The sequence below is a fragment of the Lupinus angustifolius genome, chromosome LG14, assembly GCF_001865875.1.
Source record: "Lupinus angustifolius cultivar Tanjil chromosome LG14, LupAngTanjil_v1.0, whole genome shotgun sequence".
Classification (NCBI taxonomy): domain Eukaryota; kingdom Viridiplantae; phylum Streptophyta; class Magnoliopsida; order Fabales; family Fabaceae; genus Lupinus; species Lupinus angustifolius.
The window spans coordinates 1,948,959-2,006,403 of NC_032022.1; the positions used below are offsets into that span (position 1 = coordinate 1,948,959).

Sequence of the window (57,445 nt, forward strand, 5' to 3'; positions counted from 1 at the left end):
TTATTTTCTCTTATTATTAATCTTTAAATATAAAATTATACTTATAAATATCGAATATAATGATGGTTGACATGATGTCCTTTTTAATTACGAGAAAAAGATTTATACAAGAGTTTTTTATACTATCATTATATTATTTACCATTTATTTTCAATCATAATTAACTTATCAAAAATAATAATCCAAATAAATACTAAAAGATATACATCTTTATATTATTAATGCATAGATTTAACCTTCTATAATTAAATGCATTGTTATATTCATTTTACTTTTAACTTTTATTCATTCATGATGAATCATCATTGCTGATTTTTTTTACGGAAGGGATAAATATAACATTTTATGTTCTTCATTATGTAAAATCCCTGTTTGGTTAGAATTATTTTTCAAGATAAATATTCATTTTTAACATAAAGAGTTTTAGTTAGCCTTATTGAGAAAATCATTTCTCCATCTCCACAATAATTTTATCGGTGGAAAGGAGAATCACAAAATATATTATCTTTCTAACGTAGTTTTCATGGTGGCTAGGTTTCATGCATTCAATTTTGTGTTTCTTGTGTCACAATAAAATGTCCTACTAAACCTATTTATAATAGTATTGGTCTTCAACATCTTCAATGGTCGTGCATGTGCCTTTGTTCATCCACCGTTTTCTATGCACATGCGAATCATATCATATTTTTTAGCTATTCTTAGTGTGTAACCATATAGCTTTATGTAATGTTCATAGTCCTATTAAAAATTCTACTCTAATATTGTTGGACTAGACCGGGGAGCCTCCAACCACTGGGGAGTTCCATTGTTACATGTATATGGGAAGAGTCACAAGTGAGACAACACGTCTTGAACCAAAACTTTAAGGTATTAGTTTCATGGGTCTTTCCTACTTATAAAGTCTTTCACTCTTCCTTGCATATCTAATATGAGACTTCACACTTGAATAAACCTAACAAATATCATATATATATATATATATATATATAAGAGGTATCTAGCAATACATCAATATTATATAAGTGATAATCATGTTTTTCATTTGGACATAATCTTTAGTGTAGTCCCTTTGTGGGAACATTTTTGCTTGAAAAATATTGCATGAAAAATATGTCACCTTTGGATAGCTCAATCTTGGTTTCTTGATCAATGAATAGACTTGTTCAAAAAATCTTATCAAAATTACATATTAACATACTCGAGTACGATCATGCATTTTATGGTCTCATTCAATCGATAGACCTAAAGATCTACCTCATTCTATAGAGTATGTAACAAATCTCATACACATCACTCTTATCAAAGAACAACTTTTGTAATTACTCAATTATAAAGGAAGTTTGATTAGGTTAAAAGATACAACTCCTCATATTAGGAACCATTGCAACTTTAAGTCTAGACATGCATCATTATTATTATTGGATTACTTATTATGACATTCACATAATGACTCACAACATTTTTAGAAGATTTTTTATGATGATGATCCAAAATATGGTATTTTCCTTCATTTCTTAGTTTATTGTTAGAATCCAAACTAGATTTGTTAGAATTAATAGTGTTTAATTTTTTGAATTAGTTTTTAGGTATTTTATTAATAAAAATAACTATTTGTCTTAATCGGAGGAGTTACAAAGCTATAGTTTAAAATAAAATATCAATTGAGGCAATTGAAAAGGCTATCAAGGTACATTCGAAGATGCATAGGAATCAAAGTGATGTGTCTAGTCACAAGAAATTTCATTTTATAAAAGACTTGTGGCTAGGCACCAAATTAGTGTACCTAGACACGACTAGATAATAATGATTTGCACCTAGGCACAACAGTTTTGTACAATTTTGTGCCTAGGTAGGATAAACATCTTAAACACTAGGATTCAATGTGAGATTGAGGGACAAATAGTATGGACACCCTAAGGCAGGTTCTACCTCAAAAATGGGATTTTTTTAGAGAAATATGGAGTCTTTAGTTTGCATCTCCATACCTAGATTGCTATTGTTTAGCATAAACGAGTGGTGTTTTTTTTAATTGATTGCTTGTTTGGTTAATGATATCTTGAATTTGACTAATTCTCATTAGGACTTATGGTTCTTTCTCGTATGTGGTTAATGATAATTTTGCATGAAATGTCAAATTTACTCTTCAATTTTCACTATTTTTTTTGTTTTAAATACTTCTAATATAAAAAATATCAATAAAAAAGTCATTTCAAATTATAATAAAATCTATAATTTAAAATTATAACACTTATTTTTAATTAATGATAAAATAAAATTTTCTCCTCTATTTTCTTTATTTTAAGGAGGTTTTTATCCTTTGGGCCATAATATATATTTCTCTTCTCATTTTCTATTCAATCAAACAAAAGAATTAGAGAAGAAAATACATCTTCATCTTCACTTTCTTTCTTCTTTTATACCAAACATTACAAAAACCTACACTATTTCTCATATTTATCTTTCCCCTCCTTATTTTCTCTCGTAAACCAAATAAAATCTAAATCAATACAATCCTTATTCCTTCCACTTTCTATTATTACTCGTATGATATGATATTATCGTCAATTTCCAATGAAGGGGTATTTTAATAATCCTCTAGTGTCTTGTATAATATTTAGTCTTTGGTTGTCAATTGAAAGTTATCATTGTACACACTAAAAAATAGTAACACACATAAATTTTATTCTTTATACAAAAACCGTGTTATCTCTTAATTCCTTCTGTTATACTATCATATTCATCATAAACACCCTTAAACCTATTAATCTATATAAGGAAAAAAATTATCATACTCGTATTCTATTTTATTTCTTTTTTTGTTATCTTTCCAATTTGTCTTTAAATTATATTGATCATCAAATGAACCTACAAATGTACCACTCCCTCCATTCCCTATTATTTACCTCTTAGGACATAAACACACATACTAGTGTAACAAATTAATATAACTTATTCACATAAAATTTCATATTTTTTCTTCATGTTTATCGTTTATCCTTAAAATGTACCACTCCCACCATACCCTATTGGATATTAATGCTAAAAGAATTATAAAACTAGCTATTAATGTTTTTATTTTTGAACTTTTAGAAATGGAGATGTAAATAAAAAATAATATGTGTACCCAAGGAAAAAGATAGCACAGAAAATAGAGAATAATAGTAAATTTAAATACAACAATAATAAGAAAGTGAAATTGTGAAAATTAGCCACACAAAAAAATATGTTCAAATAAGTTATGAAGTAATGTGATCTTAATCTCTAAAAAGTTTACAATCTAATATTATTTATTAAACTTCATACAAAATATCAAAGTTTTTGTTGGTTTTTTTATCTTCAACTACTATATTTAATTTTATTTTATTTATTACATGATTTTTTTTATTTTTTTTAATTATTAACAATGTCTGTAAGCCGCCTGTTAGTTTGTTTTAAAACGGACAAAATATTGAATTTTGTCTATTAAGTCAATATCGACATGCCTCACCCATATAAATTTTTGCATGTATTTGATGGTATGGGCAAAACGGGTCATCTCTACCATCAAAGTTATTCATCACTTTTTTGTTGTTGTAAGGTACTAATCTTTTTGGTACATAATTACTCCATTCAACAAACAAGTGTCACCTCTAATAATTAAACCACTAATATTTTAATTATCTTAGTCTAAGACCTTAAGAATATTTAGTATAACGTTGTTTTCCACGATTTGTGGAACCAAGGTTGTTGTTTTTGTTGTTATTTTCTTGTGTCTCTCTTTTGGTAGTTAAATACATTCACACATATCTCTCCCTCTTCACATTCTCAATATAGAGAGAGAGATACAGAGAGAGAGAGAGATGGTTGGACCCACAAGGCCTCAGTTTGTTCTGTTTGGATCCTCCATTGTTCAGATGAGTTTTAGCCATGGTGGTTGGGGTTCCATTCTTTCTGATATTTATGCTCGAAAGGTCCTTACTTTACTCATTACTTTCCCTTTTTGTTCATTTTTATTTTCTTCTTTTCTCTCTTTTTCATTCATCTTATCAACAAATTCAACCCACCCTTTTTCTTATATATATCAACTTTTCAAATCATGTCTATATGTTTTACTTTCTTGTAATATATTATATCATAACAACTAGTTGAACATTTTAAGACAATGGGTTATTATTTATTATGATCAAATTTTGGGATTTAAGACAATGTTTCATTTTGATGGAAAATTGATGTAATGAAGCAGAATGTGATGAAATGATATCAGGTTTCATTATTTTGATTCTTTAAGAATATGATGATTCTATCAAATAACCCATATAACCCTATTTTTGTTATTTCCCTTCTCAATTTGGGGTTATGGGGTGGAGTGAGATGAAACCATCTTTTTGCTCACTTCATTCTATCATCAAATATTCAAAAAGTGGTATGTTAGCTTTGTTCCATTTCACCCATCATTGGAAGCACTTGATGTTGGGCTGGATTCCCTGGGAATTTCAATTCTCACACTTTCTAATCTATATCATAATAAAAATCTCTAACTCGAGAAATTTAGTGAGGGTAAGCCTCGACGTAATGGGTTGATTGTCTTGTGACCTGGAGATATGGGTTCAAATCCCGTAAACAACCTCTTCTGTTGTGAGGGTAAGGTTGATCCCACTAGGTGGGAGCCTTGTTTACCGGGCTGCCTTTTTTTAAGAAATTTAGTAACCCTGTTCTTTTAATAATCTTATCTTAACTTTTATGTAATTGATTATGTATATTCTTCTAAACGTGTAAGTTAATTTGAACAAACCTACTTCAGTTCATGAATTTGTGGTGTTGATAAAGTTACTCTTGGAGTGTGTTGTCATCATTGACTTTCTTAGAAGCATTGCATATGGCCAAATATTTCCACATTTATGGAATTTATTTATGGAGAGTGAAGAAGAAAATAATGAAATTTACAAATCCTTTCTTGTTGTCCTCATTTGTGGTTATAGCCATGTCCCCCTCCCGATCAATCCCCTCGACTTTGTACTTTACCCTTTCTCATATTCTTTCAGGGTTTGTTTGCGAGTTGGTTTTTAAAGAGGAATGAAGGGAAAGGGAAGGTTTGAGAGCCATTTCGCAAGCGTATTTCATGGCTCTAAATCTTTTCCCTTCCCCCCATTGTTGTCCAATAGCCAACTCGCAAATAGACTCTTAAGAGATGCACTGAATATTACAAAGCCTATACGTATGCGTAAAGTAGAAATCTAAAGACCCTGTGCCCTCTTCTAAGGGAGAATGTCCTTATCTTGAATTTTTGTTCATTTTTGTTCCTATTCCTCGAGAGGAATGTTATGGAGGCTGGTTATCTAGTAAGTTTTGCTAATGCAGAAATAATGATTGTAGGCAGACATATTGCTGCGAGGGTATTATGGATGGAACACACGACGTGCCCTCCAAATCCTGAACGAAGTTTTCCCAAAGGTATTGTACCTCAAAAAACAATCACTCATATGCCGATAACTACATTGTCAAAATTAAAACGACGCTTCCGGTGCAGCTTGGATTCTTCATTTTAAGTGATTGTTGTAGCTTGTTGTTTAAAACGAGTTATCGGTTAAAAGCACATGTCTTACGTTTCAACATTATTGTGCCTGCATCATGTAATCTTCTTTATTTCACTTCTCAGGATAGTTCTGTTCAGCCTTCTCTTGTTATAGTTTATTTTGGGGGTAATGATTCCATGGGTTCTCATTCATCTGGCTTAGGCCCTCATGTGCCTCTTCCTGAATATATCGAAAACATGCAAAAGATTCTGGTTCATCTTAAGGTACTTCTGCTCTATCTTATTTTTAATTGCCGGGTTCTCTCTCAGAAAGGAGAGATATAGCTAATAATGCATTCTTTAAAGGAGAGATATTATTCATAATTTGATGTGACAATATTATCTATCAGAACCTCTCCGAAAGGACACGTGTCATTGCACTCACCTGTCCTCCTGTGAATGAGGAAAAAGTCCGTCGAAACACTAGGTAACCCGAAGATATTTTGTCTTTTACATTTTGATCTTTGTACTTGTATTTGGATAGTACATTAAGTTCTGATCATGTGATTTCTTTTCCTTTCTTAATTAGTACAATTTTTAGTGAGCTGGTAAGAACAAATGAATTATGCCAAAGCTATTCAGAAGCTTGCATAAATCTATGCAAGGAATTGGATGTCAAAGTTGTTGATCTTTTTAATGCAATACAGAAGAGAGATGGCTGGATGGAAGCTTGTTTTACGTAAGCTTCTCGACCTCTTTCCTTTATCCTTCTTCTTTCCGAATACCATAAAATGTACCACGTACTAAATTCCATGTATCTCGTATTGTGTTTGTCATAAGGGAAGTCTTGTAATAATAAGGTAAAAAATGACGAACAACATAGAACTAGGTACCGTGCACCGGAATCGGTACTGCGTACAGTATAAATATGAGTCTGCAATCATTCATAATAAATGGTTATTAACTGATACAAATCTTTGATCTTGTTAAGTGTTGAGCATATGAGTAATGAACCATTCGGCTTGGGCAGTATTAGAGCATATCTTAATTTTGGGTCACTCGGGGTGTCTAGTCCTGCAAATCTCACACTCTAGATTTCTAGTTCCATGCCTGCCGGGGTGTGCTAAGTGTTGTCGTCGGCTCGTCGCACATGGATTGATATGTTAATATGAGTAATAAACCATTTATAATGGCTTGGGCAACCTTCCCACCATGAAACTGCTCTTACATTTAGTGTTTTCATTTGTTTTCAAATCCCGGAAACAGCCTCAGCACTTGCAGGAGTAAGTCTGCATACATTTACCCTCCCTAGAACATGTTGAACTTGTTTCCATTTTTGACGAGTTTTGCAGTGATGGTGTCCATTTAGCAGCCGAGGGAAGCAAAATAGTGGTGAAGGAGATACTAAAAATACTTAAGGAAGCTGAATGGGAGCCATGCCTACACTGGAAATCAATGGCCACAGAATATGCAGAAGATTCACCATATGATCTTGTTGCTGCTGATGGAAAAACTACATTGAATCCTTCAGACTGGACTTTTCATAGGGAGGTTCAATGGGACTAGGTTGCTAGAATATATCAACTTTTTCATTTGTTTCTGATATACCACTTTTTCTTATTTCTTATGTTTTGTTTAGACATATTATTGATTGGTTATTTGGTTACTGAATTATGTAATGGTAGCTAACTAAATGGATAAAAATGCAGTGCTGCTGTCACTGAAATACATACTGATGCATTATTATTATTTTATTATTATTATTATTATTATTATTATTATTATTAAGTATGAATCTACATGGTCGAATAATGTCATAATGTTCTAAGTCATTTTTATTATTTTCCCTATGGTTTTTCTTGGTTTCTCTCTTCCTCTACGAATTGAACTAGCTTTCATTTGATAAACTTTCCTTACAAGAGTTTCTATTGGTCTCCTCCACACATATCCAAATACCGAAAGCGTGATTCTATCATTTTTTTACAACAGAGGCTACTCCAACTTTCTCTCTAATGCAATCGTTTTTAATCCAATATTGCTTAGTGTGTTCGCTTCATCCAACACAATATTCTCATCCCTACCTTTGTATCACAAATGACATTTGAAGCACTCCATCATTTTATCAAACTTGCTTGAATTTTATGGTTCACATTTTCATCAATTTCCTCATCGTTTTGCATGATTGACCTAAATACCTAGTGATTTTGTGGTATAATATTATCCTCAACTTTTACCTCTACGATAACATTTATTAGCCTTTTACTAAACTTACACTTTATATATCTCGTCTTATTTCAAGTGCATGTCTTTGTAAAATTCTTACCACAATTCTAACTTCTCAAACAAAATTATTACATATTAGTTTCTCAAAAATTACATTTGCCACAAACTTAGTCCACAATAAAAATAAAGAATAAAAAGACGTATTTAAATATGAAAACAATTACCCATATATTAGTCTCATCTAGATATTTTGTTTCAACTTGAATCTAAATATTAACATGAGTGAATTCTTCTGATTTGATAGCCATAATAATATAACTAGTAAGGTTCTTATATGCTAGGGTCCAAAATTCTCTCCTTTTGGCTTTTAATTTTGCTTGAACGTATATATTCTTCTTTGGCTGAATATGATATGAGATATTTTTGGATATTTTTATGGCAGCCATCCACAGAGGCAAAAGGGTCTATTCCTTTTGTCCACATGGCATTGCACTTTTCACTTTCGGCATTAAGATTTATACACACTCATTATATTATTCAATCATTTATTTATATTATTTTTGGAAGAATCAATAATAATTAAATATAAATGATAAATAATACATTGATAATATATAAAACTCATACAATGTACATTTTTTGTTTAGTGTTTACTATGTCCTTTCTCTCACTGCAAATATCTTTAGTCCTCATCACTTATGACTTTGCTTTTTGATTTTTTTTTTTTTAATTTTAAATATGATATTAGAATATTTACAAATGTGTAACTTAAATTATATTATATGAATCCTATAATGTTCCCATCAATCCTGCTTACTTTAATTTAAAGAACTTTTTTTTTGATACTATCAAGGGTATTTTCTCATTTTTTTGGTAAGGAATTAATCCTTTTCAGGATTCGTGGTTGTCCTTTCCAACAAATGTCGCTCTCAGGAATCGAATTTTTTACATTTTAGTCCAATTATTACTAATTAGGCTAATACATGTTAACATCCTCACACCATCTTACTATAAATACATCATTGCCCATGCCTATGTCCCTCATAGTCACAAATCACCCAACACAAAATAAATACTTTTGCAATGTCTAACCCAAAGAGTCATAAGAGCCACCACCATTACCAACCCTCCACCGCCACCGGTAACTCGGAATACGAGGCCGAGGAGGGAGATCCTAAGGTATGGGCCACTTTCAACAATAGCTTCAAGCAGGTGCAATCAGTATTGGACAGGAACAGGCACTTGATTCAGCAAGTGAATGAAAACCATCAATCTAGGATGCATGACAACATGGTAAAGAATGTTTCTTTGATTCAGGAACTCAATGGTAACATCAACAAGGTTGCTTCAATTTATTCTGATCTCAACTCGAATTTCACAGACGCGTGTCAACAGCGCAACAGACGTGACAAATGATACGAAATTACTAATCGTCATTGTAATGCTACCAAGTTTATATAACTGTATGTTGTTGTATGTTATGTATGTGTGTGCTGTTATTGAAGAATCGTGTCGATAAGGACGACGAAGGCGAAGCATTGTGTCGTTCTCTTCAACTTCTTCTGCATATTCTGAGGTGTTTATGATCTATCCATTGATGGTCATGCTAGCCTTGTAGAATAAGTTATCTGATTCTATCTTATTTTAGTTGACAGTGTCAGTGTACTAGAAAATCAATATCAATAAACTTGTCATTACAAAGTGACCAATGAGTAATGATAAATTACAAACTTATACACATCATTTTACACCTTCACAGTTTTCACTATCTGGCTATAATTAGTATAATCTTAGATTTCATACTTAAATTTCACAACTTTTGGTGATTTGAGAAATCATCACTTGTTCATGACATGGAATTAACATGTTCAAGATGTATACACCACTGCATTTGCAAATTAAGCAGGATAAAATCTGTTTGAATAGCACTCTTTTAAATTCTGTTGTTGCCGGGTAAGACAAATTTCGCGTAAAATACGGATACTTATGGCCTTTAGCCCTTCCACGTGACCGGGAGAAAGCGAAAAAAAGGTTGTATTTTACTTAATTATGATCAATTTGTAGCAGTGGAATCTGTAGCAGAGGACACAATATGAAAGTGAAAAATAGTCATGTAATATTGCAGAACATATCATTCTTGAACATGATGTCTATTTGTTAATGTTACATATGCAGCAATGTCTAGTAAAATTCTTCAACATAGTGGAGGCAAAGTTGATTTGTTCTTGAAGTAGATTCAATCTGTTAACTTCGGTGAAGTTAATTCCCCACTGTCTACTATGACAACCTTGCTTTTGGGCATGCCGCTTTCACTTCCTTCGGCTTCGATCTTATGCAAAACGTCCAGCCCGGAAAGTACCTTGCCAAACACGACGTGGTGTCCATCCAGCCTTCGATGAAACAAATAGAGGTATATGAGCTCAGGAATTAGCTCATTATAAATTATGATAAGTTGTAAACTTTGGATTTTATTCTTAGACATAACTTATTTTTTAAAGAAATTCTATATTATGAAGCATATAGATTGATTACAACATTCATTTGAAAAAACGTTGCAAGTCGTCGAAAATTACCAGCTGGTTTTTACTGTTGTAATGAAAAACTGGGAGCCATTGGTGTCTTCACCAGAATTTGCCATCGACAAGTATCCTGAAAATCATGTCGGTCCGGGGAATAGATGAAAAACTTTAAGTATATGAGCATTGTCATACTTATATTATATGGAATATGAAGTAACAAAAGCACGTGAGCGCACCTGGCCCGGTATGCTTCAGCTTGAAGTTTTCATCAGCGAACTTGTCACCATAGATTGATTCTCCACCTCGTCCATCACCGAGCGTGAAATCACCCCCCTGGACCATAAAGCTTGGTATAATCCTATGGAATGAGCTACCTTTATAGTGAAGAGATTTCCCACTTCTACCCACCCCTTTCTCTCCTGAAAGGTGTTAAATTCATTGAACTTTATGATGTATATAAAAACTCAAATGGTGTTTAATCCATAGTATTTCACACATAGGGAGTATAACTAAAGATATCGAGATTGACCTGGCAGATGCTTAGATTAAGTGAAGGAGTAAGATTATCATAAATATAAACAGTGGCTCCTATATAGTGCTAAATAAAGATCAATGAAGGGAGTAAAAGTTGATGATTTACCCGTGCAAAGCGCTCGAAAGTTTTCTGCACAAAAGGGATGTTAACATTAGTAACCAAATCCTTCACGCGAAACCAATTGCTTCCTAAATAAACAGCTTTAGCAAAGAATTACAAAACTTTAGCAAACCATACCTGCAGTTTTTGGAACTGTAGTCCCAAAAAGGCCCATGACTATGCGACCTGAAGAAAGAAACAATATTTTTTAGTGTTTCGGGTAACCTGTTTCGGTATCATAAGGTAATGACATAATATGCACTCTTTTCTTCACTCACTAAGAACTATGCACAGAACATCTAAGGCAGAAAAAGTGGGATTAAAATCCTGTTTATTGCCTTAGATGACTATATGCAGTAGTTATCTACATAAACAATAGTGGATTTGATGTAAATAATATGCAGTAATAACTATTTACATGAACAACTTGTCATAAGAAACGGGTATCTAGTGCCTACAGAATCTGAAAGGAACACATATTATTACAAGCATGTGTTAGACCTAAGCTGCAGAAGTTTGCATTAGTCATTAGACTGCACTGAAGTAGATAGACACAAAGGCAAACATCTTTAGTTCCACTTTCCATGAGGTATGATGAGCAATATTATACAACAATCAAGTCTTTATCCGACTAGGTGGAGTCGGCTACATTGATCTAACAATGTCATAATGTTCTATCATAAATCATGTTCATTGACAAAGAATTGATCTTTATGTCTTTCTTAATCATTTCGCCTATGGTTTTTCTTGATATCACTCTTCCTCTAGGAATTGGACTAGCCACCATTTGATCTACTCTCCTTACGATGGTTTTTAATGGTCTCCTCCATACATGTCCAAACCACCTAATACGCGATTCTACCATCTTTTCTACAATAGGAATGACTTCAACTTTCTCCTGAATGCATCCATTTCTAATCTTATCTTGTCTAGTGTGTCCATTCATCCAACACAATATTCTCATCTCTGCTACATGAACTCTATTCTCTTGTTGACATTGTATTGTCCAACTTTCAGTCTCATATAACATTACATGTCTTATAGTCGTGTAATAAAACTACATCTTAAACTTGAGACATATATTTTTATCACAATGACACCTGAAGCACTCTGCTATCCAACTTGCTAGAATCCTATGGTTCAAATCTCCATCAATTTCTCTATCCTCTTGTATGATTGACCCAAATACCTAAATCTAGTGACTTGTGGTATGTTGAGCAATGTTATCATACACAAAAATTGTAACATGAGTTCATAAACCTCAAAAGGACACAAATCCAAGGCAGAATCATCATATTCTATTCCATTTCAGAAACAAATAAATCCTTATTTCCCATCATACTTAAGAACAACATTGATGCATAACTTATTTATGTGTTGCACTGATCATTTCCACCAAAGAAAAAGTGCACAAAGTTTGCATAACCCTAAATAAGTTTCTCATGGCACAAATAATGCATTTAAAATTCTCTGTTATACTCCATTTGCAATTTAATATTAAATCACCATCCAAAAATAATTTCAAAAATCAAACCATATTCATAAAAAACCACACCATAAGTGAAGCAGATGAATTAAAAATTTAAACTTTATAATAATAAAGACATACCCACAAATTTTCCATTGATCTCTACATCAAAATACACCTTATGGGTCACTCCCTCCAAATCTTCTTCCAAAAGGGTACCCTACAAAAAAAATTAACATCACAGATTCAAAAGTATAAAAAAAATTTATTTTTTTAATAAGTTTTTGAGAAACATGAATTGAATACTTACAGATTGAATGTGTTGAGATTGAGAAGTTCCTTTTTCAACAATTATAAGCTGTAAAAATGTAATGACTGCACAGAGAAGGAAAAGCCATAACGAAGAAGCCAATATCAGAGTTTTAATGGTTCTAGATGCCATTTATTTATTTATTTCTGTGATGAAAATAATCTCAGAAATTGATTAATATCAATCACTTCATATAAATCTCTAGTGGATCATCATGTTATGGCTCATTGCATCATTCTCTAGAAAATGTTTTGGATCTGATTAAAACTTAATTTTTTTCGAAAGGTGAGACAAAATAATTACTATAAATAAAATTTTGGTTATGTAAGTCATTTTTTTTGTTTTTAATTTGAGTCTATAATTTTCTTTCTTTTTTTGGATATGCCTTAATAAGTATATGGTTATTTTATGTTTTTAAATTAATCTTTTTAGTTATTCACTTTTTTTCAAATAGGTTTTATAAATTGTTTTTTAATACTTTTAAGTTTAAAATTTGTTGTATGATGATACTTATTTAGGAAATATTAGAGAATCTTAGTTTATCTTTTGATTCTAAGTTCAATGACATTGAAACTATAAATTATAGTTGGAAACTAAAAGAGTTAGGAGGAAAAAATGTTGATAGAACTAAAATGAAACAAAAATAAAACATAACAAATCCAATGTTTTGTTAATTATGTTAGTTTAATCTTAAGAAACATTTAAAAAAATACTAATAGAAGTAAGGGTAGCGATACGGGTTAGTCCGATCCGGCTCTGTCCATTCCACCAAAATATGGCTTGACTTGGTCCGGCTCTTATTTCTATAAGGGCTCAAAATGTCAGGTCAACCCATAATTGATAGGGCTGGCAAGCTAATCCGTTTTTTCTTTTTAAAACACACATTTATAATCAATTTAATCACAATTTCAAAACTAAATAATCACTACGCCTCATAAATATCTTTTGAAATAAAAAATGGCAAATCAAAGTTCACAATCTCACAATAACATACTGTTTTAATTTAAAACTTGTAAGTTCTAAAGAACAAATCAACACAATCTAAACTTTTTAGAGTCCTAATTCATAATAAAGTTTCTAAGTTCTAAGTTTTAAACATTAGATATTCTGTTAGAAAAAAAATGCTTTCATTTTCCTATTATTACCACCATCAACTAAAAGCCTGAAACATATTTCTGGTCTCCTTCTTTTAATGATGGCCCATCGAGACCTAGCCCTCTGTAGCCCGTCTAAAAAACAGGCTTCAAATCGGGTTGAATATGAATTTTTAGGCTAAAATCTCTAGTGATGTCTGTTAAAAATGCCAACCCAAACGGGCTGGCTCGTCGGGTCAAGCTCATATTACCTGCCTAAACAAGAGGGAATAATTTAATAGTTTGATGTAATTGAACATGTATGAACAATCATTGGGAAATAATTTTTCCCATAATTATTATTTTTGTTTCATATCAACTTATTTGAGTAGAAAAATCAAAGAAGGGACATGTAATTGAGTAGACCAAAATTAGGAAATATAGTCAAAATCCATGTAGGACAAGATTTTATATTTTTTAAAACATCATACCATGGATTTGAACCTTATATTTGTTTATAACATGACAAATCATTGTATTATTACAATAATTGTTTATGATATAATTATAAATTTATTATATTTAATTAGAGAATTATTAGTTGAACCACTATTATATTAGTACTTTGATTGATTTAATAACAGAGATGATATTAATAAAATAGGTAGATAAAAAATAGTTTTATAAAAAACACAACTTAAGTAATTATAAGATTATTTTTAACAATAATATATATATATTATTGGACTACTTGTTGGAATAAAATAACTATAGTCAGGTTAATTTTGACACTAACCATTTATACTAATGATAATTGAATTAGTTCAACAAGTTGAGTAAATGATCATATTAGTTTTTCTGTACTACTAAGAGTATTTTCTCATTCTTTTGGGTAAGGAACTAATCATTTATAAAATATATAGCTTTCTCTCTTAACAAGTGTTACTCTTAAGAATCGAACTTGTATTTTTAATAATATTGGTGCTCTAAATAATATGGACATCAAATAGGATTATTTTTTATTGTCAAAACTTATTTAGTTATGATTTTTAAGGAGTGACTTTATTATCATTATATAGTTGGACATTATCTTTTATAGAATTTTTTATATCACCTCACCTTATTATAAATAATGTATTAATATTTTTTGAAGTGTGTGATTCTCATTTTCAATAATTATCAATCATAGGATTTGAAACCTTTTGAGAATATGTATCAATCACTTTTTAAATATTTGACCAATATGTATCATTTTTTAAATAACAATTCAAACTTTCTTATTTATTATATTTTACCTTTTATATTTATTAAATTCTTTGATAATATTGTTTAGTGTTTTACCTTATGTAGAAATGCTACAGGCACGACCAAGAATGCTCCATGAAAGTTCCTTTAGTTGAAACACAAAATTTAATTTATTTCCTATCTTCTTTTTATTATTAACTTATATACTGCCCAACCAATTTTGTTATAAATACAATTTAGATTTAAAAAATGAAATTGGAAATGAGACAAGTTAATCTCAATATCCATACGTATTAAGAAAACGACCCTAAAACAGAAATGCAATTTTTTTTAATTTTAAATATTAGACAATTTAAATTCAAAATACAAAACCATAGCTAATTTAACATTTATCAATATAGAATATTTTAAAGAAATTGAATATTCACCATTCAAATAAGAGGTTAAGATTCATGTTTACATAAAAGCAAGTCAAAATTTAAGTTAAGTCCTTATCATCTAATAAGTCATTCTAAGACAAATTCATCTATTTAAGAGATAAAGATCATTGGCATAGTAAATAAGTAGAACATATTTGTCTATAGAGAAGAAGGCAATGTTCATTAGTCTAATTACGGGTGTCAATTATGCACTAAACATATAATCTACCATTCATTTATATTATATGTATTTAAGAGTCAATAATGAATAAATGTTAATAATAAATAATATAATAACATGTAAAAAACTCTAAGAATATCATTGCATATATTTTTTTCTCTTTAACTTCAATGGACATGTTGTTAGGATCACATATAAAAACTCTCACTAGAAGAAATTAATTGTTTCTAGGATCCTTAAATCCTTCCAAACTCCTATGTTCTTCGAAATGGTGGGCGGGTTGTGGAAATAATCTGACTCCTGAGTCCAAGGGTTGATCTTAAACTATATGGGTGAGTACCTATAAAGACACACTCTAATGCTCAAGTCGGTATTAATGAAATATGTAAAGAGAACATAGGGATGCAAAGTATTAAGTGTAAACTTCTTTATGAGGGGTCTCCTCTATTTATAGAGGGTTGAACATGATATATTCCAAGGTTGATGTTGTAAGCATGTCAAACTATCATGTCTTGTCAGGTCTTCCCTACACAAGTGTGGACTGCTTTATCCATATTGGACGGTCATGATGCATCCATACTCTAGCTAGTATAGTACCTTATCCAAGGTAGGTCATTTTGTCGTTTGCACAAGCTGTCATAGTCGTATATTAGGTCTGTCATTGTTGCATGGTAAAGGGTAGCTTAGTGTTTAGACGGCGTGTTCAACTCTATTGCAGAGATTTGCACTGTTCAGGTGGTGTGAAAGTCCTGTAGCAAAGGTTTGCGACATTCAGGCGACATGTAGTCATGTAGCAGAGGTATATGGTCCTGCAACTGCTAAATAGGTTGTGTCTTGTCATTGTTGTCATTTATCTATTTAGGCCAGTTGCCCGGACGTGATCGATGACTGCATGAGTCAGATCTTATTTACATTGTATTTGGTTGTGACCTTACAAATTAGTCTGCATATGACATGTCCTAAAACCAATATGAAATACCATAATTACCTTTATTGGCCAACCATGTCCACCTGTGCTTGTGAAAATTAGTCTTAGTATTCCTTTTCAGATTTTATAATCATTTTTATCGTCAACAAACCTTTAATAATAAATATATTATTTTATTGTAAATAAAAGGATAAATGTATCTTAATAGATTATTTGTTTTTATAGCACTTCTCTTTCAAGTACTAGCAAAAATCCTTACTCATAAAGAGATATACTAATTAAGAATTAACCTCAATGAAAAAATAAACAATTATTTAAGCATCCACTTTTGGTGTTAAAATGTGTTATAAAAACATGGTCATTTTTTGAAAAGATACTGAAAGTAGAAAAAATTTCAATGCAGCCATGAGACACTTAAGAAAGTAGTGAGTGAAGTGAAAAATATCACATATGACAAGTTATAAAAATTTCTGGTTAATTAACAAGGGAGGGGAATGAGCGTTATATGATTGCAAAGAATAGGGGGAAAAAGATTATAAATTTGGAAAAGTAAAATGCATTAAAAATATAGATTAAAAAGACTTTATAAATAATAAATATATTAAAGAAAGATAAAGAATCTGGAATGAATAAAATTTAATATATCCTAAAGATGTAGAATAAGGTATTAGAAAATGAGGAAAAAGTATATGTAGTGATTATATATGAGTTTGAATTTAATAGGTATACATTAACAGTATAAAAGTTTTTTATACGATTGACAAATCATTTATCATTGATTTATTAACCACCATTAATTTTTAAAGAAAAATAATATAAATTAATAGTAGATAATATACTGATAATATAAAAAGCTTTACATTATTGATACATGGATTTTAAACTCTATAAATTTAATATATTATCAATAAATTATCTATTCATATTTAATCATCAATTTATAAAAAAAAAGTAATAATAAATAATATAATGAGAATATATAAATCTTTTAAGTGGATGAATATTAAAGTGTTAGCTAATTTGAAATTTGTAAGTCAACCTCTTCTTAATTAATTGTCAACAATGTATCGGTTTAGTAGTGTAATTAGATTTCAAAAATATTAAAAGATTATGGTTCAATTCCTAAAAATAACACTTATCAGAAGATAACCGAACAAAATTAGTGAACAAGGAATGTGACATACTTTTGGTAGTACAAAAAAAACTTGATCTTAATTATCGTACCATTGAAAAAACACGCATACAAAGTTGTCGCTGATCCAATCTCTGACAAACTCAAACTCTTGTTTCTTTCTTTCATATCACTCCTCATTCATTTTCATGGCTACCCATAACTACAAAATCTTCAGTTGTTTCAACCGTAACTTCACCATCACCGAACCTGGCCCACCTTCCGATATCAAACAAGCCTTCTCTCACTTCTCCGCCGCCTCCTCCACCTTCTCCGCCGATCACCTCCGCCGTTTTCTCTCCGACCACCAACTCGAGGACCTTCATTCTATTGCATCACGTTCCGACCAGATCATTCACACTATCGTGGAATCGAGGAAACATGATCATGAAACTGTTGCCAATGATGTACAAGGAATTAGCGTTGATGAGTTCTTCCATTTTTTGTTACATCATGATGATGAATTCAATTGTCCCTTGATTTCCCAGGTTATATTTTTCTTTAAACATGTTTCTAAGTTACACGTTTTAATTATATGTTTTTGGTATTATCATACCAAGAGTATCCCTCACCATAGTTCCTAAGAATCGAACTTTCGAACTTGGATCGAGTGGCCTTACACCATTGTAGTATAAAAATCTAAACTTTAATTGTTTGTTTATATGGCAAGGAATTGTAAAGAAATATTAAAAAATAAATTATTATGTGAGATCCATTTTGAAGTGTTTGTATAGATGGAGATGCTGTAAGTAAACTAAATTTCTCACTTTTTACATTAATTTTGTGATATATTTTCTAGGACAAACTCGATAAATGGTATGCACTATAATGTAACCATGGAACCAATCCATTTAACAGAAATGGTTGTTCAGGATTTTATTAATAATTGACAACTATTCAATCGAGATTAACATGTATTACAAATTAATACTTTATTTATTAATAATTGATTGATTTATAAGTGATATATATCATTTTCTTATGGATAGAAAAATTTATAGGAGGATTTGGTAGGAGAATATAACATTAGTATTCTTTTTGTTTTGTTTTTTTTTCTTCTGGTTTAGATGAAATTTTCACTCTTTTCCACTTATCTGAATTTTCAATCTTTGCTTCTTATTTGCCACATAAAGATAAGAAAGTAGGTCCCATCTTAACCACTATGACAATGAGTTTAGCTTCAAAGCTTTTACTATAGACTTATTTCATTTATTATTTGGCTCCACTATTATAATGATTTTGCAAAATTGACATTGCAACTTGCAACTATATCAAATATGAACCACAGTTGTCAAATCTGCATTATTAACTCTACTTGTCTGCTAATAAATTCAACATAAATTTACCCATCAAAATAATTTCCTCAAATAATAATTGTAGCAAAAAACAATTTTGTTTTTTGATAGGGAATAGATGAAGAAACCATTAGTGATATTCATAATGTTATATGATAAGATAGTCATAAAATGATAGTACATAGGAAGTACTCATCCATTTAACTATTGAGCGAATAAATATGAAACATGACATTACCGTTGCATCGAGGCTCACCCTCTTTATGATGCATGATTTCGTAACAAATTTTAAGGTAATTCAGACTATGTAACATTTTTCATTGAATTAATCTAGAAACTTTGCAGAAAAATTGGATCAAGATTCTAGAATTGCAGTGTATAGTTTGTGAATGTGACAATCATTAGTTATACACTTATTAGTACTAGTAAGAAGTACTTATTACTAGTTTTTGAAATTAAATCTTGAATATCTTTGTTAAATGCAACTATTGTGTCAAAGATCAAACATGAAAAGAAAATATATAGAAGAGAATTCAAAATTGTTGAAGACATTATCAAGTTTCTATATATAAGATGCATATTTTTGAAGTGGCTGAAAACAAACATTGGTTTAAGTATCTTAACTATATGAATGTTGTGTTATTCCAGGTACATCATGATATGAATGCTCCATTATCACATTATTTCATATATACAGGACACAATTCCTATCTGACTGGGAATCAATTAAGCAGTGACTGCAGTGATTTGCCAATAATTAAGGCTTTGCAACAAGGCGTGCGAGTAATCGAACTAGATTTATGGCCGAACTCAACTGAAGATGATATCGATGTAGTTCATGGAAGGTTGTAGTTGATCCTCAGTTCAATCTTGTGAATTTGATTGTTTGTTTCGTTCTATATCTTTCGATCTTGTAATTTTGTGAGATATCCATCGACGACTTTCTAAAAGAACTAACTTTAGCGCATTTTTTATGAGTTCTTGCAGGACACTTACCACTCCTGTCTCACTTAAACAATGTTTGAAGTCGATTAAACAATATGCTTTTGTTAAGTCTCCGTACCCGGTCATCATAACTTTCGAAGACCACCTTACTCCGGATCTTCAAGCTAAAGTTGCAGAGGTATATGTCTACAGTTTCACTTCACATCTTTGTTTTTGTTACATGATGAATGTGGATTTGTTTATTGTTATGGGAAGGATAATGAATGTTAATTTGATATTCTTATATGTAGATGACAATTCAAATACTTGGAGATTTGCTTTATTATCCGGAGACAGATTATCAGACAGAGTTCCCCACACCAGAATCATTGAAAGGTCGAATCCTTATATCAACCAAACCACCGAAAGAATATCTCGAATCCAATCAAAGTAATGACAAGGACAATGAAGGGGAATTACCTGAGAAAGGATCATCATCACCGGATCCTACTAATGAATTGGACACGGATGACCGGGTGAGTATGGTGACCAAAATTGATTCACGACTTGTTCGGTTCTGTACTATGATGGTGTTGTTATCATGATTTGAACCTATGACTCTACATAAATTTCAACTACTTGAGTTATGCTCAAGGTGCATGCATTTATATTTTTCTTTTTCCTCCCGAACTGCAATGCTGAATGTAAGTGATCACCATGAGGAAGATTTGAATGCAGGGTGCACCGGAGTACAAAAAGTTGATTACAATCCATGCCGGGAAACCAAAGGGTGATGATGTACAAGAGGACTTGAAAGTTGATGGTCAAGTTAAACGCTTAAGCTTGAGCGAACAGAAACTCGAAAAGGCTTCTGAATCTTATGGACCTGACATCGTTAGGTAGTTTTCAAACGGTTAAACTTACTTCGTAGCTGCGAAGATTTATAGTAAGACATACTTTTGTGCCCCTTTCCAGGTTTACACAGAAGAATATCCTCAGAGTGTATCCAAAGGGAACACGCATCACGTCGTCAAATTACAGGCCACACATAGGGTGGATGTATGGGGCTCAGATGGTTGCACTTAACATGCAGGTTCGCGACTCTTGAACATGGCTGTTTTGAAATAAAAAAGGATTATCATAGAGTTTTATTTTTTTCGAGTCTCGATGCATTCTACTGAGTAGGTTCCAGTGATATGTATTAGGTCTATTTGTTTATGTGGACTTTCAAGCAGAAAACTAGTAAACAAAGGTTACATCTTCGGGGTATTCTATATTTTGAAGCAATCTTACATTACATGCCTATTGAAATAGTATTTCTAAGCTGTATAATCTATTTCTTTGTTGCAAATGATTACTAGTACCAGTAAGAGTCACTGCTAAATAGGGCTGACAATGAACTGAGCTGAGCTCTGGTTCGACTCAGTTCGGCTTGTTTCCAGTCCTACTGCTAAGGTTGATCTCCTTCATGTTCTATATTCCATTCGAATAATTGCTTGCTACAGATTATATGTTGATAAGTGATAACAATTATGTTAGTGTAAAATCCTGCTTTCAAGTCTTATTTTTCATGCATCCTTTTATAAGGAAATTCAAAAGACAGCAATGTAAGATTCATTCACAAATCACACAAACTTCACAGTAACACTGACCTAGTGGTTTCCCTTATTAGGGGCATGGCAAATCACTCTGGTACATGCAAGGGATGTTTAGTGCAAATGGCGGCTGTGGTTATGTGAAAAAACCCGACTTTCTACTTGAAAAAGGACTGCATAATGAGGTTTTCGATCCGAAAAGAACATTGCCAGTGTGGAAAACATTAAAGGTAAGATATCATTTTGAAAGGGACACCAATTAGTTTGGTAATTTGGTTACATCTTCTGAATGTCTTCATCCACCTATAGGTAAAACTCTACATGGGAACCGGATGGAGCGCGGATTTCGATCAAACACATTTCGATACATACTCACCACCAGACTTTTACACAAAGGTAAGTTGAATATTTCTGTTAATATTTGGCACATTTGGAACACTAATTTCCTAGCAGACATAGTTAAACATATGTTAGCATGAAGAGATATTTTTTGCAATTGGATTTGAATATCGGCTTTTTAGAACTCAATGGTTTGTCTCTAGACATGATTTACAACAGAATATTATGGCATCGATCAACATAGCCTACCTCACCTATTGGTTATATTGTGCAATGACTCATATCTCTAGATAACAGCAATACAAGTTATGGGTTTGGACTGATGTAAAGGGGTTGGGGTAGAGAGCTATACATTTATGTTATATAAACCTAATGTAACAAGGAGAAAAATAGTTTAAAGACTAATCCTAATTCTCTAATAATATATAGTGATAGCCGCTCAACGCTCTCGGGGACGTAGGCACAATTGGCTAATCTCTTGTGTTATTCTCTTGTCTCTGTACTCTTTACTATTTGATTGTTCGCTTGTTCCCAACAGGTTAAACTATTGGTTATGGTTGTTGAGGATTTAAAGATAGGCTTAGTTTATATGCTTCTATAATGTCAAATACACTGACTACTACTTATGTAGCCGATTTTTATTTTCTGTTATTGTTAAAAATCCACTAGATGAGAATCTCGTGCACAGATACGTCCTTTAAAAAATCCGATAACTGTTTTTAATAGCCCCCGACAACTGCATCGGACTATTTATTGGATTTACTTATTTACTTTTAGGATCAAACTATATAACATGAGATTGTACATAACTTTTGTTGATCATGGCTTGAATTCTGAAAATTTGAAAACAGATATTATTATACAAGTCCTAACTAAGTATTTGTATATGACAGATTGGTATTGTTGGAGTACCTGCTGATAAGGGCAAGAAGAAAACAAAGGTGATTTCGAATAATTGGTTTCCGGTGTGGGATGAAGAGTTTGAGTTCCCTTTAACTGTTCCGGATTTGGCTTTACTTCGCATACAAGTTAAAGAGCATGATACCGAAAAAGACGACTTTGGTGGACAAACTTGTTTGCCAGTTTCAGAGCTGAAACAAGGATTCAGGTCAATACATCTTTATGATGAAGAGGGAAAGAAGTTAAAATCTGTGAAGCTCTTAATGAGGTTTCAGTTCATATGAATTTGCAAGGATCATGCATATAATGATCTTTAAACTAATGGATTCATAGCAATGTTGTTTATTGTTTATTTCATTGTAATAACAGAAATACAGAAATGTTGTGTACACATGAGAGCAACACTTTTCCAACATTTGAAGAGTGTCACAAAAAAGTGTAGCTCCTATATGTACATATAATGGACAAGGATTTGCTGTCCCAAACTATGTTTCGGACCAATAAAAACATGTCATATCAATTAAAAAGATTAAATATTAATTATTTTTCCAGTTTTTGCTTTAATATTATTGGTCTGGGACATGATTTGTGACAGTTTAGGACAACAGTTCTTTGTCCACATATAACAGGATGTTATAAATATGATGTTTATCTTTATCTACTTGAAACAGTATTATAGGCTTTAATAAGTTATCTTCTCTGTACTATCAATCAGCAGCAATATAAAAACAGTATTAAGAACTTCTAATGTTGTACCAAGGGCCTTTTAGTTTTAGTAGATTGTAAATTTGAACTACACAATATTTGCATGTTTCTCTTAAAATTGGCTGCAACAAAATATACAATGCAATGAATGTTTGAACTGCTAATAGTTATCAATATATAATTGCAGATGAGACTATGAGATACATTCCAACAGAAGTAACATCTGAAACCTGTAGATACTACAGAAACAAATTCAAGATATACAAAAAATAAATTCTACTGTGTAGAATAAGAATTTTATCCAAAAATATTAAATAAGCAAGAGTTTAATTGCAAACAATGTTATCCCTGCAATGTCAAGTGGAAACTGGAATCCCTTGTTGTTGGAACCATTCATGCATGTGGAACTGATCCCGGAGCACATGTCTAACACTTTTTTGGTTAGAGAGGTGCTTGAGAAGTGGAAGAATGACATCTAGGAGCTGAAAAACACATAAAAATCGTAAAAAGTCAGATGAGATAAGCATTATAGTGTTGTTCGATTCATGTAGCCGACCCCACCGAGTGGGATAAAGGCATAGTTGTTGTTGTTGATGATTTGAATTTGCAATAGAGCAAATGTGTGCACCTGTGTGTCATATGGTTGGCCAGCTTTAAATGAGATGCATGGAATTCCATTGTCTGGTTGCAATAAAAAGCTGAAGGGGTTGTTGTCTACGATAACAATGCGGCATAGATCCTCTGATATGCAGGTAAGATCTTTCACATGTTCTCTGTATTCCCTGTAAGCATCAAGCATATACATCAACACTAGTATTAATAGTATCACATTCATCAACAAGACTCCACTATAAACTTCAAGTTTCAAAAACATTGAGCAAAAATTAACTTCAACATAAAGGGGTATAACCGAAATGGGTATAACCTCGGTTAAAAAAAGTCGTTTCCATGCCCATGATCAGGGATCGAACCTCGTATGCTCAAGGAACCCGACTATCTGCCAACTATGTAAAGCCTTGTTGGTCCAATTATAATTTTGTTTGGTGAAATATATTTTTAAACAATATTGGAGACCGGTAGAAGCCCCCGTAAGGAGAGTAGATTAAATGGAAGCTAGTCCAATTCCTAGAGGAAGAGGGAGACCAAGAAAAACCATAGGGGAAATGATAAAGAAAGACTTACAGCTCAATACTTTGTCAATGAACATGATTAATATTAGAGCATTATAGCGTCGCTCGACCCATGTAGCCGACCCCACCTAGTGGGATAAAGGCTTGGTTATTGTTGTATTAAAGAAACACCATGTTAACTGAAAAATGTGTTAAAAAGAAATATAACAAAAACACACTCAGGCAGTCCCTTGCATAGGGTGCAATAGAGTCAAGTGGTATTATAAGAGTACAAGATACAACAAATATGCACCAAACATAAGAGTTTGTTTCTATTTGTGTTGCTAATATTCAATGATATGATTGATATCCAATTCAAGTTATAGAGAATACAGGAAATGAGGATTAGAATGCGGAAATTTAAGTACAGGGAGAAACATAACAAAAGACCACAAAGAAAAACTAACATAAATATCGATTGGTTTATAAGAACTGAAAAACATACGTGCTAATTGTTGAAGGTCGATAAAGTCGTCTACTTATCCGGTTTTCTGTGTCTATTCTATCAACAAGGGGACTAGCATAACCTGTGAGAATTTATAGATGGAAATCATTAGAATTTAGAAACATACATAGCAAAGAATTTCCATAAAACAAGATGCATAAGAGGAGCTTAGTATTTTGGAGCAAACCTTCAAGACCAGCTGTAAACAGCACCATGTCAGCAAATTCACTAACTTGTCTTAAGAATTCTTTCAGCCCAGGGCGTTCGAAGACTGTAACAAGATTGGTTTTTGGTTTTCCATCTACTTCCTTGAAAACAGAACATTCCCAAATTATCCGATGTGAAGATCTAATATAATATTGTAGTCTAGCATAAGACGAGCAATCAGATATGAGTAATCAAGTAACATACCTTGTCGGAAGATACACATTCCAGTTCAAACCAATTCAAACCAGCTTTAGTTGCTTGAGCACATAATGAAGCTGGCAAACTTGAGGTCTCATATGCACATATCAGTGTTTCATCCAAGTCAAGAACTACCTACAAGTTCACACATGTTATCGGAATCTACATTAACAACAGGAAATTTGTGACTAAATTGGAACAAAAGATCTAGGGATGGCAATGAAGGAACAAAAGAAATTAAACATAAAGATTGGACCCTTTTATAATTTTACAAAGCTGATCAATAAGGTCAAAGTTTTACACCATGTAATAGCTTTTCTTTCTTGACTCCTGCCTCACATAATATTTGAAACTAGCATGAAAGTGTTCTATTCAGAAATTCACTTACGAAAGTTTGTTTACTCAAATATTGGAAGTCAAAACTCTATGGATCTCATTTTTTACTCAAACAACAATAAGGAACAACATTACATAAGTTGACATTGCAGTATTTCACTCTCTGACTTCAACCATAAATTGAACACTATCTTTAAACTATGTGGTATACCAAACTTGACTATGCATAGAGAGAAGCTATGAACAAAATCAATAAGAAGTCAGAAGAAAATATAATGATCTACTAGAAGCAAGTTAAGGAATCAGTGCAGGACATTGCAAGATAAGAACAAAGCAAAAATATAAGAATTATCTCCACTATAAGAATTCGAAACATGATAGGTTTTAAGCTTCATGGTAGAAAGAGAATGCATATATTGTGACAAGATCCACTCAATCAAAAAATTATTCATCCAAACATCGACAACTAGCTTCTGCAATCATGTTTTACTTCATACCGAACAATGCAAAGCATTTCACAGCCACTGCTAGTTTTGTTAACGAACTTTTTACATTAATTTTATGAGACATCTGTATGACGAAACAGGTAAGTGAATTCCGTATGCGTTTGGTAGCGTAAATGAGTTAATTACGTAAATATGATTTGGAACTTTGGATTAACTTGCATTTAGATAAACAATTTAATTAAGCCCTTATTCAACAAAACTTTTGGAAATAAAACTAAAAAGAATTTTTTTCTTCATAAGCTTACCCTTTATGGAAATGTAATAAGCTATTTTCATAAACTAATTATATTTCCATAAGCAATTCTCATAAATTCTTCATCCAAATTCCCCTCTGGAAAAAAAGCTATCTTTCCCAATAAAATTATTCAAAACCCATTATACACAAACTCTCAAAAAAAATTCTAAAACAAAAAAAAACGTATTTTTCGCCATACCCAATAAAAAACAATGAAAACAAAACCAAATGAAGCAATTTGGGATCATCATACCGTAAGCTTTTGAAGAGGGCGGTGATCAACGGCGTAGGAGGTGATTTCAACGGCGGAGCATGATGGCTCAGATGAATCAAGCGTGGGCAAAGGATCAAAGGAATGAGAAGAAGAAGAAGAAGAGAAAGAGAGTAAAGGGTAATTAGAGAAAGGTGCAATGATTTGAGAGAAAATCTGAAACACGAACCCTAATAAGTTCAACACTGCGTTCCATAGTTGTTGAGTTATCGGTGAGTTAGAAGAAGAGTACAACTCGGTCTGAGTCAACTCGCCCATTTTTCATCAACAAAACACAAATAATAATAAAAATAACAATAATCTCAATTCTGTTATGAAGTGTCTCTTTGATATTGTTTCTTTAATGCGTGATTCACGCGCTTTTGTTTTGATGATTCACGCGCTTCCAGAAGGAGAAGAAGCTGTGTCTATGTGTAATTTGCTTATTTTATTTTAGAGTTTTTTTAAATAGAAGAAAATGGGTTGTTTATTAAGTGATTTTAACTATGAAAAGCAATTATTATTTGTATTTACAATAACGTGAAAGGCACGCGCTAGAAGGGAGAGTGTTGATGGTGAGAAATGACAAGTGGCGAAACAAAATTGGAAAAGAGGAAGGTCCGAAGCTGTAACAATTACAAGAAAGAAACTGTTCAAACTTCAGAGATAGTAAATGTTAGCTCATAGTATTCAATTTCGTCTTTCATAATTATCAAATGGAAAAAGAAAAAAAAAAAATGTTGTGATACTGTATTAGTTTTATATATTGTTATTGTATTATTTATTATTGATATTTAATTATTGTTAATTTTTTAAAATTATTTTTAAATGAATGGTAAAGGATGGGGTGTATATGTTAAATCTTTACATTATCGATATGTAGATTTTACCCTCTTATCAAATCCACAATGTACATGTATATTATCAGAATATTATTTATATTATTTATTATACATTAAGTGCAATATATATATACATTTTTTTTATATGCAATTGTTAGTATATTAGTTGTTAGTATTTTATTGTGCAATATATATATACACCCCTACCATCTAACCACCTTATAACTCTCATTTTAGATTGATGGTGGGACTCGAACCCACAATCTCATGCACTCCATTCCTTACGACCCCCCTGACTCGAACCCACAATCTCATGCACTCCATTCCTTACGACCACCCTCTTCACTATCAGACCATCTGACACAATCGATGCATTATCCACCACATTATTTTTATCTAAAAGTCAATAATAATTAAAAATAAGTAGTTGATGATATAATGATATTGTAAAAAACTCTTACACTTTCAATTGATACATATTTTTCTTTTATTTATTTGGGCTATTTATATTTAGAAGTTGGGGTTGATAATTGAATATGGTTGATAATATAATAATAATATAAATGAAGAGTGTAATATGTATATATTGATAATGTAAAAATTTATACATAGACAATACATCATTCACCTCTTCGTTTGAATTACTTTTTTTAAAAAGTCAATAATTATTGAAAATAAATGATGGATGATATATACATTTTTTTCACATAAAAGAATTTGTTATAGTATGGGAATATACTTTTTTCTCCTGAATATGAGTTCCTTCTTGACTCTTCTTGCTCCTTTGTTATGGTTAATTATTCTTTAGAAAATGTTTTATACTATAGGATATTTAATTATTGGTCGTGTAGCTCAACCAATGAATCACTCATTGAAATGGAAAATTAGTACTACAAAGTACAAACACGAACCTTATTATTTTTGCTAAAATAAAATATATATAATAAGGTGTGAAAAAGTCAAAATAAGATACATAAAGAATGTGAAAATATTATATACATGTGTATAAACTTTGAAATTATAATTGACCTAGGAAATTGGAATTATTTTCATGGAAATTAACAAATATCATATGTGCATGATTAATTTAAGGAAGAGAAAATAAAATTTTCATCTTAAAATAGAAATGTTAAACTTAATTTTTTAATGTCACTTTCCTTATTTTATCTTTCTAAAAAAAATACATGGACCCACCACAAGTAAGAAAAACAAAAATACTTTTTTTATTATATATTCTTCACTTTGGGGATAAAGACTAACACAAGTTATTATTGTGGAAATAGAATTGCATGAATTTAGTGGCTAGTGCATGCCCATGCCCATGCTCATCCAATCATGTAGGTCCAAGAAATGACAAGTGAATTAGGGTTTAGGTTTGGTAAAAAGAATAACTGAAATTCATATTATTCATAATTTATTTTTAGTTTTTAGTATTACCAATGGTATCCCTCATCCTTTCAGATAAAAAACTAATATTTTTTGGGATTGTGAATGCCTCTTCCAACAAGTGTTGCTCTCCCGAAAATCGAACCCTTAACTTTTTGGTCATCCTAAGATCTAGTGAAGCCTTACATTCTAAGTTTGTCTTTACTTTTCAACTACTTACTTTAACTCTTGAACACTGTTTGTATTTTTCCTTTATGTTATTCACTTCATAAGCCCTCATTCTTCATTACCCATTCATAATTTCTCATTCTTCATTTCCAACTCATAGTCCCTCATCCTCCATTCAAAATACAAGGTACATTCTTTTTCATTTTCTCATTCAAAATACTAAGATCTAGTGTTGCACCAAAATTCATTTTTTTGTATGAAATTGATTTACGGTCCATATATTTTTTGTATGAAATTCATTTTTTTGTATGAGAACAAAGAACTAAAGCATTCATCCATGTAACAATGATGTACACAAAAAAGTTATTGCTATGATGTCATAGACAACATTTAGTAGAAATCATCAGGTACTTGGATGTGAACTCACAAACAAACCCTAATCGTCCCAAGTACCATTCGAGTTTAGTTCCTTCTTTGATGGTGTTAGTGTGGATGATGGTAAGTTTGATGATGAGAATGAGATTGTTGACTATCATACGATATTCTAATTGTGAAAACATCATCAGTTATCAACGCACCGCTACGATCGGGAAATTTCATAGGAAAATTTCCAACATATCAAGCACTTCACTCTTGTAAATTTCCCCTTGCTTAAAAATATACAAAGAAACTTATGATTATAACCCATTATAGAATAAAACGTGACCTTATTAAGAAAAAATAACCCAAAGGATTCATCTTTTTTTTTTTAAAACAAGACCAAGCACTACAATAAAACAGCCAATTAGCCACAGTTAAAACCGTGGCTAATGTGTACAAAAACCGTAGCTAGTTTTAGTGGCCACGCTTATTGTTTCCCTGGCAAGGAATGGTGTTGCTAAATATTAGCCACGGTCAATACGTGATATTGCTACACTTCACCAAAATATGGTAACATTTAGTTAGGCACAGTCTGTTTTACTTAGCTACGGTCCTAACTGTGTCTAAGTTGAGGATTTTGCCACACTGTAACCGTGGCTAAGTTATGGATTTTACCACACCACAACTGTGGCTAAGTTGTGGAAATCAACCTTGTTGGGCGAGGATTGAGTAAAGTAAATTTAAAAGGTGATACACAATCTAAAAAATAAATATAAAAAATCAATATTGAGTAAAGTAAATTTAAAACACATAACCAGGTATGCATAATCAATTAATCATCTCTAATATTTCTCAATGAGGTGTTGCCCACAACATGAACAAGTAATGTCACTAATGATAGGTTACATTCAAATTAGACAAGGTAAGAAATGTTCTATTGTACAAGACAACAATTCAATGTCAATCAATCCATTAATTTGTATTCACTTAAATATTTGAAACCATTGAAGATTGTGAGAAAAAATCGCAAATTCCACAACCAAAAACTGCATGTATCCTTTAGAAAATGAGATCCTTCCATCCCCTTTCAGTGTTCTCCACTACAGTGGCATTTCCATACCTGCATTCAGAATCCAATAGAAACAGAAGCAGACATATTACTAAATTTGCAGAAATTGACAACAGAAAGAAGATTCAATAAAACTAATAAAGAGCATAAAAAATAATCACCTATCTTCTTCTAGCACATCACTATGTGTCAGCTTGACAATAGTAACTCCTAGTTCAGGCTCTTCGAACATAAGCCTCACCTACAAAATTGACATTAAGCATTAAACATTACCCCATCATTCACACACATTCAACATTAACATTTACCAAAACACCAAAAGACAAAATCACATTTCATTCTTATTACAATCTTCAACGGATTCAAATATTTAAGTGAATAAAAATTAATGTGTGTTAATCACATTACCTCAACTAGGTTATCCAATGTCATAGAGGCACTAGACATAAACATGAACAAAAACATCTTATAAATGTTCTTACATGTTTTGCTATACCAAAATCTGTCAATTTTATCCAACCATTAGGATCCACCAATATGTTACCTCCCTTAATGTCCTTGTTCAGAATCTAGAGGTTAGACCATGAGAAATTGTTTCATAACTAATAACATAGTTAGAAGTAAAGATGCTAATTGAAACAAATGTTATAAGAAGAGTTTGGTCGATTATTTCGTAAGTCGAACTAGAATGATTCTTAAGTTGCTAAACTTATTTACACCCTTAATTATGAGTAACTACTAGGCTCACCTGTGAATTGTGTTTTTAGCATGCAAATATGCGAGTCCAAATAGAATTTGCCGAGTATAATTACGAACAACAATTTCACTAAATTCGCCATATTGCTAAAGCAGCTTATAGATTGATCCACTAGAGACATACTCCTGTTATATATAAAGCTTGTCATCTAATCTACAAACTTACTCTTTGAGCTTGCCTCAGTCCTTGTCAAAATTGTAGCATGCAAATTAAATGCTTCAAAGTATATAAAGTATATCTGGACGAAATCTTGGGGGTATAAATAAACTGTTGCTTAATGTAACTCTAGGGACTTCTTAGTAAGTATTATAAATAAATGACTGAAAATGCATGCACATATAGAAGTTTGAAGATATAAGCTTAACTAATATTTACATTAAAAAAATCTTGTTTACTAAAGTCATTGAATATAATAAGATCACCCACTACCTGCTACTGTGGTAGCAACCAAAGCCACTAAACAAAAAAAATTTATATACATAATCATAATAAAAACTTTGGCAATGTTGTCTCGTATATGGTAGGAGTTATAGTTTATACATAATATACTACTCCAAGAAACATTTTTCCTAGATATTAGTATCATTTAATTTCTTAGGAATCTTTTGTTGTTTTCTAGCAAAGTACAAAAGTTAGACAATAATGAAAAGTCTGGCCAACATGTATAAAGCATGTTTCACACAACTATATCAAGGGTGCTATGGTTCTCCTTTGCTTTCACATTCTTTGATGCATGTCTATGCATTAAATATCATTGGTTTAAATATCCTTTATTTAGATACCCTTTACAAGTCACAGAGCAATGCGTACTGAGTTAAAGTCACTCAACCTTAAAATTCATATTTAATATTACATATGAGTATATCTGGACAAAATTAGTTTATAGATTGTTGAAGCATCTTACAAGAAAAATGGCAACAAGTAAAAAGTTTTGATAATTTGGACTTCACATAAGAAAAGTGAAACAAATAAAACGAAATGTAAAAATTTTGTTTCACCTAATCTGCAAACTTACTTGTTCAAGTTGTTGAACACTTTCCATGGACTTAGGATCATCGTAAAAAAGATGTACCTCCTTCATTGTGCACAACTCACCACTTTGACTACGGATTAGAAGATGAAGTAAATCAAGCTTAAAAAACGGGAAGAACTTAATGCAAGAGAAATGATGGATAATTAACACACAAAAATTAGAACAAAGATGAATATCACTATTAGAATCATGACTAGTTTTGACATTAACAGATAAGGGTGAAGCAAAATCCAAACATATGCATATGCAAATACAATGAGATTGGTTCAGAATTTCAAAATCATGGATATTGAAATCCTACTATCAATAATACAATGATCCTATAATGATATGTGTGTATGCATTATGTGGTCATTGCAGCCACTTGATACAGAGATGTTAAAACCAAGATATACATGTCCAATTGTTCACCTTCCAAGCAACTTTCCATTTTTCCAATGTGAACCCAAGCTTATCCATACTTGACCGTACTTTTTATGGAAGTATCGTGTATTTGACCGTAATTTTTAAAATATACTGACAAAATTGGTATTGGTCATGCTTGACAGGCTTATTTTTGGAATTGCAATTATTTTGTTGATAACAACCACAAGCATGAACAAAAGGCATTGGAAATACCTAATGTGCACATTGGGATGATTGCAAACATGAATGTGTAAGTTTTCACATCCAACCCTCGCAAAATGCAGCTAATTCTTGACATAACCAATACTTGACTTGATTCTTGCATTACAAATTCAACAAAAAATACATAAGCCACCACTAAAAATTTAACATACACAACCAACATCAATTAGTAAATAAAGATCAGACTTGATAAGACTACATCTTTAGCAATTGCCTACAAAAGTAAATAAAGATCAGACCAGTTAACTAAATAACCAAATTTGAAAATTTCTAGCTCAGGGAGAGGACAATTACTACTCAATGATTATCTATCTACCAATCTTAGCAATAGATCATGAAAACATAAAACTGCAAATTTGCCGATACTGAATGAAGTTGCTCAAGTACGTACACACATCTAAAACAAAATGTCAAGTTAATACAAAATTCATAACAAGGTGGAATTTTGAGCTTCAATAAAAATGTCAAGCTAATACAAAATTTCAGATCTAAAGCATTGGAAAATGAAAATCTATTCTTAAAATTCAACTTACAAATGATAACTTTGAGCTTCAAACTACTAACAAACCTGCCCTAAAATTCCTAATATTAGCATAGAGAAAACTGTGAAAAGGAAGGAACTGAAATATGATTGTGAAGTTGATGGATTCTATGAAATACAAAACTATCCTAACCTAGTTAATGCAACAACGCTGAACATGGAACAATGGCGACATTGAACAGTGGCGACAATGCTCAACGATGATTACTCGTGAGAAGAAAAACGAGATCTGAGACTTAGAAGAAAAATGGAAGTGTAATCTCGAACCTGTTAGGAAGAAACATGATTGAATATATTCGAAGAAGAATGAGAAATGGAAAGTGAGGAGAAGAATGAGAAAGGGAAAATGAGAAATGAGAAATGGAAAGTGAGAAAGGGAAAGTGGGAGCCACTGTACATATCTAATTAAATAATTTTTTTTTATAATTTAACCACACTTCCTACATATGTCCCTAATTAAGTTAGGTTATTTCACCTTTTTCTAGTAGTGAAGGTCATATATGATAACACAACAATGAAAAAAATAAGGGAATAACAAAATATCTTCATTGCTACTCTAATTTACGTTTTGAATGTCACATGCAAGACAAAATGAACACAGTTGATGATGATTTTTACGTAATTTAAAATATTATTGGGTTGAAGTATTTGTTAGGAGATTATTTGGAAGAAACCAACATGATATTAGGTAAGTAATATAAGATCTCACCGAATATCATGTATCTTACTAGATCAAATATTAGATATTCAATTTTTGGAATGACACTGTTGTTAGGAGGGACCGTCATCCCGAATGAAATTAATTCATTACCCAAGGGGATATCCTTGATTATATTAAAAAAATATTATTTGTGAATAAGATGAGGAAAGTGTTGACAAATAAGGGGATGCAGGTTAAAAAATAAAGTAGCTATTTTTGTCATTTAAAAAATATTAGATTATGAATCTTAGCGGTGGGTTATGAAACTCAACCTCTCACAAAAACCTTGAGAATATTAGTTAACAACTTCCAACCCAATGGCCCAAAAAAATATGAAGCCACATCCCCAAATCAAAAGGGAAAAAATATTGGATCCCCGGATTTAGTCAACATATTTAGACAATGATCTGTTGTCTCAAGCATGTCCTAAACATATCAAAATAAAATAAAAATAGAAAAAGTCATGAATTTTTAATTTTTTTAACCAACGTGACATATTTTGATTGGTTTGAGACAGACTTGAAGACGTGCTTGAGAACAATATAACCTTGTCCAGCATACTTAACTCATATGTTGATTATATTTATGTTGTTTATTTTTGCATGATCTTGATTGTAGATGCAGATCAAATGTATAGTGCAAAACCATCAAAGATATTATATGGGAGTGGGGACTAACATGAAACCACCAACATGAGAAAAAAATGACATGTAGTTTGAGAGATATTAATTAACCAAAGATATAATTTTAATACGAAACTGTTTGCTTTATGCAATCGATTGGTTCATATGGAAGTCATATATCTAATATTCAGAGATGAAAAATATATTAGAGATACATATAAACTACAACCTAATGTTTAGGTACTTAAAAAAATATAGCACATGGGAGTTAGGTTTAAATGTTTTTACTCATTGTGTTCTTTCTTTATTCAACTATAATTTGTTTATTTGGAGGGTTAGTGGGATAGTTTCAACCATGATTTTATTTCTTTCATAGGGGGGAGGTGTTAAGTTGTTTGGAATAATTTTAAATTTAACTATCTAAAGAAAAGAAATAAAGGAGGAAATGAATATGAATTAGGTTTACATTTATTCCAAGACTATTGTTATCCATTTTAATTTTTGAACGATTTAATCTTTTTATTTTATATTATCCTAGTCTTTTAATCATACAAAATATATTTTTACTCAACTTAAAAACTTTACTTTTAATTATACTTGTGTACATTTAATTTTTACAAAGTTTTTCAAAAAATGTTTTTACACTATCAAAATCTGAAAAACTAAGAACATTGTGTTATTAAGTTTGATTATTTTTTAATAGATCCATACATAAACCAAATTGGATTTAGTGATTCTTAGCGAACTTAAGTCTTCTTTATCACACAATCAATAACACCATAGGTTTGATGAGTGTGCTTGTAAAACAAGAAGTGATGTTCTTTCTTATGGAATTTGAGTGATCAAAAGAGATAATCTTGGTGTGAGATTTGCATTTGATATTCATATTACATTGAGGAAATTCCTTGAATCAAGTGAAGAGGATTGGACGTAGGCACGTAGCTTTTAGTTGGTAAGGGTGAATCATGATATATCTTGGTATGATTTTCTCTATCTCTTACTCATTTTGTAACTTTTTTTCTTTAATTTCTACTCCGGTTACAATTTTGGTTTTAATTATTTGAAAAATGGTAAATAGTTTGAAAACTTAATTCACCCCTCACATGCTATACTTACATGGGGATCAAAAACATTCACCCTTTCAATCTAGGTCTTTTAGGGAAATGGAAATGGTGACTGCTTCATGAGGCGATAGTCTTCAATATAGAGTGTTGGAATCCAAATATTGAGGCAAGGGTTATGATGTCTCTAATCATTATTTAATTAAATCAGGAAATAAGTTTCTTGACACTCATGAGCACAACCAGAAGCACCTCAACCTTTTATGGAAATACAAAATGTTATTGAAAGTCACTTCTTTTGGATGGAAATCCAAGATTGATTGCACACAATGTAAGCCATGCTTAGAAGAGGCGTCATACAAAAGTTAGGGAGGAGGATCCTTATGCAGACTTTGCAATGACCACTTGAAATCTTCACAACATCTATTCTCGGCTTGCAGGTTCTCGTACTTAGTTTGGCAATCACTCTAGAATTGGCTGGATTTTAGCATTGCATTCCTAGTTGAACCAATAAGTCACTTTATGGTGCATATGAAAATGTTCATTATTTGGCTAACAACAACGTGATCCATATGTCTAGTCCGAAACGATGTCATATTGGCTATGTAATATTGGGAAGAGAGCCTCATAACAATTTCTTACCCAGGTTAAATTATATACTCTCACGAATGTATCATCAAATTGTCTTAACTCCAATCTTATAATTTAACCTTTGTCTCTTGTACTTCTTTTATACTATTAGTATGTCTCTTGTACTTCTTTTATACTATTAGTAAAAAAAATTAATAAAATTATTTTTTGTCGATAAAAAACATTAATCTTAAACACATAAGTTATTGATGTAAAAGAACTTATTATAATCAAGAAACTATTCTCATTCTCCTCGTTCACAATTTTCTTCGTTACTGTGATAAATAAAAACTTTTCCCACAGTTGAAGGATCACCTCACATCATGTCCCTGTGCTCGGAAATGATGACACACATAGTAAAGAATGAATAAAGATTTGTTGCCCTAAACTGTATCATAAATTATTCTTCGATCAAAAATATTAAAGTAAAAATAGAAAAATAATAAATATTTATTTTTTAATTGAAATAACATAATTTTATTAATCTGAAATATACTTTAGGACATGATTTAAGACAATATATATGTCATGAGGAATTGGAATCCTCACAAAAGAGAATGGACGCAACTACTTTTCCCTCTCTATTCTATGAGATTATTATTGTTGTTGCTTGACTTTAGTGATTCTATCATAAAGTGTGACAGTGGGAACTAAATGCACTATCAACATTTTGATACTAGTCATACTACATAAGTTAAAGACTATATAAGATTTGGGAGAAAAATATATGGGATGGTAAAACAAATCTCACATTTAATACATGGTTCATTATTTATATTTATTTTTTTCAATCTAAATAATAGAGATAAATTATGAATGAATATTTATTGGGTATAAAATTTTTCAATGATAGTTTAAACTCATAAGATAGTATTAATAGTGTAAATTAAATATTTTATATTTATTAAAATGAATATAATTAGAGTTTTGTTATTTTAACAAAATGTTTTATATGTTATTTATGAATGTATGAGTATAAAGATTTATATATAGTCAATATGTCATACCTCACTCATTTGTATTATTTTTGAAAAGTCAATAATTATTAAAAATGAATGATATATGATTGATTGATAGTGTATAATACTCTTACGTTCTCGGTGCATTATCGTATTTTATTATGATGGACAAGTGGGGTTACCTTTTTGGTGCCATTCTCAAATTATTATCATTATTATTGGTGTCATATCTTCCTCATTTCAATGTTACATCACCAATAGAGGATCCACTTTTGGAAGAAAATTTCAAAAGAAATTGTATGCTTTGGCATCAACTTGCTTCATCATGAATTATGAATTATTGTTGGCTATAGGAAAGTAATGATGATATGATTCCAAGATTTGGTTGAAGCATTAAAAGGCAAGTGTTGGAGAAAAGCATATGAAATTTTAGAAAGATAAAAGAGTGTGGTCGTATCTTATTCACACTTTATGCGACATGCATGTTTGTGCAATGGTGCTTAAGGAGTGAGTGAGATTATTCAACTAGGGAAGTGAGACTGATTTTGAATATATTCATGCCTACTTTATTTTTTTATCGGCAAAAGACAATTTTATTAATAATATACTTAATTGTACAAAATATTATAAAAGCAGACATTACTAATAAGTAGAAAAAGGAATACAAAGAAATGTGATTAGTGAAGGAACTAATGTCAAGAAAATTATAGTAGGCATCCATGAGGATTTATATCCCATTTTGCATAGGACATTGCCGATTTAGCCCTTTTTTCCCATTAATTCAAAGTCAAGAGTTTACGTTTGCTTTCTACCATATGTTATGCCGACTTCTGAGTTAAGTTGAAGATGATATCATTCCTAACGAGCTAAATAGACCAAATATATGGCTACTTTAATACCATGCACCTCATCGTAATTATAATCATCAACTATTCGTTTAGCCTAAGCAATTTGAATATTTTGAATGATTATGTTGGCCTTTGAATAGACCAATCTTCACTTTTGGTGACATTAACATTCTATTTAACATTAACCTAGAAAGAGTTACAATTATGTTAACAAGGGTAATGACTAGAACAAAACACTTGATTTAATAATGTGCTTTCTGTTTTGTTAGAATTGTGAAATGGAGCACTAAGAATTGATTCCATTTGCAACCACATCACAAAAGACCCACTTTCTGTATTGCCATGAAAAGGCTAAACCTATATATCACATCACGTTCAACCAAATATACAAAATCCTTAGTGCGTTCGAAACGTCAAGGTGTATCATTTTTTAATTTGTAACCAACATTAAACTCAATATTTTGGGAGTCATAAAGTGTTTTAATGATGAAGAGAGTGATAGTAAGAAATGAAGTGCAGGAGGTTGTGGGTTCGAGTCCCACCATCAACAAAAAATGGGAGTTATAATGATGGTTTAATGGTAGGGTGTAAGAGGTTGAGGGTGAAGTTTCACCCACAGCAAAATACCTTTCTAATTACTATGTGGAAGCTTTGCTTTGTAAGGTTCACCCCTCGCAAGAAGGAGGATACTTATGCAACTTTTGTAATGAGCATCTTGAGTCTTCTCATCGTCTCTTTTTTTTTTTGCTGGTTTACCTACTCGATTTAGCAATTGCTATAAAATTGGTTGAGTTTTAATATTGCACTATCTTCTAACCCCATAAATCATTTCCTCATGCATATATATGGGTTTGTCATTTTATAAGAAAAGTCGGAAGTTTTGGAACATCATCTAACTTGCAACAACTTGGTCTATTTAGTTAGTGTGAAATGATATCATCTTCAACTTAAACAAGAGAATTAACCAACGCATCGTAGATTATGTAAATGTGAAATCATGGTTTTGAACTTCTTAACCATTTGATTTACTTACTATCACTGTATCACATGAACTATAGATAATATAACTTGCATTTGAATTCTTACAAAGATGTGATTCCCATTTTCTAGAACATGTCCACTCTAGCTGTACCAGCCATTTTACCTATATATTCATAATAACATCACTTTAATAATGTCCACAAGAATGTAATATTGATATCTATTCCGGGAATATTTTTTCAGTCCCTCTTTTCCTAACAAATCAAACACACCACTTGCTATTATTGGAGAGAGAAAATATATGAAAAAATAAATAATAAAAAATAATGTAATATAATTTTTTTAGTATTTAGATACATTATGATGACCCTTTTATTTTTAAATATACAAATAAAATAAATAATTTGTCTCTCCGGGAGGATTCTTTTCCAGTATAATTATATCACTAGTGTCTTCTAACGGGTGAGTTGCACATATGCCTAATGTTAATTTTGATTTTTGTTCTTATTCAAATAAAATATAGAGGTGAATATAGGATAAACTAAATGTTATATGCAAGAGAGTTAGATTGCATAGATAAGAAAAATAGATGAATGAAAGTTAAGGAAAAGGTGAGACTCTGTATTATGCACGAAATTATGTAGATATCACATTTCCAAGTTGCTTGATAATTATATCAATTTTTTTGTTACTAAATTGTTAACTTTAGAGATCTATCATACCTAAGCATTCTATTTTATAAAATAAAATAATCTTATGAGGGTACATGAGAAGAATATAGAAGATAAAAATATAATTACTAATTTGTGAACAAAGATATTAATGGGTGAAATAATCATTATTTGATGAGCAAGAAAATAGTATTACAAGAGAGGGATCTACTTAACTTATTTCACATTTTAATCATCAATTCTAGGGATATATAATGATATAGTTTTACTCACTAATTCAAATAATTGGATTTCCGTAGAATTGATAGTCAAGATGTAAAGTAAGTTTTTTAAACTTACTCTTGGAGTAAGTGGATTCCTCCCATATTACTATAGCACCATGCTTTTCTTTAGTTTATCATTATAATGATTATTTGTTCATTTTTAATTAATTAAAATAATCTAAGCATAAATATATTACTCCTTTTGTCCCAAAATTTCGATTAGTACAAAATTGTCACAATTATTGGTATATAAATATAAATAAGCTAAAGTTTGTAGTTAAGTTTAAACATTTAAATGAGTGAAAGTTGATATATTGCTAGTTATGGTTATATTATATATATATTATTTCTAATTTTAATCGGTAAAGAGAAATTTTATTAATAAAGTATCTATACTAAGAGATTATACATGTAACAAAGAAGAAAGAACAAAAATGAGAAAAAAGTCAGACCCGAAAGATAATCCAAAAGTTTTACTAGCAATTCATTATAAATCATATTTGACCTATATGATTTTTCATTGATCTAAAGTCATGTATTCACCTTTATTAACTTAATGGTGTCCTTGATAGAAGTTTTTTTTATAGTTGAAGATAATGTTGTTTCTGGTTATCCAAATGGACACATGGTTGTTAACCAACTAGCGCTCGAGCATTTCCTGCAATTTATGTATTCACTTGTGTGGATGAAGACTGATTAGTTAAGTTATGAGGAAGGATAATGTTGAACCTGAGCCAATTGTAAACTGATAGACGCACCAAATAAGTGAATCTGCAAGAAGAAAACAAATATTGTGAAGATTCATAATATTCATCACAAAGTTTATATAAGGATCCTCCACCTTGTTAAAAGGTGATTCCTCTCCTAATCAAGACATCTATTGTTGACACTCTATTTTGGAAAAAACGCCAAGCAAATGCAATAGACTTCAAAGAAGATTTGGAATATCAAAAAATATGAAAAGGATGATAACCTTCAGTTAACGAAGGATTCTGCATGCTAAGGAGTAAATAAGCAAACTTAACATAATATTGTTTGGATTTATCGTAGGACCACTCTCAAAATAAATGACGATGACTCGAATTTCCTTGAAAACTAGTATATTTCTAACATTAAAATTGACTATACAATTTCTTTTTTTAATGATCAACCATTTATGTATAGATTATGATTTATATGAATATAAAATAATATTTTTTTTATTATCATTATTTGATATCCTAGTATCAATATTATTTTTAAATATTAAAATTAAAAATAATATAAAGATAAAATTTATAAATAAAAAAATGATTAAACTTTGCATGAGCTAATGAATAATTGTCAAACTATTTTTTCTCTTCAAAGAAGTCAAGTTCGAGGTTTCTAGTTTAATAATGAGACAAGTTTCACATCATTTTAATTTCACAATATTAAACTTATACTTTAACCAATTCATTTACACACCAAATCATATTACACTCTTTCTATAGAAGTTTGCATAGAAATAGAGAAGAATCTTATAATAAAACTTAGAACTTATATCTTCTCCGAATTAGGGTTTCCCTTTGAACAAGCATCCCTATATTTAATATTAATAACTCAGGACATGATTTACATCTCTAAATAAAGGGATATTAATTTTAATGTGGATGAATGAAACTCTATTCACTCTTGAATCATTTATGAGATTAGTGTAATATATATGCATTGTTAGCGTAAAGATTTATAGAAAGACACTATATAATTCGTCATTTATTTGTATTACTTTTTTGAAGTGTTATTGATAATTAAAAATGAATAGTGAAGAATAGACTAATATTATATAAAACTTTTACAAAGTGTATACGTTTTTTCTATTATGATATTTTGATTATAATACACTTTATCAAATCAATGAATGATACATATACCTTTATTTTCTTTATTTTAGATACAACTATACTTTAAAGCATTGAAAGCTCTCATTCAATCCTCCAACCTAGGAAAAGAATGTTTTTTCTTTGTTTGCTCACATAAGCATTTTTTCCTATGAAAAATGAGTTTCTTACTTTCATAAAAAAGAATGCGTAAAACAAAAAAATATTCAAACAACTTTTATATGGAAGAATAAAAGACCACAGAAAGAAAGTTTCGAAAAGAGAACGAATTGATCAAAAGTAAAGTAAAAAGTGCATATGGGAAAAGGTATATATAAGAAGAATAAATCTAAATTGCATCCTCATAATCAATCTTCCTAAAAAAATTCATAACTATTAAAAAGAGAATCTATTAATTAATTTTTATATTCTCAAAGATAGTACAACATTTATTTATTTTATTTAAAACTTACCTTATTATAAATTAGAAAGATTATTAAGAGGATTTATTAGTAAGATGGAGTAGACCATATATATAAGAAAAGAGACAATAAAGGAGTTAAGAATACAATTCATGCCCAGTGGCCACTAGTAAGAGATGGTCCATGAGCCTCACCTTTATATGAAAAGTGACTTAGGAAATTGAACATACACTCCAGAAACAAAAATATATTGTTCTAAATCATGTCTTAAATCATGTTTCGCATTAATGAAAATATGTCTCAAATTATGTCCCGTACTACTAGAATTAATTAGGCTAAGAACTTAGAAGAAGAAAAGGTAGAAATAAAAGCAAAAGACAAAAATGTTTATATATTTTAAAGCATGTTTGGCTTGCAAGATTATTTAAAAACATACTCTACAGTATAGTCTTTAAATATATCATCAACCCTGCATAGATATTTTTTTTGTTTATAACAAGTATCCTCCTATTGGAGCTGAACATGTTCAAGTTGGGAATATTCATAAGTATGTGTGGCTAACTCTCCTAACATATATTTTTTCATTTACAAAACTCGAACCCAAAATCTTGCTTAAGAGGAATCAAACATGTACTACTTGAACCAACATTCATTAGTTTTTTTTAGCACCATGTGTGTTCCAGAAATATTCAACAACAAAATGCTGGGCAATATAATAGCATAAGTTTAAGGAACATTATCACAAAAAAATAATTATAGTTAATGAGAATTTGATTAAACATATTTAAATATAGCGAGTTATTTTAAAAAATTAAAAGAAATTTGGAAAGAATGTGTGATGTAATTTTATTTTTGGGTGTTTACCCTGTTAAAATATGGTAAGAGGCTAAGAGCCATAGAAAAGAAAACTTCTTAATGAATCAAAGAAGTATGAAATAACCATGAATGAGAAAATGGAAACTTTCTATATTGAATTGAGTTATAAGGAATAAGGGAATCATCATTTATATACTACATTGTCTAACTAATAACTAAATAGTTAAATGACTAATTAAACTTTTAATCATTAACGAAAACAATATTACAATTAACAAACTGAAATCAACTAACAACTTTAACATATCCCGTTATTTCATTAAAAAATATTATACTTATATAAAAATACTATTTATAATCACAAGTTCACAACAATAATTTAGAGGACCATTTATCTATTGATGTAAGGCTTCAATGAATACCAAATATCATATTAGATTAGAGATTCGATTATCATAAAGGATACTCGTTAGGATAAATAGTCACGTACTACTATTTTCAAGTAAAGTTTTATGGTTTTGTCATTCACAATTGATTACAAACACATTCATTTCTAATGTCAAAATCTAACACACAGCATAAGAGATAAGTGACCTGAAAGATCTTCCAACTACAGATTCTCTACCTTTTAATTTTTCTTCATCAAATAAATTATGCACATCGTCAATTTCTCTTTAAAATCAGCCAATTATATTCGGTGGGGCAAAGAATTTAAGTTCTTTTTTGGTCTCCTCAGATGCCATGATAATGACACTACTAGGAGACTTGTACGAAACTCCGTCATATTTTTATTAGAGTGTAATATTTATATATTATTAGTATAAAAATTTATATACAGTTTATATATTATTTACTATTTATTTTATTACTTTTTTGAAGAGTCAATAATAATAATATGAATGGTAAATATATACTAACAGAGTATAAAACTAATACATTACCAACTAATATTTTTTTCACTCTTTTTATTATACCTTGTTTTCCCATATGAACTCATTTTATTATTTTATGCTATCCATAGTGCTAATTTGACGTACAATATTAGTGTTTGTGATTCAAATAGGGAAGGATGTAACTATCATGATGATAATAATTTAATAAAGACGTTTATGGTAATTCCAGACTTTAAGCTTAAGATATGTTTGGATTTGGAAGCTTACATTGTAATGATGTCAATTAAGCGTTTATCATGTAAATATTTATATGTAATCACTATGCCAGATATCATAATAAACAACGGTTATTTAACAGCACAATTTTGAATAACGTTGTTGAAAACGAGACAGAAGAACATTAACAGTGCATATTCAATCGCGCATTTTGGATACAACAACGTTGTTGAACATCAGCAATGTTAGCGTTGGTTTGAATGAGTTATGTTTAACAGCGTATTTGATAGAAAGCGTTGTTAATGTTAATTGATTCCACAACGCATAACTAAGAAAGTGTTGTTGAAGATGACATAATAACAACACTTTCTTAATTATGCGCCGTTGATTTTATACGATATTTTAAGTGTCAGAGATATTAATGGTTGAGTAGTTATGTGTCTATTCGTCAATTGAAATATTAATAGTTGAGTGGTTATGCGTCTCTTCGTTTGTTGAAATATTAATGGTTGAATGATTATGGTCTTTTCGTTTGTTAATATCAATGGTTGTTCATCTCTAAATATTATGGTTCACTTCGTGTTATATTTCATACAAGAGTATGTGTTTTTATATGAGTATGTTAAAAGTGTTAAAGTTGTATTTCTGTTTTAGAATGAGGTCTTTAACATATTTTATTTTAGCAAAATGACCCAGATTTCATAAGGAAAGTGACATGTTATACATCTAAAATAACAAAACCGATGTTATTCTAAATAAGTGGTCTTTAACTTCAACTCTAGCGTAGTGAATCATTACATCATCCACAATTTATTTGTATTAATTTTATTTAAGAGTCAATAGTAATAAAATATAAATAACAAATAATTTATTACGTTGTCAAAAAAAAAATATATATATATCTTTTTCTCTTAGTAAAACTTACTTAGAATATTAGCTCAAGCTCATCATTCAGCTTTGAATTTCCTAGACAGTGGAATGAAATGAACACTAGTCCCTTTCATCATTATTATTTTTTTAAGGTAAGAAAAATGCATATTAATGTAAAAGTATTGGGTTCTATTCTCCTATGCGTCCTATATGTATCAGCAATTAAAAAGCCAGGGTGCATTTACTTTCACCATTTCCTTCTTTTCACTGAAACAAAAAAAAAACAAATGCATTGATAATTCTTTCTGCTCTTTGTCCTCACATGTATGAAAAGAATAAAATTTTATGGGTTGAGATATTTCTAATACTAAAATATGAGACCTAAATTGGTTTCATAATTCATATATATATATTTATTTAAAATTTGTATTATTAAAAAGATTTAAAGCCATATATCATAGTCTTATCTAATACTAGACCCTTCATTATTTGAGACGACTTATTTCTTTTGTTGTGTTTGATTTAGTAAGAAAAATGTCCTTTGTTTAATTTTTAAATTAGGCTAAGTGTAGGACAGTGCCAAAAGTCCCATCTTTTTTCATTGAACCATGGGACAAACCTCTTTATAAATAAGCATGTTTTTATAGGGAAAATACAAAATAACCATCCATCATGGTGTAATTTGTGTTTTCCTATTTTGCCCTCAATATCTTTTTATTTCTTCCAAAAAATCATATAATATTATTTTCTTATTTTATCCTTATTATCTTTTTATTTTAAAAGTGTATTTAAAAAATTGAATATTAGACCAATTGAATAAATCCAACCGTAAATTTAGCGCAAAAAATTATATTTGAATTTATAAAATACAAACTATACATTACAAACGATAGGAAAGCGGATTGACAGGCACGAGAGTGCATGTCAACACGCTAGTAATTGTAAAGTTGTTTTTGCACTAAAAAAACTATTATTGATTTAGCAACCAGAGTAAAATTTTAAAGAAAATATAATGTGTCGATCCAAACCCAATAAAAAACCTATATAATAATGATAACGTAAATAAATTGACCTATTTATTACTAATTATATTACTTTCACTTGATGTTATCAATTATAACTATTACTACTGCTCTAACCATACGATGGAACCATTATTATTACTATTATCATAATTGTTCGGAAAAGAAAATTGCAAACTAATATTTCTTTTTCATTGAATCCCAAATATCATTGGAAGTTTCTTTCTAAAGAATGGTTTCCAGGATAAAGTAATTAATGGCTTGAAATATGAAATTTTTGTCTCTAAAGTTTTTCAACTTCATTGCATCATGCTATCTGTTTTGTGCAAGAGTAAGTTCTCTGCATTCTTCTGGTGTTGTAACACCATCTTCAACCACTTATCAATACTCCTTGGACTTTAAGAGATTTTCTATCAACATGCTCCAGTGCTCATAGTAACCATCAAAATATGGAATAGCTGGTTGCATAAAATTATCACTAGCCATTGCAATTTGTTTATGCGGTTCTGTTGCATAATTTTTTTATTTTGAGGAAGGTTGGGTTCTCTCTGGTTCTGATACCAATGTTAGGAAGAGAAAATTGCAAACTGATGTATTCATTATGCACTAGATGGCAGCCTTAAAATAGGTAAAGAAAAAGAAGTTACAATTAGTTTCAAGATTACACATAATAACTCCTCTAAAGTGGATGTAACTTGCTAAACTACTCATAAACTACTCAACTACACAACACATAAACTGAATAAATAAAAATATCTAACATTCTCTCTCTTAAAATGAAAATTCTATTTTCAGTATACTAACTTTGTTGTTGTAGCTTGCAAACACCTAACAAATTTCTCAAAATTTGGAATGAAGGTGCTTTGAGAGATTTGGTAAATATGTATGTCAATTGATCTTCACTTCTGCAGTACTTCAAGACAATTGTTCCATCATTGTTAAGGTCTCTCAAAAAATAGTACTGAACATCAATATGTTTACTTCTTCAATGAAGTACATGATTTTTGGAGAGTTTGATGGTTGAGGTATTATCACAATATATTATAGTAGCCTCCTTTTGCTTGAAATGCATTTCTTCAAGTATTTTGCTCAACCAAATGGCTTGACAAGCACAATTTGAAGCATCAACAAACTCAACTTCAGTAGTTGATAATGTCACTATAGGTTGCTTTTTAGATAACCATGAGACAACTCATGTGCCAAGCATAAAGACATAGCATGAAGTACTTATTTTATCATCTTGATCCCCTGCAAAGTCACTATTAGTGAACCCAATCAATTCTGATTTTTCACCGTTCTTGAAAAATAACCCAAGTTGTTTTGTTCCTTGAAGATAATAAAGAATTCTTTTGGCAACTAAGAGATGCATTTCAGTTGGACTTTCCATGTATCTACTAATTAGACTGACAGGATGCATTATGTCAGGCCTAGTAGTAGTTAAATACATCAAACTACCCACAATTTGTTTAAATAGTGTGTTATCCACCTTTTTCCCTTCAGAATCTTTGTTTAGCTTCAAGCCATACTCAGATGGAGTACTTGCAGGATTGCAATCCTGCATCTGAAACATGTTCAAGAGTTCTTGGGCATACTTCTTTTAAGAAATAAAGTATCCATTAGTTGATTGCACTATTTCTATACCAAGGAAATAAGGCATCAAGCCAAGATAAGTCATTTCAAACTCAATCTTCATAGACTTTTTGAACTTTTCAAACATTCCCAAATCATTTCCATTAAATATAAGGTCATAAACATATAAGCGAACAATAAGTATTTTTCCTTCAGATCCAACTTTAACAAATAGTGTATGCTCATATGGGCATTTCTTAAATCCTTCTTTCAAAAAATATGCCTCTATTCGACTATGCCAAGCTCTTGGAGCTTGTTTTAGTCTATAAAGTGCCTTCTTCAATTTATACACTTTATGTTCATTTCCAACTTTAATATAGCCACAGGGTTGATCAACAAATACCTGCTCATCCAAGGTTTCATGAAGGAATGCTGATTTAATATCCAATTGATAGGTAGGCCATGAATTTTGAATTGCCATGACAATCACCAATCTGATGGTATCATGTCTTGCAATTGGAGCGTACACCTCTTTATAGTCCACACCATATTCTTGTTTATATCCTTTTGCCACCAATCTTGCCTTATACTTGTCAACTTCACCATCTTTTCTTTTAGTTTTGAAAATTCATTTTACACCAACAGTTTTCTGCCCACCAGGAAGATCAACAAGCTCTCATGTATGATTTCTTTCTATGGCTTCAATTTCTTCATCCATTACCTTTTTCCATTTTGCTTCCTTGGCGGTATTCTCAAAGGTTGTGGGATCACAATTTGAAAATAATTCAAAATGAGTAACATGATCATCAATTTGATTAATTCTAGTTACAGCAAAATCTTCCATCCAAGATTGCCTTTTTTGAATGTGACTTCTAGGAGGTTCAACATATGCATTTGTTGAAGTTTCAGCTCTTGTTGGTGTTGCAATTTTTCTTTCTACTCCATGTTCAACTTGTGAATTATTTGTATAAGCATGCTGCCCATTTTCTTGTTCATCTTCATTAAATCCAAATTCTGAAGTATTTGGAGTAGGTTGTTGCCCATTCCATTCCTAAGTTCTCTCTTCATCAAAGATGACATTTCTTCTTGTCACAATATTTTTTGTGAGATGGTTGTACAATTTATTTGCTTTCGAGGCTTCACTGACACCAAGGAATACACATTTTTCACCCTTATCATCAAACTTCTTCCTTTTCTGGTCTAGAACATGGGCATAAGCTATGCAACCAAAAATTCTGAAATGCTTAACACCCGGCTTGTGTCCATTTCATGCTTCTTTAGGTGTCATATTCTTCACAGCAAAGGTGGGGCTTCTGTCAAGAAAATGAATGTTCCAATTTACAGCTTCTGGCCAAAAACTTCTTGGCGCTCCACTCATCTTCAAAATAGTCCGAACCATGTTTAAGACTGTTCGATTCTTCCTTTCTGCAATGCCATTCTATTGTGGTGTGTAAGCTAAGTTGACTCTTGATTTCATGTGTGTCACAAAAGTATACAAATTCTTGTGAGTTGTATTCACCACCATGATCACTAAGGAGAACCTTGATTGCATGTCCAATTCCTTTTTCAACAAGTGGTTTGAAGTGTTTGAAAATAGGTAGAGCCTCAGATTTTTCTTGCAGAAAATAAACCCAAGATTTTCGACTATAATCATCAATAAATGTAATGAAGTAGCGTTTACCACCATTTGATGTAGGATTAATCGGTCCACAAATGTCAGAATGAATCAACTCCAAAACTTGTTTTGCTCTCCATGATTTTCCTTGTGGAAATGATGAACAATGTTGTTTGCCAACAACACATTCTTCACAAATTTGAGATCGATTGACTATTTGTGGAAGACCTACCACCATGTTTTTCTACTGCAGAATCTTCAATCCATTGAAATTTAAGTGGTCATAGCGGAAATGCCGAAGCCATCAGGGATCCTTCACTCATCATGTATGTTTGTGCACTTTGAATCTTCAATATAAACAACCCGTTAGAACTCATTTCAACAATTGCAATGGTTCGTCTGATAGGATCATATATCTCACAAGCATCTTTTTGTATGATTATTATATAAAAAAAATTCTACAATTGACCAGCACTCAACAAATTGCTTTTCAAGTCAGGAACATAAAATACATTAGAGATGGTTTCCACCAAACCATTCTTGGTTTGAACTTTAATATCTCATTTTCCCATCACATTTACAGTAGAGCAATCACCAAAACTGACTTTAGATCGAAAGTTTTCGTCTAAATAAGAGAGAGATGACTTACTTCCACACATGTGGTTGCTACAACCAGTATCAACATACCATACATCATATTAGAATTTCTCATGAGATGTCATCAACAATATTTCTTATTCCTTCTCCTCTACAAAGTTAGACATTTCTCCTTTTCCTTTATAATTAGGCAATTTTGTGTAGCACTCAAACGCATAATGGTCAAACTTATTATATATGTAGCACTCTAACTTGGACTTTTCATAAATTCTACCTCTTCCTTGTTGTTGGTGAGGATTGCCTTTAAAGTTCCTGCTTGAATCTCTATTTCCTTGACCTCCATATCCTCTATCCTCTATCCTCTACCTCTACCCCTTCCTCTGAAGTTATTGGAATGAGTATTGGTAGAAGCCTTCAATGGTTGTTCTTCTTTTGTTGAACTTCTATGCATCTTTTGTTCATGAACCAACAATGAACTTTGAAGTTCATCAGTGTCATTGGACTCTTCAATTGAACACATCACATAGTCAAATTTGGGTGTGAGTGACCGTAGAATTTTTTCAACAATGAGAGTATCTTCCATCTTTTCTTCATGAATTCACATGTTGTTTACAATTCCCATGACTCTTGAACAATAATTAGTAACTGACTCACTTTCCTTCATTTGCAAAGTTTCGAAGTTTCTTCTCAAGACTTGAAGTTGAGCACATTTGACTTTAGAGGTGCTTTGATATTTCTTATTTCAAGCCATTGTTCTCATTGTTCGATAGGGTTTAGGGTTTATTGTCATTATTTTCAATAGGGTTTAGGGTTTATTGTTACTTCCACCATTGTTCTCATTGCCACCATTTTCAATGTCACTCTTGCTATTATCATCATCATTATTCACCACTATCATTATCATTACCATCATCACTATTATTGATATCATTATTAACATCGCCATTGGCGGATCCCCATATACTTGAGGATGTGTGCATGCCCTGAATTATATTTATTTGTATTACCCAAATCCTAATATTTTTTTATCCCTAGTGGTTATTATACAAAATTGCACATATGCCACTGATTTATTATATTCTAATGCATTTTGTATATTTCAATGCAATATTTATACACCATCCCTAAAAAATAATAAGCAACAATGTTTATTTCCACCAATGAAGTTGCTTTAATAATCTAGGCATGATGTATTGAATTTGCACTAAGTAAGCTTTCTTCTATAGTTTCAACTTTGATACATTATGTGATAACTTTTTTATGCATCATGATTTGAGCTTTAATATCTTCAATAAAGTTGCTTTAATATCACTATCAATTTGCCATAGGAATCTCCACCATCTATGGTAGAATCTCTTTCGTCAATGGTAGAGTCTTTATCACCCCTTTCATATGGAAATTTCCTACTTCTCACAAATACAAAGCTCCATCCTCTACAAGCTCTCATGCAAATTTGTTTTAAACATTATGTATAACATGTTTTCATGTATGTAAACCTTCAACTTCTTCCTTTTAGTATAGTTAAGGGTATAAAATCCTCTCGGGTACCGAAGAGCCCAATACTGAATTCAGATTATGATATGTGATACTAATTTTTTAATGGATAGACCTGTATTTATTTTTTAATTAATTTTTTTTAAATATCGTATTCCCCTCATATTTTAGTATTGGAAGATCATGTACGAAAAAGAATGCCAATTAAAATGAGCCAACATAATCCAATAGAAAATTATTTTACCACAAAAATGGAAATAACACAACACTTCATGTTACTAGGTGAAAATGGCATGTTAATGCAAATTATTTGTGAGGGTGCATATTAAATATCAATATTAATGGCATAGGTGAAAATGACAATTCATGTTACTATCATACAATTATTTGCACAGACCTTGTAGACACGATACTAACCACATAGCTCAAAACAATCACAGCAATATTTGACTTGGACTACGATGAGAAACCAATAACTTTCATCATTAAATACACAAAGTTTCATAATAACTTGTCCACTTGTCCTTTAAAAACTAACATGGTATCAACTTATGATCGATAAATTTAAGTATTTTTTTATTAAGTTAAATTTTATTACAACATGAAGTAAAAAAAGTCACTTCAATCAAAACAAAATGTATAATATATTTAAATAAGAGTGACATTTATTGGAAAAAACGGTCATAAACTCCGAAATAGATTAATTTTTTACAGGATGAAGAAATAGTATTAATAGTACCCCAAAAAATAAGGAGTCTTTAGGGTTATACATCAACTACATAATCCACCCAACAAATTACAAAGGAAACACAAACCAATACTCAGTCAAATGAAGAATTAACAATTAATTAACGAGTGTTGGTTCAAGTGATACATGTTTGATTCCTCTTAAGTAAGGTCTTGAGTTCGAGTCTTATGGATAGAAAAAATACTCGCTGGAAGAGTTAGCCTCACATATCTGTTGATGTTTTTAGCTCGGATAGGATTACATCTAATGTAAGGATACATGTGGGAAACAAAAAATAACTAGGAATTAACAAACCATAACACTCCAAACTTAAGTGGTAATATATATGATTCCCTTAAATAAGATTTAAGTTCTAGCTATATATGAACTCAATCTTTTCTATACTATGAATATTCCCAACTAAAATAAAATTCTACAAAATCTTTCTACACCATTGATGCATGAGGGTCTTCCCCCATTCACTTTTTTGTTTTTTTATTACACTTGTATCTTTGGTTTGTCTTAATATGTTGTTGTTTCTAAAAGCAATCTCTCTCTCAATTATGAAACATTGTTCTAAGAATCCGATGTTGCTCTTCTTTCTCTTTCACTCTACACCAATCTAATTTGATTGGTGTCATATCGAATCTGATTTAACATTGTTAGCTCTATGTTCATTGTTTCCATTTCTCTAAATATGCATGCATCTCTACATGATTAATCATTTGTGGACGTGTGGCAAAAAAGAAACAAATAATTTAAGTTGTTCCACTCTCAATTCACGTGCAATAATTGCATTTCTTATAGCCAAACAAATTTATTGTAATAGTGCAAGTACTATTCACACAAATACAAAATTGATAATTACAAGTAAATTAAAGTCAAATACATAAGATATTAGCATGCATGATTATCTCTATTACATGTATAATATATATAATATTAATTTTTTATAATAAAAAAAGTAAAAATTTGATAACATTACACCCAACTAATTGAGAAAATAGATGGTGAGTACAATGACTGTAATTATTACTTCTAAGTAAAAGTAATATAAATAATGATAGATAATATATTGAATATATATTAATTTTTATATTGACAATGTATAGATATTACGCAATTACAACTTGCTAATCATCTGAATTGCCAAAAAGTGTTCCAACTAAGTTTTTAACTTTTATACACACAATAATAATCAAACCCTAATATATGTTTAAGGAACCAAACCAATTGCTGACATTGTTGGTTAATCTCCACAAACAAATAATGCTCCCTAGTTCAACAACATCTTTAATGAAAATTTTACTTATCCAAAACAATAAAATTTTAATTAAATATATTTTAGTTGAGGTTGGTTAGTCTCTTAGGTAGTTCAGTGAAATAAAAAATATAATATAAAAAATAGGTACAAATGTGACACTCGGTAGTGAGGCCAAAAGTGGTGATTAGGTTAAGTTTTTCTCATAGTGATAACTCAATAATTCAAAGACTTGAACTTGTATGTAAAATTTGTTTGGGTGCATATTCCACTTTAAAAACCAACAACCACTTTTGAGTTATCAACTCTATTATTTGATATCCCATAAAAACGATATTTTTCTCTATTAATTTGTTAAAAATACTTGGTTTTGTACTTACACAACCCTAAAACAAAATTCTAAATCCGAATCTGAATTCATTGTGTTAAAAACAATACTACTATCCTCAACTTTATTTGGTTTCAAGTAATCGGAACCTGACAAGAACCTATCTAAAACTTGTATTGTTCATGATGCATGCTATAGTCTACACTTGTATTGTAATTTTACATATATGAAATCGAGTTTCAGGTAAGTATCAGTTGTACCAAATTCAAACCCAAAAATTATAATCGGATAAAATCCAAACTCAATCAAGATAGATTTTTCATATTAACTTCGGGTTTTGTTATGGATACTAAGAAGTTCAGTTTTCACTATCATCCATGGCTATAATTTGTAATATAGTGGGAGTGCATGAACCAAGCTGAACCTGCATGGTTTTCTGAAGTAAGAAAAGAATACATGAGGAGGGTAAATGGGAAAAGCAGATTAAAACGTTGGCAAAAGAGAACACACAAGGAAACAACAAAATTGCATGTCAAATCCATAACCTTTTTACCTCTCTCTCTCTACTTAGAGTGGGGTATGAGAGACAAAGTGGAGAAGAAATATAAAGGCAATGAGATAGTGATAGAGGATGCTTCTTCAAGGTCACTATCAAAGGTCTCATTCTCCGTCATAAGTCAATCACATATTGATACGTATAAAAGAAAACTTTTAAAAGCAAAAGATAATAAAAAGTAACACTTTGGTTGGTTTAGTATATGAAATGAGACACTATTTGAGACATGTGATTTTTGTCCTGTGAGGTGGTGGTTTTAGAATGTGTTAGGTGTCCCACTTTTTGTGTCTCAATCTAATAAAAGTTGCCATATAATTAAAAAGAAAATAACATTTTTGTGTTATTTGGTAAAATATAATTGGCTTAGAATATGGAGATAGAAAATTTTGGGACAGAAGATCTTGTTAGGTAATTATAGCTAATAGAAGGCTTCTTTCCTTTCACTGGGATTTCTTTTAGGTACTTTTTCTTCTTTTATTTATTAAAAAAAACTTAATATGTTTGTTAAAATGTGGTAAGAGTCATGAAATGAAAGCTTCTTGATGAATCAAGAAGTGTATAAAAGAAAGCTTAAAGAAGCTTAAAGAAAGAAGAATGAGAAACAAAGATTGATAATATTCTCATTGAATGAATTGAATTGAATTGATTGAATAAGAAGTGAATCAATATGACTTATTTATACAAGAGAAAAGAATGAAAAGAAAGATTTTAAAGCAAGTAACTAACATAAACCTAACTTGCTAATTCATAACTTTCTAACCAACTATCATCTTCCAAAATAACCTATCATATATCTTTAATAGTTTTCATCAACTTTAAATAACTCTTATCTAATTAGGAAAGGAAGGAAAGTCTTCCAAGTTTAATAAATCATAGCCTACAAAAAAATGCAATTAATTTTATTTTTGCAAATGAGAGGATTTTCTCTAATAATTAACTTTTATTTGGTTAACTAATTTATGAATTGTTCAATTATGTATTCAAACTGTTAAGTGATTCGTAGGTTAATATTTATTGTACTCGTTTAATATAATTTTTTTGAATTTAATATTTTTTAATAAAAAAGTTTAACTTTTTATTTGATCATTGATAATCTGACATTATAAAATCAGAGATTTGAATTGAGTGCATTTGAGAAGATTGACATTAAAATGTGATTTTTTTATTGTTGTCCCCTATGTAAGAGAAGGGAGAAAATTACTATGGAGTTTATATATCTTAATATATTTGTATTTATATTCATTGATTTTTTTCCATACATGAAGAAAATTAGTCCTTATTTTTTATATCAAATCATACTAAATAATGAGGGACGTGGAAACTTATTCACTTATCTTTTTCGTTACTTTCCCTCCTCTTTTTATAGCATCATTTATTTACTTTTTCCTCTAACTAACACTTTACAATTTAAACTTTGAAGGGACCTTTGACCTAGTTGTCTCCGATTCTTTTTAAGTTTTGAAAGACATATTTGTATTTGACCAAACATAGAAGTGACATCTTTATACTACAAAATAAAATAAATGTAGGTTTTGCATGTCATAAAATCATATGCTAAAATCACACCCAAAAGATGAAATCTATATAAATAAATCGAATCGATTAGAGTATTTTTTGTCTAGATCATAAATAAATTTTACTGAAGGTGATCATGTTCGAATTGGGACATCAATATAATTGGGCTAACTCTTTTGGTGAGAATTTTTTCATCCACAATACTCGAATTTGGCATATTGCTTGAGATGAATAAATTAAATTATGAATTGGCTATATCTTTAAGTGTAAAATATGCATTTCTACCCCTAATAATGCTTATATATATAGTTCAAGTAACTCTTCCATTAACTTTTTTCATTCAATTATAACATAAAATGATGTCACATGTCATGCACATGACATATAAGTGGAGAAAATTCTTCATCAATGCATGAAGCATGAGTGCTTCCCTTTCACTCTCTTTTTTTATTGTGAAACTCTAATATTATATTTCTTATCATCTCAATTCAAGTGAGAAATTAGAGAAGGAAAATGAATAAGGAGCACACCATTTCACTAATTTGCAAGATAATTAAAATAATTTGTGTTAAAGTACTTTAGATTGATAAGAAACCTATTCTAGTTGTGGAAAGATAAAATGTTTTATTACAAATTGAAATATTTCTTCTCATATTATTACAAATTGGATATTCAATATCTCCACTTAGACCCACCCCGTGTGAAAAGTGGGAACTTCCACAAATTGATGTGATACAAATTGTGAATAAAAGTTACTCATATCTAAGTTGCGAACTTGCAATATATTGAAACAACAACAATAAAAAACACAACATTAGCATGTTCTACTAATGATATTTCTTTTGCTTAATAAAAAAAATGTTGGTTTAGGAGACAATGGTTAGTGGACAATAATGATGAACTCTTGTTCAATTAAAACAAAATTTGTTGGCCAATGCGTTGAATCAATTATTTATGCACTTATACATTACAGAATTTCCCATTTATATCTTAATCAATTAATGCAAAGTTTCAAAGGGTAAGTAAGAATTAAGATGACACCCCTAAAAAATATCTTAGTGGGTTAATGCTTTAAATGATGGACTTATTCACCACTCTTCTTAAGTTAATAGCAAATAACTTTGAATTCTTGGAGCACTCATTAAGATATGACTAGTCCCAATACAAAGTTACATATAACATATTCTCCAATTCTTTACTCCATTGGATTTCTATAATAAATAGAGAAAAATAAAATGTATGCATGGATGATGATAATATATTGTATTACTTATTATTCATATTTAATTATCATTGATTTTAAAAAAAAAATAAATGAATGATGAATAATATAATAATTGTATATAAATATTTCCATTTTGACAGTACATGAATATTACACTCTATTAAATAAGAGTAACTATATATATATATTCTCCTAC

The 57,445-nt window shown here is 30.6% G+C and overlaps 5 protein-coding genes across 7 annotated transcripts; 3 read left to right on the forward strand and 2 right to left on the reverse strand.

The window, feature by feature from the left end:
- Positions 3,714-7,242, forward strand: LOC109326099 (GDSL esterase/lipase CPRD49-like). Of its 2 annotated transcripts, none has more exons than XM_019558758.1 (6): positions 3,714-3,950; positions 5,353-5,430; positions 5,636-5,776; positions 5,902-5,978; positions 6,078-6,230; positions 6,844-7,242. In XM_019558758.1, exons 1-6 carry the CDS (start codon positions 3,840-3,842, stop codon positions 7,055-7,057), a joined length of 774 nt encoding a protein of 257 aa, XP_019414303.1. In that variant the 5' UTR covers positions 3,714-3,839; the 3' UTR covers positions 7,058-7,242. The 2 variants fall into 2 exon arrangements, with proteins under 2 accessions (XP_019414303.1, XP_019414304.1); XM_019558759.1 differs by having other exon boundaries at positions 3,716-3,950; positions 6,081-6,230.
- LOC109326816 (protein EARLY FLOWERING 4-like) lies at positions 8,734-9,430 on the forward strand. Its single transcript, XM_019559663.1, has one exon. The coding sequence runs from the start codon at positions 8,798-8,800 to the stop codon at positions 9,128-9,130; it is 333 nt and encodes a 110-aa protein (XP_019415208.1). The 5' UTR covers positions 8,734-8,797; the 3' UTR covers positions 9,131-9,430.
- On the reverse strand, positions 9,808-12,931 carry LOC109326815 (peptidyl-prolyl cis-trans isomerase CYP19-4-like). The gene is made up of 7 exons (XM_019559662.1): positions 12,646-12,931; positions 12,477-12,555; positions 11,006-11,053; positions 10,874-10,897; positions 10,470-10,652; positions 10,288-10,363; positions 9,808-10,104 (listed from the first exon to the last, which is right to left on the reverse strand). Exons 1-7 carry the CDS (start codon positions 12,775-12,777, stop codon positions 9,951-9,953), a joined length of 696 nt encoding a protein of 231 aa, XP_019415207.1. The 5' UTR covers positions 12,778-12,931; the 3' UTR covers positions 9,808-9,950.
- LOC109326813 (phosphoinositide phospholipase C 6-like) lies at positions 17,732-23,674 on the forward strand. Of its 2 annotated transcripts, none has more exons than XM_019559659.1 (9): positions 17,732-18,150; positions 19,606-19,802; positions 19,945-20,080; positions 20,193-20,417; positions 20,617-20,780; positions 20,857-20,974; positions 21,554-21,706; positions 21,786-21,872; positions 22,709-23,674. In XM_019559659.1, exons 1-9 carry the CDS (start codon positions 17,812-17,814, stop codon positions 22,997-22,999), a joined length of 1,710 nt encoding a protein of 569 aa, XP_019415204.1. In that variant the 5' UTR covers positions 17,732-17,811; the 3' UTR covers positions 23,000-23,674. The 2 variants fall into 2 exon arrangements, with proteins under 2 accessions (XP_019415204.1, XP_019415205.1); XM_019559660.1 differs by having other exon boundaries at positions 17,733-18,150; positions 20,620-20,780.
- On the reverse strand, positions 23,570-27,112 carry LOC109326814 (CTD nuclear envelope phosphatase 1 homolog). The gene is made up of 6 exons (XM_019559661.1): positions 26,770-27,112; positions 25,446-25,574; positions 25,222-25,342; positions 25,035-25,116; positions 24,049-24,202; positions 23,570-23,902 (listed from the first exon to the last, which is right to left on the reverse strand). The coding sequence occupies exons 1-6, from the start codon at positions 27,043-27,045 to the stop codon at positions 23,777-23,779; spliced, it is 888 nt and encodes a 295-aa protein (XP_019415206.1). The 5' UTR covers positions 27,046-27,112; the 3' UTR covers positions 23,570-23,776.

Excerpts from the sequence above, each read along its gene's own strand:
- LOC109326099 (XM_019558758.1), top strand. The coding sequence starts at position 3,840 with ATGGTTGGACCCACAAGGCCTCAGTTTGTTCTGTTTGGATCCTCCATT. Across the intron at positions 5,979-6,077 it reads AAAGTCCGTCGAAACACTAG|TAGTACAATTTTTAGTGAGC; the intron begins GTAACCCGAAGA and ends TCCTTTCTTAAT. Across the intron at positions 6,231-6,843 it reads TGGATGGAAGCTTGTTTTAC|TGATGGTGTCCATTTAGCAG; the intron begins GTAAGCTTCTCG and ends CGAGTTTTGCAG.
- LOC109326815 (XM_019559662.1), bottom strand. The coding sequence starts at position 12,777 with ATGGCATCTAGAACCATTAAAACTCTGATATTGGCTTCTTCGTTATGG. Across the intron at positions 12,556-12,645 it reads AATCTCAACACATTCAATCT|GGTACCCTTTTGGAAGAAGA; the intron begins GTAAGTATTCAA and ends TTTTTTTTGTAG. Across the intron at positions 10,364-10,469 it reads GCTGAAGCATACCGGGCCAG|GATACTTGTCGATGGCAAAT; the intron begins GTGCGCTCACGT and ends CATGATTTTCAG.
- LOC109326813 (XM_019559659.1), top strand. The coding sequence starts at position 17,812 with ATGGCTACCCATAACTACAAAATCTTCAGTTGTTTCAACCGTAACTTC. Across the intron at positions 20,418-20,616 it reads AATTGGACACGGATGACCGG|CAGGGTGCACCGGAGTACAA; the intron begins GTGAGTATGGTG and ends AAGATTTGAATG. Across the intron at positions 21,873-22,708 it reads CACCAGACTTTTACACAAAG|ATTGGTATTGTTGGAGTACC; the intron begins GTAAGTTGAATA and ends TGTATATGACAG.
- LOC109326814 (XM_019559661.1), bottom strand. The coding sequence starts at position 27,045 with ATGGGCGAGTTGACTCAGACCGAGTTGTACTCTTCTTCTAACTCACCG. Across the intron at positions 25,343-25,445 it reads AATGTGTATCTTCCGACAAG|GAAGTAGATGGAAAACCAAA; the intron begins GTATGTTACTTG and ends TCTGTTTTCAAG. Across the intron at positions 24,203-25,034 it reads CGACCTTCAACAATTAGCAC|GGAATACAGAGAACATGTGA; the intron begins GTATGTTTTTCA and ends TGATGCTTACAG.
- LOC109326816 (XM_019559663.1), top strand. The coding sequence starts at position 8,798 with ATGTCTAACCCAAAGAGTCATAAGAGCCACCACCATTACCAACCCTCC.